Source organism: Heptranchias perlo, chromosome 1 (genome assembly GCF_035084215.1).
Source record: "Heptranchias perlo isolate sHepPer1 chromosome 1, sHepPer1.hap1, whole genome shotgun sequence".
NCBI classification, from domain to species: Eukaryota; Metazoa; Chordata; class Chondrichthyes; order Hexanchiformes; family Hexanchidae; genus Heptranchias; species Heptranchias perlo.
This window is the reverse complement of record NC_090325.1, coordinates 58,858,706-58,930,794: the sequence shown is the minus strand read 5'-3', so window position 1 is coordinate 58,930,794 and position 72,089 is coordinate 58,858,706.

Sequence of the window (72,089 nt, the reverse complement as noted above, 5' to 3'; positions counted from 1 at the left end):
AAAATAGGAGAAAAAAAGTCACTTGCACAGATCAAGCTTTATTTTCTCCAAATAGAACGTATCAGCGAACATTTAAGTGTCATAACGGTGGGCAATATGGCAGAGAATGTTGGACAGACTCTTTCCTCCAGTCAGTCTTCACAGCAGGTGAAGAGGATAATATACCTGACATTCCAGGGAAGCTAATAATGAATCAAGAACTGGAACTCACTATAGTTAAAGTAAGCAGGAAAACAGTAATACAAAAAATAATGGCAGTAAAAACCGACAAATCCCCAGGACCTCATGGTTTCCAGGATTTTAAAAGGAAGTAGGTAAGGAAATCGTAGATGCTTTAGCCATTCTCTTCCAAAGATCTCTTGATTCAGGAATTGTCCCTTTAGATTGAAAAATTGCAAATGTAACTCCATTATTTAATAAAGATGAGAGAAAGAAACCAGGAAATTATAGGCCTCTTAGTCTAACATCTGTTGTGGAGAAGATACTGGAATTTATAATTAAGGACAGGATGACTTAGAGAAATTTGAGCTGATTAGAGAGAGCCAACACGGATTTGGAAAGGGTAGGTCATGTCTAACGAACCTAATTGAATTTTTTGAGGCTGTAACTAAAGTAATGGACAGGGGAATGTCTATGAATGTAGTTTATATGGATTTCTAGAAGGCATTCGATAAGGTTCCACATAAGAGACTGTTAGTTAAAATTAAAGCTTGTGAAATTGAAGGCAAATTAGTGACCTGGTTAGGATATTGGTTAGGCAGTAGAAGACAGAAAGTAGGGATAATGGGTATGTACTCAAATAGAAGAAAGTGACTAATGGTGTCCCAGGAAGATCTGTACTGGGGCCTCAACTCTTCACTGTGTTTATTAATGACTTATATAACCCAATAGGGAGCCATATATCCAAGTTTGCCAATGACACAAAGTTGGTGGCATAGTAAGTAATGTAGATGGTAGCATAAAATTACAAAGAGACTTTGACAGATTAAGTGAGTGGATAAAACTGTGGCAGATTGGTTTCAATGTAGGTAAGTGTGAGGTCATCCATTTTGGACCAAAAAAGGATAGACCTGAGTTTTTTAAATGTTGAAAAGCTAGGAACAATGGAGGTCCAAAGCGATTTAAGGATCCACGTAAACAGATCATAAAATGTAGTGGTCAGGTACAAAAGTAATCAAAAAGGCTAATTGGAATGTTAGCCTTTCTATCTAGTGGGTTAGAATATAAAGAGAAATAAATTTTGCCACAGCTATACAAAGCCCTGGTTAGACCACATCTGGAGCACTGTGTACAGTTATGGGCACCGCACCTTAGAAAGGATATATTGGCCTTGGAAGGAGTGCAGTGCAGGTTCACCAGAATGTTACCAGGGCTCCAAGGGTTAAATTATGAGGAGAGATTACATAAACTAGGCTGGTATTCCCTGGAATTTAGAAGATTAAGGAGTGATTTTATTGAGGTTTTTAGGATTTTGAAAGGAATTGATAGGAGAGGTAGAGAGAAACTTTTTCTGCTGGTGGGTGAGTCTAGGACAAGGGGACATAACCTTAAAATCAGAGCCAGGCCATTCAGGAAAGAAGTTAGGAAACACTTCTTCACACAAAGGGTGGTAGAAGAGTGGAACTCGCTCCCACAGAAAGCAGTAGATGCTAGCTCAATTAACGATTTTAAATCTGAGACCGATAGATTTTTGCAAGCCAAAGGTATTAAGGGATATGGAGCCAAGGTGGGTAAATGCAGTTAGGTTACAGATCAGCCATGATCTCATTGAATGGCGGAACAGGCTCGAAGGGCTGAATGGCCTACTCCTGTTCCTATGTTCCTATGAAATTGAGCCAGCTGATAAAAGTTAAGCTGTCATTGCTTCTGCTGCTGGTGGTCCATACTGAGCTGTATGGACTGGTGTACCTTCTAGTAAAGAGCTTCAGTCACATCGCAAGTGCAGTAGCTCACTGCATAGCAGCTATTCTGGTCAAACCTCCCACAATGCCAGTGGCACAAAAATTCAGAGAATGTGTCACCTTTACTTCCACCAACAGTGTTGATCTGGCTGACCTCAGTTGCAGATCATCTACATGCATGATGCAGCAAGGTTTATCAAACGACTATTAGAGACCATCTCTGAATGTATCCAGAAAACAGAGTCATCAACAGAATTCAAATACTCTGCAAGAAACAAATTGTCAGGAGTTACTTTCTGCATGGCACACTGGCAGAAAGGATACTACAGCTAATTTTTTTGTCAGTTAAACAGTTTTTCCTGTAATTGATTACTTTGCATTGACTTTTCCCTTCCAGGAAGGCATACACAAATTAATAATAGGGTGGAGCTGTCGTACGGCCTGCCCTCCCCCGAGCAAACAATACGTTCCTTTTCTATAATTGTTTCCTATACTGTAGAAAGTATAAGAAATTGATTAAAGCCTGGGCAACTGTTCCATTTAAAGTTGTACTGCCCCACAATTCCCATCAATTATTTTTGTTGACTGAGTTAAGAGCCAGCAGTTAAAAATATTTCGTTCATGTTATGTGGTTTGTGGATATTTAGGTTATTGTGGTGGAGAATGAGATCAGGAATGTACAATCTGTGTGCTCCTGTCGTTGCCCTCCATACTTTGACCTTGAGTTCTCACTTTGTAAATTTACAAGAACCCAGGGTGGAAAGCAGAGGTCAGGGGCACGAAAACACAAGCTACACATTCCCACAGTCAGTCTCCTCCACAAAAGCATACAAAATGAATGACACGAGGATGAGAATATTTTAACAAATAAGGTTGTTTTATTGTAACTTTTGAACAAAGCACTGGAGCTGTGAATAAATATTCCCATTTAATTGACATAGAATCATAGAATGGTTACAGCACAGAAGGAGGCCATTCAGCCTGTCGAGTCCGTGCCGGCTCTCTGCAAGAGCAATCCAGCTAGTCCCACTCACCCGCCCTATCCCTGTAGCCGTGCAATTTTTTTTCTTTCAAGTACTTATCCAATTCCCTTTTGAAGGCCATGATTGAATCTGTCTCCACCACCCTTTCAGGCAGTGCATTCCAGATCCTAACCACTCGCTGAGTAAAAATAAGTTTTTCCTCATGTCACCTTTGGTTCTTTTGCCAATCACCTTAAATCTGTGTTCTCTGGCTCTCGACCTTTCTGCCAATGGGAACAGTTTTTCTCTATCTACTCTGTCTAGGCTTCTCATGATTTTGAATACCTCTATCAAATCTCTCCACCTTCTCTGCTCTAAGCAGAACAATCCCAGCATCTCCAGTCTATCCACGTAACTGAAGTCCCTCATTCCTGAAACTATTCTAGTAAATCTTTTCTGCACCCTCTCCAAGGCACTTTACATCCTTCCTAAAGTGTGGTGCCAGAATTGGACACAATACAACAGTTGTGGCCGAACCAGTGTTTTATAAAGGTTCATCATAACTTCCTTGCTTTTGTACATATGCTTTTTTAATTGCTTTCTCAACCTGCCCTGCCGCCTTCAACAACCTGTACACATAAACCCCCGAGGTGTCTCTGTTCCTGCACTCCTTTAGAATTGTGCCCTCTAGTTTATATTGCCTCTCCTTGTTCTTTCTACCAAAATGTATCACCTCACATTTTTCCGTCAAATAAGCAGTCAAGGGTTTTGGATGGGAAGGGTTCTAAGGTAAGTGTCCATCCAGTGTAACAAAAGAAGCATAAGGCCATAACTCACTACTAAATTCATCTGTAGTCTCATTGAAAATATCTAACTTGCCTCAAAAATGAATTGACATACCTCCTAGCCATTAACTATATCTATTTGATTATAAGTATAATTTTTAATTTCGCTGGAGTATGATCTTGTGAGGTTAGCAGCAGTTCCGACCACCACAAGATTTTTGGTTGCTGTATGTTACAGAAGGACAATGATCTCATTTATTAGTTGATAATCAGAGTTCATTTGTAGTACTTTTCCTAACATAGGCTTATGTATCAATGATACACGGAAGGAATTAGTAAATCACACAGAAAGTCAGGAAATATAACTGGGAATGTACACAAATTAAAAATCTATTCAATACAGTCAAATGCTAATATGATGATTATACCTTGATATAACCAGATTATTACAATTTCAGAGTTCCAATTTGCTCATGATATGCTCAGTATTAGACTATCAGTGTTCTTATATGGATGTCGGACTATATGCAAAATTTTTCTCCAACCCAACCTAAAAATCCTAACATAAATTAGGATTCTACTGTACAATGTTGCTGAGTTTTGAACAGAGTGAAATCCATGGGTTACATCATTGGAGTTACCAAGGAGCCACCCAATCCTACAGTCATCATTTGAAAGCCAAGTGCTTGCTAGATAAAAGAACAATGTGGTTTACCAGGCCACCATGTAGCTCCAGTCAACAGTTTGCCCCCAGCATTACACACCATCTGGAAATTTATAGTATCCTTTTCTAATCACACAAGCAAACTCATCCTCATTAAAACCTTTAAAGGCAATGTGGGTACAATCAATTGCCCCTAAGGCATTGGGTATGCCAGACACTCTTTAAAATTTTTGTTTTATCCTGTGCTGTGATCCTTCATATATAGGAAGTTTATTGGCATCAGATGCCCTTTCAATGGGGGCTTCACTGAATGACTAACAGATGGCTTGCCAATGCCCACATCGAGTATCTCCATCTAGAAGACTGAGAGGCATTAAGCAACAGCTGTTGTTCGGTTTTGGTTATAAAAGAACCACAACGTCTTGCCTGAGGTACCTTTTTCACAGAACATCCATTAATACCTTCTAGAAAATTATAGTGATATATTAAAAGCCTTAACTAAAAAAAACTGCCTATATTAAAATAAGACATGCTGGGAAAGAGTTCTTCCAGTTGCCATATGAGTGACATTCCTCTCTTCATTATTTCTAAAAGAATATGTTTATGGATTTGTTGCAAATATCAATCAGAGGAAACCCTCACAAATTCACTTTCAATATCACTGCATAAAGTGAACAGAGACATTCCTACCCCAATCTAAGCAAAAAAACACAGAAAAATATTCCTGTCTTCCAGCATAAGAGAAACCATTTTCGAGGAACAGTCATTCCTTCAGAAAAATTAATTTATCAAATTTGCAGAATGCTGAAATTTTCCATTTATAGAAGTTACTATAATACTTACATGTTTTCCAAGTTGTATTATAAATATTTCACCCTTTGAAAATGTGTTTAGATACAACCAAGAAAAATATGAAATATATAACCCCGGAGGACTTGTTACCACATTTGTATTGAACTGCAAGCCCATGCCAATTAAAGCACTTTAAATACCAATTTGTGGTTTAAAATAGAAAGATTTTCTTTTTTCTTTTAAAAAAGAAAGATGCTGTTGTATTGAAATTCAACAAGTTTGTCACTTTTGAGAGAAATTTAGGATAAAAATTGAGAAACAGCTGTGATCTTACCTCTGGTTGGAGATGAAAGGCTTAGCTAATTTCAATCAGTCTGGTTCAATTGAGGCCAATATATGGGGGCCATATTTCATATGTGTGACCTCTGCAATGACTTTGTTGTGATTGTAGTTAACCTATATATTTTTTTTCAATACTCTCACCTCCTCTCCTGAGCATTGACTTTTCCTACGATATGGTTCCACGTGGGCTAATAACCCATCAGTACCTTGTTCCAATAAAGAAAGAACTTGCATTTATATGGTGCCCTTCACAACCTCAGGATGTCCCAAAGCACTTCTCAGCCAATTAAGTACTTTCTTTGATATGTAGTCGCGGTTGTAATGTAGGGAGACAAAGTACCTAATTTGTGCACAGCAAGGTCCCACAAACAGCAATGAGATAAATGACCAGATAATCTGTTTTAGTGATAATGGTTGAGGGATAATTGTTGGCTAGGATACCAGGGAAACTCCCCTGCTCTTTTCAAATAGTGCGATAGAAACTTTTACAATCACCTGAGAGGGCCTCAATCTAATGTCTCATTCAAAAGACGCTATCTCCACACCTTCTCAGTACCGCACTGAAGTGCCAGTCTAGATTTTGTGCTCAAGTCTCTGGAGTGGGGCTTGACCCACAATCTTGTAACTCAGAGACAAGAGTGCCACCACTGAGCCAAAGCTAACACTTAACCAAGCACTGCTGGTGGTGTTTGGATAGATTTTTCTTGTACTTTTTAAATCTTTTGCCACCGATTTTCTGAAACAGAATTCCTACTCAGGCAAACTCCTAGGCCCCGATATTAATGGGGAGGCCGAAGAACCTGGCAAGGCCAGGGAGGTGGAGGCCTTGCTGATCTTAACAGCAAGACCACATTAACATATTGTAGCTCTGCCTCCCATCCAGAGGCCGGACAAATAGACAGCCTGGCTGGCAGGCAAAAGTGAACACCACTAACAGGAGGCCACAGCCAGGGATCCTTGGGGATGGTCCCCAGCATTCGGGAGGGGAGAGTGAGGTTGGCAATCGGGAGGGGGGGGAAGATAAGTAATCGGGAGGGGGTTGAGGCTGGAGATCGGAGCAGGGGGAGGGAGACTCGAGATCGGGGCTGGGGTAGGCGAAAGGCTTCCTTGAGAGGCCGGGGAGGAGGACTCCTGCTTCTCCTGGTTACAAGGAGTGCTGAAAGAGCCACTGTCCTTGAGGAGCCGTTAGCACCCACTTGTGTTCAGCTGCCGGGAATCCCACAGCTCAGGCCTCTCCCTCGCATTCTGTTAAATTTAAATCGCGTCGCTGATGATGTCATCAGGCCGTGACTTTGATATGGTAATTAGGCCCCTGCCTGCCTTTTGTGGGAGCCTTGCCGGGGGGCGGGATGGTAAAAATCAAGGCCCTAGTTTCAGTTACCTTAAGTATAATAAAATCTGGAAATAAAAAACTGGTGTCAGTAAAAGTGTCCATGAAACTGTGGGTTTGTTCTAATTACCCAACTGGTTCACTAATGTCCTTTAGGAAAGGAAATCTGCCATCCTTAACTGGTCTGGCCTGTGTGTCTCCAATCCTGCACCAAGGTGGTTGACTCTTAACTGCCCTCTGAAGTGGCCTAGCAAGCCACTCAGTTGTATCACACTATTCTCAGCCATTGAAGACAGCAGCCCAGCACCTTATGAGGACAACTGGGGATAAATGCCAACCTTGCCAGTGATGCCCACATCCCAAGAATTAATTTTTTTAAAACTCCTAAGAACCTATCTTTTTGTCCAAGCCTTTGGTCTTCCCGCTAAATTCCTTTACTTCCTGTTCCATGTTCAGATTTCACACTTGTAAAGGTCTATGCAATGTCCTTCAACGTGAGCTGAGTTATGTAAATACAAGTTGTTCTGATATACTTAGCTGTGCATTTCCATCCACAAATCCATCAGGAGAGCACCAAAGATGTATTTTTAAAGGCATTCCAATGAACTTGCCAGTCTCTGTGTTTGATTTCCATTGAACAGCAGTAAAAGATGCCTGCGATGTGTTATCTGTTTCAATCCACTACCACAAATCTTGCTAAAGATGTTCAAGCAGCACATTCCATATTTTCCTAATCTTGTTCAAATATTATTATTTTTGTTTTCAAGCATTCTCTTCTCACCCCACAGAATCAGCCACAGGATTTCAACGGCAAATCAGTTATGAGAGTCATACTTAGCTCCACACTGTATTTTGTCTGTAGTTAATGGAAAAACATGTTTTTGTTATGCCCTGTAATAAAATATAATACTAGTTTAAGGAAACCGATGCATAAACTGAGCATCTGGCTGCATTTAAAGAGCTTGAAGAAATACAATCATCTGCCAGGATGTCCCTTTGGCAACAATCTTAGACAAGACCCATGGCCTATAAATTCGGCCGCGCAGCGCCCGTTTTTCAGGCCTACTAATTACCCAACTATGGCGGTGTTGACCGGAGGTCACCGGTTACAGTTATTGGCTTAGTACACAGAGGAGACGGTCAATTCTCTCTAAATTCTCAATTCGCTTTATTAACATTATTAGATCATGTACATACCGCTTATATGTCTGGTTAGATATAGGCATGCAGTTTACAGCAGGTTATACAGTTTTATACTCAAACTGGGATTTAAACGCACACCCACTAGGTTTCTCTGACTAACACTCCCTGAGTGGTCACAGAATAGAAAGGATATTATATTACCCGGAAAGGAGAGCTGACGCTGGCCAGGCGTTTCATTCTATCTCTCTTGACGTCGTCTCTACGTCCCTGACGTAGTCTCTACGTCCCTAATGTAGGGTCCCTCCTTCCGCGATGGTTAGTCTCCGGAGTCTCGCACACACAACTGGCACCAAGCCTGCAATTCTTCAGTTTTAACTCCAAATCTGTCTTTTCGAATGATGCTGTCTTCTCCGGTTGGCTTAAAATTCCTCGAGTGGTCGGTGTCATCCCCTGATTGGCTCTGTTCCAAGGGGCTAGGTAGCATCACCTCATTACTCCTTTTCTAAATAAGGACTGGTGTCTCATCAGAGCTCCTTTGTCCCTTAGAAGCGGAACTAATTCAAACTGGTTCCGACCAGCTCAGACCAGTGACTGAACTCCAGGTCACTTCAGTTCAAAAGTCAGTGTCTTTGTTAGCAATTCGAAATAAAATCAGTAGTTTTCTGCAGCCTCTGGCCAACAGCGGGGACACATTTCCGGCCAGAAGTGCAATGCCTGCCATATTGGTAAAGGAAAAAAAATTGTCATGCAGTGCCCATGCCTGAAACAGGCATCAGACCCTTTGCATGTGCCTCCACCCTCGGCCATCAACCCCCATCCCTCCGTCCCTCATTTACCTGATCTTCATTTACTCTTCACCAGCTGGCTGCTCGTGCCACAACAACTTAATGCATCCAAAAATGTGCACACCCGAATATCAACCCCCATAAAGGCCTACTGAGCAGAACTGAAAAACTAGAGTACCAAGGCACAAGTACGAGTATATCAACCGCATTGCTTTAAACTAAAAATGCTAAGTAATATACTAAAGAGACAGTAAAACACAAGAAATGTTACAGACCCCTGTGTCATTGTCACTCTTTCTGCACCAACATAGCAGGAGCTTATTGATTCATTTAATTTTTGAAAAAAGGGACATTTTGATCAAATAGAAACCTAACAAAAACAAAAGACTTTGTGAGATGTAATATGCAAGAATCTTTCATTATGTTTACTCAGCTAAAGGTTAAACTACAACTTTGTTTCAACAAATTCTTTGAATGTCTTGTGCTGACAACCAACTGAATTAAACAATGCACATGAAAATTGTATTTCTAATGATTGATAATTCAAGCAAATAGCTTAAAAATGTACAAATGTATTACAAATTGGTTTAAAGGATCCCTGATGCCTCAGTGGTCAAAGGAACCATATGGTGTGTGTTTTACACTCTGAGGCCTCCCTCTGCTCCTGCTCTTGCAGCAGTGAGAGGAACCCGAGAATAATTGATGCAATTATGTTGTGACACTGAAAACCCCTTCACGCTGTTCATTTCTGTCAGTGCTGCTGTGATATGTCAAAATCTTTGTTCAACTAATGCCAGTTCTAAGTGTCAGTTCAGGACTCATTTTGTTCATATTCCTCCCTCCCCTCACTTTACATAATTCTGACAGGTTTTTTCATGGTTAGCCATTAACAAGGCCACGATAAGCTAACAAGTAATTTTTGTTTGGTGACTTCCATGAGCTCATTTCAGTTTAGGATTAAGACTCTAACACTAACAGACGAAATGTCCATGGGGATAATTTTCACTTTTGGCGACAGCGTAAAATGTGCAATATCAACAACAACAACGACTTGCATTTATATAGCGCCTTTAACATAGTAAACTGTCTCAAGGCACTTCACAGGAGAAGTTATCAAACAAAATTTGCCAGTGTTCTGCTTGGCTACCTGTTAAACATCTCTCCTGATTTTCGTTTCATTGACTTCAATGCAATTGAAAATCAGGAGAGGTATTTAATGGGTGGTCAAGCCGATCTCACACATTTTGCACTATTGTCCAAAGTCAACATTACTCCGGGTGTGTCCTGACTAGGGTTTCAAACCTTCAGGATTGCCTTGGAGTCTCCAGGAATTGAAGACTAATCTTCAGGACACTGCTGTGAGCAGCCCAGGAGACAAATCATTGGGACATAAAAAAAAGTTTTTTTTCATTTTCTTTGAACACTTTTATTTATTACTTATAAAAATATTAGAGATGACAAAGGAAGGCTGTTTGACTGGGCAGGGCGATTGGAGGCAAGAGGCCATGTGATGAAGCCTCCAGAGATATGTCTAACCAGAGCTGGTATCCCTAGTCCTGATCCATGCTGGCAAGGAAGGTTCCAGGTTCTATCCCTGTATATGCTGAGCCAGGCTGGCAGGGCCGGCAGCTTGGGGTGCTGCTAAATTGGCCTTCATATTCCTAGGTGAGATGAGGGGGTGAGGGTGGGGGACAATCAATTAAAATTCCTAGTCATGATCACCATAAGCTGAAAGTGTAGGTATGTGGATGTCAGGTGAAGAGAAGTTTGATGATGGTGGTGATGCCCGTCATGGTTGAATAGCCTGCTATCACTCACTGTACAGTCTCTAATGTGAAGAATGGCCATTTCAGCAAGATGTCAGAAGGCTGCTGGGACGATGGAACCATACTCCCCCCAGCATGAATTACTGCCTCCTGGGTAAAAAAAAATGGGAGGAAAAAGATACCAAAACTTTTAAACCATTTGGAAGAACCGCAGGTGTTATATGATTTGTGGGCAATTTGGCATTGAAAACATATTCTGTGCCTAAAAGAATACCAGAAAATGATTAAAACCGCTGCTTGTGTTTGCCCTTCTTCGCCACTTCCTTTTCTACATCTTTTGCTATTCTCCTAGGCATATCAGTTTTGCCTAGTGATCTTGTACATTTTCTGCTGGTAAAACAATTCTCAGAACTTTTCCTCAAACAGAAATTGATCTGTTTATCTTTCTCCTACTCTAAAGCACAGCTTAAATATAAAAAAAGATTCCTCAAAACTTGCATTCTCGTTGAAATTGATTTTGTAAAACATTCCATACAAAGAAAGTAAATTGCTCTTGACATCTATCAGCACAGTAGGTCAACTCATCACCTCCTGCCAAATGCAGGACATTTGGATCTGATGAGAAAGCCTCTGCTGGATTTGCACCCACCCTTATCCCTCTGCCCAGATCCCAGAGGATCTTCTGGGGTCAGGCTGATTCGCATGTTTGTTTCTTTGTCATATCTTCACACTCTTCCCTTGCGGAGAACAGTGTGAGGTAGAGGGAGGATTCGCAGGCTGATTAACAGTCTAACAGGCCGCAGCGTGAACACTCCTGCCATGGCCATGACCACCTTTATACCAGTCGATAGGGTGGCTAGTCCTTGAGGGCCGCAGGGTTTTATGGCTTCCCACAACCCATATGGTGAGGGGGGCTACCCACCTCCACCGGATAAGAGTGTCCCACTGAATGTCAACCCAAAATTAAAGCTCTGGTTTCCACTCACTGGGACTGTCTGGAGCAGGGCCAAATGCTGTACCTTCTGACTCAGAGACAGGGATTCTACCACTAAGCCAAAGGCTTGCTCCAGTATGTTGATGATGGGCTTCCAGCAGTATAATCCCTGCCGCCTCAAGTTGGCCGGGGTGGGGGGGGACAGGAACATAGGGTAGCACTTGCCAGAACATAGTGTGACTGGAGGAGCTGATCAAAGGAAGAAAAATATACAATTCTTGATTTTTTTTTGTTAACTCTTGCATTGCCAAATCCAATTAATCACTCTGCAATCAATTGCACTGGGCAATGATTATACTTTTAATCTCCCTCTCCTTCTCCCTCTTTAGTGACACTGGATGCCAGAAATGCAACAGCAGTCCTGACGCTCAGGCAGTGCTAAGGTATTAATGATGTATTCTTGTCATTAACCATTTAACCATGAATCATTTGGATACGCCTGCCCAAATATGAGCAGACACATTCTGCCTCTGATGTCACTTCTGGCAAATAGTCCTGGAAATGACAACTAAGCCAGCAAAACGGCTCCCCGCCATATTACCAGCTCCTGCTCTTGCACTTAAAGCGGGGAGCCCAGGTTGGAGAATCAGCACCAATGTTTTAGCTCTATCTCTGACCTGAATTCCCTTCGAGTGATCACAGGATCAGTGAATTTACCATATATCCCAAACTTTTACTTTTAAAAACCATCTGTATTGCTGCAGTGGAAACTCATTTACTATAAGGCTTTCAGTTATAGCAAGGGTAGAAATTGATATTCATTCATTGCGCCTGTTTTTCAGGCATAAAATGGGTGCGAAGTATATTAATTTAGGAGTGGGACAGCCTGTGTTAAATCTGCGCAGGCGTTGGTCCCACTGCTAAAATTGTGGGGCCCATTTTTTAGACAACCTGGGCAGCCTAACAGGTTTTAGGCCCCTTGAAAATGTAAATTAGGGGCCTAACGCCTGTTGAAGGACCCCTTTTTCAAAATTAGTCAGTGATGAGCAGCATAAGTATCGGGCCGGCCTCGCTCAGGATTCTTCAACAACCTTTACAGTCGCCAACCAAAGGCAAGTTGTAAAAATACTTGTTTTAAGACGTTGCTGTGAAGCCCGGGGGAGCAGGAGTGCTCCCCTGACTCCACAGGCATCGCACTCAAAACCCCCTCACCCACCCCCTCCTGAGACTTACCTGAGGGCCGCTGCTCATGTTGCAGCGACCTGAAATTGATGTCCACTTCACCGGCGAACTGCCTGGGGACGTACGGCAGGCGTCCGCAGCCCAACCGTCTAATTTAAACAATAATAATCTAAATTGGGCCTCGGACCTACCTGTTCTGGTGCAGGGATAATTCCCTGTGCCCTCTTTGCACTGGCAGGCCGGTGCTGTCTGATTTCTACCCCATCGTCTCAGTTAGATGAGTACCTGACTCCCACTTTTTTCATCTTACATTTGAACCTAGATTTTTCATCATTCACATAGTTTATGCCAGAATGGCTTTTAGGCAAACTCAAATGGAAATGTAAGGGGTGACTTTCATGTCCCTACCACCCTATTCGCATTTAAATATGGCACGTATGTTTGAAGCACCAAATTACCATTTGGTTTCCACCCATCCCATGATCAGCCTGATTTCAATCTAGGCAGCCAGACCTCCCACCTGAAACAGACAAGGTCCTCATCAATAAATGCAAATTAGGGTCAGATGATGCGATTACGACCTCCAACACCATTTTCGTTTCTGCCCACGTTGCTTCCAGTTTCCGCCCACAAACCATGACCGGTACAATTCAGGAGGGGGGCAGGTCCAGTCTACTCAGCTGCTCTGAAGTAAAACTGTAGAAAGTTTTGGGAGACATTTTGCTTGCATTAGATAGTGTGTTTTTTTGCTACTTAGATGATTTCAAAGTTCTTATACCTGCTGTAGAACGTTCTGAATTATTAAGTGGCTTCTGGCATTGCATTTATTTCTTCATGGGGGATCCTGCTGACAACAGGAGGAACAGGATCAGCAGGAGGAGGAGGAAGGAGCAGAGCTGCAGCTGGAGGGAGAGCAAATAGAATGAGGTCTGCTCACAGGAATCTTACCGACATAACATAGTTTATAGGCCCACGACAATATACCTGCAGTTCTCTGAAGTGCAGTCAATAAGGGACCTTCTCTGCTCTAGGGAGGCTGTGACAGAGATGTGTCATCTCCTGCCACATGACCGGCAACTAACTGCTACATCTAGCACAGCATGGTCTGTTGCAGTCAAGGTCACTGCAGCTGTGAACTTCTTTGCCTCCGGCTCCTTCCAGCTGTCACAGGGGATCAGCAATATCAGTCAGTCTGCAGTTCATGCTTAGATTAAGCAGGTGACTGAGGTCATGTTTGTTAAAGCAAACATTTTCATCCACTTTCCCATGGACATTCAGAAGCAGGATTGGGGTTCCCACAGTTTACAGAGTTCCCCAATCATCTCAGCCCCAGGACATTGCTGCAGGAGTTCCTCAGCGCAGTGTTCTAGGCCCAACCATCTTCAGCTGCTTCATCAATGACCTTCCTTCCATCATGAGGTCAGAAATGGGGATGTTCGCTGATGATTGCACAGTTTCAGTTCCAAGCGCAGCCCCTAAGATAATGAAGCCGTCTGTGCCCGCATGCAGCAAGACCTGGACAACATCCAGTCTTGGGCTCCTAAGTGGCAAGTAACATTCACGCCAGACAAGTGCCAGGCAATGACCATCTCCAACAAGAGAGAGTCTGACCACCTCCCCTTGACATTCAAAGGCATTACCATCGCCGAATCCCCCACCATCAACATCCTGGGGGGCACCATTGACCAGAAACTTAACTGGACCAGCCATATAAATAATGTGGCTACGAGAGCAGGTCAGAGGCTGGGTATTCTGCAGCGAGTAACTCACCTCCTGACTCCCCAAAGCCTTTCCACCATCAACAAGGCACAAGTCAGGAGTGTGATGGAATACTCTCCACTTGCCTGAATGAGTGCGGCTCCAACAACACTCAAGAAACTTGACACTATCCAGGACAAAGCAGCCCACTTGATTGGCACCCCATCCACCACCCTAAACATTCACTCCCTACACCACCGGCGCACAGTGGCTGCAGTGTGTACCATCCACAGGATGCACTGCAGCAACTCGCCAAGGCTTCTTCAACAGCACCTCCCAAACCCGCAACCTCTACCACCTAGAAGGACAAGGGCAGCAGGCACATGGGAACAACACCACCTGCACGTTCCCCTCCAAGTCACACACCATCCCGACTTGGAAATATATCGCCATTCCTTCATCGTCGCTGGGTCAAAATCCTGGAACTCCCTTCCTAACAGCACAGTGGGAGAACCGTCACCACACGGACTGCAGCGGTTCAAGAAGGCGGCTCACCACCACCTTCTCAAGGGCAATTAGGGATGGGCAATAAATGCTGGCCTGGCCAGCGACGCCCACATCCCATGAACGAATAAAAAGAAAGAGTCTAACCACCTCCCCTTGACATTCAACGGCATTACCATCGCCGAATCCCTCACCATCAACATCCTGAGGGTCACCATTGACCAGAAACTTAACTGGACCAGCCACATAAATACTGTGGCTACAAGAGCAGGTCAAAGGCTGGGTATTCTGTGGCGAGTAACTCACCTCCTGACTCCCCAAAGCCTTTCCACCACCTACAAGGCACAAGTCAGGAGTGTGATGGAATACTCTCCACTTGCCTCGATGAGTGCAGCTCCAACAACACTCAAGAAACTCGACACCATCTAGGAAAAAGCAGCCCGCTTGATTGGCACCTCATTCTCCACCCTAAACATTCACTCCCTTCACCACCGGTGCACTGTGAATGCAGTGTGTACCATCCACAGGATGCACTGCAGCAACTCGTCAAGGCTTCTTCGACAGCACCTCCCAAACCCGCGACCTCTACCACCTAGAAGGACAAGGGCAGCAGGCACATGGGAACAACACCACCTGCACGTTCCCCTCCAAGTCACACACCATCCCGACTTGGAAATATATCGCCGTTCCTTCATCATTGCTGGGTCAAAATCCCGGAACTCCCTACCTAACAGCACTGTGGGAGAACCGTCACCACAAGAAGGCGGCTCACCACCACCTTCTCAAGGGCAATTAGGGATGGGCAATAATGTTGACCTTGCCAGCGACGCCCCATCCCATGAACGAATAAAAGAAAAAGCCCAGGGCATCATTGACCGCACCCAGTCACCCTATGAGCTCCTTTACATGATCATGCCGCCTTCACGGGTCACAAAGACTTCCACCCCATTAATGAATAACTGGTGTGTGATCATCAGCAGCGCATCATGCAGGTCTATGCCTGCTTTCCTGGCAGCTGCCATGACCCTTTTATATTGCACCTATCCTCCAAAACCCAATTCTTTGCCCCTGCACAGCAAGTGAGAGACTGGCTACTTGAGGAGAAGGGCTATCCCCTGGACACTTGAGTCATGGCTCCACTCAGGAACCCACAATCAATGGTTAGAATGCACTACAATAAAACCCAAGGCTTAACTAGAGCCCTCAAGCAACCATTCCACAGCCAGGTGGCTTCCTACAATATACACCACAAGGAGTGTCCCATATGATTCATCCCATTAGAATTCAGCAAAAAAGGACCAAGAGATTGATTAAGAGGAGAAAAATAGAGTATGAGGGTAAACTTGCAAGGAACATAAAAGTGGACTGTAAAAGCTTCTACAAGTATGTAAAAAGAAAAAGATTAGTGAAGACAAATGTAGGTCCCTTACAGTCAGAAACAGGAGAATTTATAATAGGGAACAAGGAAATGGCAGAGCAATTAAACAAATACTTTGGTTCTGTCTTCACGGAAGAGGACACAAATGAATAACTGGTGTGTGATCATCAGAAATGCTAGGGAACCAAGGATCTAGTGAGAAGGAGGAATTAAAGGAAATTAGTATTAGTAAAAAAAAAGTGCTTGAGAAATTAATGGGACTGAAAGCCGATAAATCCCCAGGGCCTGATAATCTGCATCCCAGAGTACTAAAAGAGGTAGCCATGGAAATAGTGGATGCATTGGTTGTCATCTTTCAAAATTCTATAGATTATGGAACAGTTCCTGCAGATTGGAGGGTGGCAAATGTAACCCCACTATTTAAAAAAGGAAGGAGAGAGAAAACAGGGATTTACAGACCGGTTAGCCTAACATCAGTAGTGGGGAAAATGCAAGAGTCTGTTATAAAGGATGTGATAACAGGACACTTAGAAAATATCAACGGGATTAGACAAAGTCAACATGGATTTATGAAAAGGAAATCGTGTTTGACAATGAGGATGAAACTGGTAGACTAGATAAGGGAGAACCAGTGGATGTGGTGTATTTGGATTGTCAGAAGGCCTTTGATAAAGTCCCACACAAGAGGTTGGTGTGCAAAATTAAAGCACATGGGATTGATGGTAATATACTGGCATGGATTGAAAATTGATTAACAGACAGGAAACAGAGGGTAGGAATAAATGGGTCTTTTTCAGGGTGGCAGGCAGTGACTAGTGGGGTACTGCAGGGATCAGTGTTTGGCCCCAATATATATCAATGATTTGGATGAGGGAACCAAATGTAATATTTCCAATTTTGCTGATGACACAAAACTAGGAGGATGCAAAGAGGCTTCAAGGTGATTTAGACAAGTTGAGTGAGAGGGCAAATACATGGCAGATGCAGTATAATGTGGATAAATGTGAAGTTATCCAATTCGGAAGGAAAACAGAAAGGCAGAGTATTATTTAAATGGTGATCGATTGGGAAATGTTGATGTACAAAGGGACCTGGTGTCCTTGTACACCAGTCACTGAAAGCAAACATGCAGGTGCAGCAAACAGTTGGGAAGGCAAATGGTATGTTGGCCTTCATTGCAAAGATGTCTTATTGCAGTTATACAGGGCCTTGGTGAGACCACACCTGGAGCATTGTGTGCAGTTTTGGTTTCCTTACCTAAGAAAGGATATACTTGCCATAGAGGGAATGCAGCGAAGGTTCACCAGACTGATTCCTGGGATGGCAGGACTGTCGTATGAGGAGAGATCGGGTCGACTAGGCCTGTATTCACTCAAGTTTAGAAGAATGAGAAGAGATCTCATTGAAACGTATAAAATTTTGACAGGGCTAGACAGACTGGATGCAGGGAGGATGTTTCCCCTGGCTGGGGGGTCCAGAACAAGGGGTCACAATCTCAGGATACAGGGTAGGACATTTAGGACTGAGATGAGGAGAAATTTCTTCACTCAGAGGGTGGTGAACCTGTGGAATTCTCTACCACAGAAGGCTGTGGAGGCCAAGTCACTGAATATATTTAAGAAGGAGATAGATTTCTAGTCACAGAAGGCATCAAGGAGTATGGGGAGAGAGCGGGAATATGGTATTAAGATAAAGGATCAACCATGATTATATTGAATGGTGGAGCAGGCTCGAAGGGCCGAATGGCCTACTCCTGCTCCTATTTTCTATAATACTGGTTTGTTTTACGATTGTAAAATGCACCTCTCCATTATTTAAGAAGGGTAGGAGAGAGAAACTAGGTAACTACAGGCCTGTCAGTTTAACGTTAGTTGTGAGGAAGCGACTGGAACCTATGATTAGGGATAGAGTAACTGAACACTTGAACAAATGATCAGAAAGAGCCAGCACTGTTTTTTTAAGGATAAGTCATGTCTGACTAATCTAGTTGAATTTTTTGAGGTCACGAATTAGATAAGGGAGTGTCTATGGATGTTATCTATATGGGCTTCCAAATGGTATTCGATAAGGTTCCACACAAAAGATTATTAGCAAAAATGAGAGCCCACGGAATTGGAGGTATCCTTTTGACGAGTTGGAAATTGGTTGGGAGGTAGGAGACAGAGAGTGAGGATAAAGGGTACGTTCTCTGATTGGCGGGATGTGGCAAATGATGTTCTTCAAGGATCTGTTCTGGGACCTCAACTTTTCACTATATTTATTAATGGCTTGGATGAAGGAATAGAGAGTTGTATATCCAAGTTTGCAGATGACACTAAAGGAGTGACAGTAAGTAGTGCAGATGGGAGCAGGAAGTTGCAAAAGAATGTAGTCAGATTCAGTGAGTGGACAAAACCATGGCAAATGGAGTTCAACGTGGGCAAGTGTGAGGTCATCCACTTTGGACTCAAGAAAGATAATTCAGAGTATTTTCTAAATGGCGAGAAACTAAGAACTATAGAGGAGCAAAGAGATTTGGGGATCCAAGTACACAAATCATTAAAAGCTAGTGGACAGATACAAAAAGCAATCAAAAAGGCTAATGGAATGTTAGTCTTCATCTCAAGAGGGCTGGACTACAAAGGGGGTGGAAATTATGCTCCAGTTGTATAAAGCTCTGGTTAGACTGCATCTGGAGCACTGCATTCAGTTCTGGGCACCACACCGCAGGAAGGATATGTTGCCCTTAGAGGGGGTGCAGTACAGAATTACCAGAATGACACCGGGACTTAGAGGGTTAAATTATGAGAACAGGTTGCATAAACATGGCTTGTATTTCCTTGTATAGGAGATTGAGGGATGATCTGATCAAGGTGCTTAAAATGTTAAAAGGATTTGATAGGATAGGTACAGATAGGATAGAGAAATTGTTTCCTCTCGTGGGGGAAACAAGAACAAGGGGACATAATCTTAAAATTAGAGCTAGGCCATTCAGAAGCTAAATAAGGAAGCCCTTTTTCACACAAAGGGTAGTAGAAATCTGGAACTCTCTCCCCCAAAATGCTGTGGATGATAGGACAATTGGAGCTTTCAAAACTGAGATCAATAGATTTTGTTAGGTAAGGGTATCAAGGGATACGGAACAAAGGCGGATAAATGGAGTTGATGTGCTGATCAACCATGAATGGTGGAGCAGGCTCGAGGGGCTGAGTGGTCTACTCCTGTTCTCAATGTTCTTATGTTCCTGTCGGATTTCCTGCCCTTTTCCTGTAGGGACTGCGTGAAATGCAGGCAGCTTGCCGATTTAATTTACATTAGGCCCAGCTACAAAAAATAGCACAGGCCCCATATCGATTCCTTTGAGCTGGTGCAGAACAAGCCTCGTCCTTCACCCACCCGATTACACTGGAGGTGAGAATTGCCCCCATACTGTTTGCACCAGATCAGCTGATTAGCATAATTACAGGGCAAATTTGGATGAATTTTGGAGCTGATTCTTGGTCACCATGACATGTCTTCCTTCATGCAGTGCCATTGAAAGCATGGCATACAGTGATTGCGGTGCTTCCAAGGAAACATCAAACATTACAGTTAGTCAGGCATTCATATCAGTAATCCCATCAGCTCTGCTGTCACTTTGGGAACAAGTTCTTCCCTAGCACTAATCATATGCCAAAATGAAGCCTCGTCACTTCTGTCTGCAGGCACAGGTGTGCGGGGACACAGCATGAGGCATGGAGCATTTCTCATGCAGCCTGACCTGCGTGGCATCCATCTGTAGGTCCGCCTCTTCAAGATACATCAGACAGGGGAAGTCCCCTTGGGAAACCCATTAGTGGCAGCAATGGCATGGGGGGCAAAAGTAAACAAGGTGCAACAATTGGCACATAGGCTCACAAAAGAAAAAGGCCAAAAAAGGTTAATAAATGCCTGAAATATACTTCCCTTAATATTCCATGACCACCAATATACTTACTGGACTGATGTCCGGGGTTGCCACCATAACTTCGGCGGAGGTTCGGCAGAAGCCGAGCTAACGAGCGTAAACTGGGTTTCCGTTGCCGTTACGGCAGCAGAGCGGGAGAAGCACTGAGGAAACTCCCGGCAGTGATTCACTCACTCACTTAAAGGGAGGTTGGGTATGGTGTGCACGTGCTCCGAAGTGGGCAGCGAACCATTTTCGTACATTTTCCCGTCCAAACCCAGCCAGATCCACTAGCTGGATGGTGGGCGAGAGCAGGAATTCGGCAGTAGGAGGCCGCAGCTGGGGACCCATGGGAACGGTCCCCGGTAGTCAGTTGAGGGTTGGGGAAGCGGGGCTCTGGAGGCAACCTGGGAGAGGGGTGAGGCTGGGGCAAGGAAGGCCCAAAGGAGCACATCTGCTCCTCCTGACCGACATGGAAACCTAAAATAAAATGATAAAACTTAGTTGCCAGGGCCTCTTCTGACCCACGATCTGCCTCCCGACAGGTTTAGCCTGACAGGGAAAGCATCACTACTCCCCCACTCAGATCTTCAACTAATATTGCAGTTGGGTCCCGATGACATCATCAGACCCGATCTGCATGTTTAAAGAAGGACCCCACTACCTTCCTGCGGGTGTCCTGCTCGCCTGCTCTGAACAGTAGGTTTAAGATTGGGACATGGCAGGAAGGCAGCGGGATGGGAGGGATGTACCCTCATTTTAACTTCTCCCCCATTCGGTTTCCACCAGTCGGGGGTAACTAAAATCGGGGCCAATCTCTCTTGGAAAGCTGTTAGTTATTGATCAAGTAACAATGTGTTCCATTTGAAAGCTAGAAAAAATATATAATAAATACAAAGCAATAATGCATGGTGTCAGCTGTGGCTCAGTTGGTAGCACTGTCACCTCTAAGTCAGAAGGTTGTGGGTTTGAGTCCCACTCCAGAGACCTCAGCATAAAATCTAGGCTGACTCTTCAGTGCAGCACTGAAAGACTGCTGCATTGTTGGAGGTGTTAAACCAAGGCCTTGTCTCCCCTCTCAGGTGGATATAAAAGATCCCATGGCACTATTTCGAAGAAGAGCAGTGGAGTTATCTCTGGTGTTCTGGCAAATATTTATCCCTCAACCAACATCACTAAAACAGATTATCTGGTCGTTATCAAATTGCTGTTTGTGGGATCTTGCTGTACGCAAATTGGCTGCCATGTTACCTACATTACAACAGTGACTACACTTCAAAAATATTTCATTGGCTGTAAGCCGTTTTGGGACATCATGAAAAGCGCTGTATAAATGCAAGTCTTTCTTTGGTATAAAATATTCAGTAAAATATGTAGCATCACATCTTATATTCTTCTTAGAAATAGTTCTTTTACTCTTTGTAACCTTAAAAGGCACTGTCCAGTCTACACCAATTAGTAGAAGTATTATCACCATTTTAATTTTATTGAGGCTAAATAAAAGGATTTTTAAGCCATAGGTAAGAAAAGAGGAGATAATCTTAAACATGAGAGAAACTGAAGGATTGTGAAAGCAGTTGAGAAAAGCAATTACTTTAATGAATAATTGATCATCAGTCAAGAAGATCTATAAATGTGATTCCACACCACCCAGCCCAATTTCAGTTCCAAGTGGATCACATTTCAGTTTGAATGTGAATTCTATTTAACAGGAACATTTACAGAATGTTCTTATTGATGTGACAAAGAGGTTTGCAGTCTGAGATGAACTAAACCATTTTGGTAGTTTTCATGAGCTGGATTTGATGTGATCAAACAATCCCTTAAAAGTTTGCAGGGGGACACTTTTTTTTCTCCCCTTAACTCTGCCAAGCTGTTAAGAAAGTCATTAACAGTGTCTGTGGTTATATGGCTGTTGTGTTTTAAGTTTTATAGTCAACATGTCTTCCCATTAATTTGTGACTACCCCTATCATGCAAAAACTAATGGTTCACAGAAGGCTTCAATCATAACACTCAGACTGACAAACGAAAACATCCTGGTCCAAATTGGTTTTTCACACCTAACTCAAAATTTCCTGACTTTAATCCGTGTCCTGGCACCTTTTTTTCTTCTTTACTCAAAGCATGCAGCATCCAGCTCAAAAGGAATAAGCTAAAAATACAAGTCTCGGTGCGCTGGATGATTGCTGATTGGAAGAGAATGCTTGCCCTGTCAGATGGGTTTGATTCCATGCTGTATGCGTGGCTGAAGATGCGGTTAATATATTCAGCTGAGTAAATGTGACAGAAGTAAACAGTGTTTATTTTGGCAGGCCCACACTGATTGCTCATAAATGACTGCTGTACCCATCTAGTATTTCTAGAACATGTCTAAAGCACAGCTATCATCATTGCATAGTGATAAACAGAAAGATTATTTCCAGATTACAATGTTTTGAAGGACTAGATTGGGATGGGGCACAGTATCCACAAATTAAATTTAACTCCTCCTATTCTTTCATCAAGTTTCATATAAGAAAACCTGGAGGAAAGATTTCCTCTGTGTAGCGAAATTGCAAACATTCTTTAACAACAAGTTGACGATTTTGTTACACAAAGGGCACAGAGTAATCCTTTTTCCTTACAGTTTTCTGCAGCAAAATACCTGTTTCAGTCAATAACCTGTTTGCCACCAGCTATTTTTCTATGATTGGGCGTATTCCATTATTAGTAAATGTTGCTCCTCGAGAGTTCAGTAAATAAATGCGTTGCTTGGTCTATACTGGGATGTGGAGATGCCGGTGATGGACTGGGGTGGACAAATGTAACCTTACATTTATACTGGGATGGCTAATCTCAACCAGGCAGTAGTACAGTGTAACTTATTAGCCTCAGTGACACTGGGCTGGGGAGGGTCTGTGCTCTTGATCACAATCATAAAAGTGTATATGTGTGGACATCAGATGAAGAGAGGATTGGGCTTGTGATATCCATGGTCAAACTGTCATTTTGTGTTGCACAATTTCATGTACTGTATATTGATAATTATAAGATGTAAACTTATCTCTTACTATTATTACTGGTTGTCATTTGCTGGATCATAGAAATAGAAGTCCTGCATAAATAATATAGATCAGACAGTAGTGCCATAGAAATTACACACTGCAAAGCAACCTAACCATTTGATCATAACTAATCAGCAACAAAACTATGGGTGGATTATGTGTGTCAGATCATGAGTGCTGGGACCTGATGTTTTAGGTTTCTTCTTTACAAGTGTCACATATCTTTTGGGAATGTTTCTTTAGCTGAAATCAGCTATTTTAATTCTGCCTGACTTTTTAGCTGTTGGCTTCCTTGTGTGGGGAACAAAGTGATAACAAACTTGTTTCAATAGTGCAATGTGAGTGATGTAGTCATTTTCTCTTCTTCCGGCAAAGAGGGCAGATGGGCAACCTACGCACAGGCCTGCATGAGTTCCATATCTCATCAAGGCCTTGGGATCATCAAGGGGAGATTAGGGCCTGAAATTCCACAATATATTTGTGCCAAAAGTGACGTAGTTGTGGCATAGAGGGCTGGAATTTGGGGCATTAGTCAGATAGGCCAGGGTTGCACCAATTCTAAAATACCGACTAAATTTCAGGGGAACTGGGTGATGCGAGGAAAGAATTCTGAAAACTTCCTTTCAACAGTTTCAGGCAGGGATATCTTTTACTTCCCACCCATAGGAACATAGGAATATAGGAACAGGAGTAGGCCATTCAGCCCCTCGTGCCTGCTCCGCCATTTGATAAGATCATGGCTGATCTGTGATCTAACTCCATATTCCTGCCTTTGGCCCATATCCCTTAATACCTTTGTTTGACAAAAAGCTATCTATCTCAGTTTAAATTTAGCAATTGAGCTAGCATCAATTGCCATTTGAGGAAGAGAGTTCCAAACTTCTACAACCCTTTGTGTGTAGAAATGTTTTCTAATCTCACTCCTGAAAGGTCTGGCTCTAATTTTTAGACTGTGCCCCCTACTCCTAGAATCCCCAACCAGCGGAAATAGTTTCTCTCCATCCACCCTATCTGTTCCTCTTAATAACTTATAAACTTCAATCAGATCACCCCTTAACCTTCGAAATTCGAGAGAATACAACCCCAATTTGTGTAATCTCTCCTCGTAACTTAACCCTGAAGTCCGGGTATTTTTCTAGTAAACCTACACTGCACTCCCTCCAAGGCCAATATGTCCTTCCGAAGGTGCGGTGCCCAGAACTGCTCACAGTACTCCAGGTGCAGTCTAACCAGGGTTTTGTACAGCTGCAGCATAACTTCTTCCCCCTTGTACTCTAGTCCTCTAGATATAAAGGCCAGCATTCCATTAGCCTTATTGATTATTTTCTGCACCTGTTCATGACACTTCAATGATCCATGTCCCTGAACCCCTAAGTCCCTTTGGACATCCACTGTTTTTAACTTTTTTACCATTTAGAAAGTACCCTGTTCTATCCTTTTTTGATCCAAAGTGGATGACCTCACATTTGCCGACATTGAATTCCATTTGCCACAGTTTTGCCCATTCACCTAATCCATCAATATCGCTTTGTAATTTTATGTTTTCATCTACACGGCTTACAATGCCACCAATCTTTGTGTCATCGGCAAACTTAGAGATGAGACTTTCTATGCCTTCATCTAAGTCGTTAATAAATATTGTGAATAATTGAGGCCCCAAGACAGATCCCTGCAGGACTCCACTAGTCACATCCTGGCAATGTGAGTACTTACCCATTATCCCTACTCTCTGTCGCCTTTCACTCAGCCAATTTCCGAACCAAGTCCGTACTTTTCCCTCGATTCCATGGGCTTCTATCTTAGCTAACAGTCTCTTATGTGGGACCTTATCAAATGCCTTCTGGAAGTCCATATAAATAACATCCATTGACATTCCCCTGTCCACTACTTTAGTCACCTCTTCAAAAAATTCAATCAGGTTTGTCAGGCACGACCTACCTTTCACAAATCCATGCTGGCTCTCGCTGATTAACTGAAAATTCTCGAGGTGTTCAGTCACCCTATCCTTAATTATAGACACCAGCATTTTCCCCACAACAGATGTTAGGCTAACTGGTCTTATGTTCTGGAGAGCTGTTACCATGGGGTTCACTATGAGCATTCCCATATATGTCATTGTGGAGACAGAACAGGTGCAAGAGGAAGAGAAGGCGCAAACGATAAAACTGCACAAAATGAGAAAAAGACCAACTAGGAGGTATCCTTCCAGAAGAGTCTATAGACCATGTAGCTCCCTCGAGAATTTATCAGAAAAGATCTTCATTAAGAAATTATAAAAGGAACTATGTGTCCCATTGCAAACTGACCTCCAAACCTCCACTCAAATACTAGAACACAAACTATGAACAGACATACTGGACTTTATATCACAAAGTGGTTTTATTGTGCACATATATATTTACAACAGGTGCTTCTTTTTACACCCTGCCTACCCCTGGTACCACTCTCTGCTGTTCTCTCCTGGTGCTGCACTTGGGTGCTACCTAAGAGCTAGGTACACCAGTCGCACTTGGCTACAGTGTGGGATCATGAGCCTCTTGGTAGTGAGGTGATGTACACTGATGACACCCAGCTCTACCTCACCACCACCTCTCTCGGCCCCTCCACTGTCTCTCATTTGTCACACTGCTTGTCGGATGAGCAAAAATTTCCTCCAACTAAACATTGGGAAGACTGAAACCATTGTCCTTGGTCCCCACGCAAACTCCGTTCCCTAGTCACTGACTCCATACCTCTCCCTGACCACTGTCTGAGGCTGAACCAGACCGTTCATAGAATCATAGAATCATAGAAGTTTACAACATGGAAACAGGCCCTTCGGCCCAACATGTCCATGTCGCCCAGTTTATACCACTAAGCTAGTCCCAATTGCCTGCACTTGGCCCATATCCCTCTATACCCATCTTACCCATGTAACTGTCCAAATGCTTTCTAAAAGACAATATTGTACCCGCCTCTACTACTGCCTCTGGCAGCTCATTCCAGACACTCACCACCCTTTGAGTGAAAAAATTGCCCCTCTGGACCCTTTTGTATCTCTCCCCTCTCACCTTAAATCTATGCCCCCTCGTTATAGACTCCCCTACCTTTGGGAAAAGATTTTGACTATCTACCTTATCTATGCCCCTCATTATTTTATAGACTTCTATAAGATCACCCCTAAACCTCCTACTCTCCAGGGAAAAAAGTCTCAGTCTATCCAACCTCTCCCTATAAGTCAAACCATCAAGTCCCGGTAGCATCCTAGTAAATCTTTTCTGCACTCTTTCTAGTTTAATAATATCCTTTCTATAATAGGGTGACCAGAACTGTACACAGTACTCCAAGTGTGGCCTTACTAATGTCTTGTACAACTTCAACAAGACATCCCAACTCCTGTATTCAATGTTCTGACCAATGAAACCAAGCATGCTGAATGCCTTCTTCACCACCCTATCCATCTGTGACTCCACTTTCAAGGAGCTATGAACCTGTACTCCTAGATCTCTTTGTTCTATAACTCTCCCCAACGCCCTACCATTAACGGAGTAGGTCCTGGCCCGATTCGATCTACCAAAATGCATCACCTCACATTTATCTAAATTAAACTCCATCTGCCATTCATCGGCCCACTGGCCCAATTTATCAAGATCCCGTTGCAATCCTAGATAACCTTCTTCACTGTCCACGATGCCACCAATCTTGGTGTCATCTGCAAACTTACTAACCATGCCTCCTAAATTCTCATCCAAATCATTAATATAAATAACAAATAACAGCGGACCCAGCACCGATCCCTGAGGCACACCGCTGGTCACAGGTCTCCAGTTTGAAAAACAACCCTCTACAACCACCCTCTGTCTTCTGTCGTCAAGCCAATTTTGTATCCAATTGGCTACCTCACCTTGGATCCCGTGAGATTTAACCTTATGTAACAACCTACCATGCGGTACCTTGTCAAAGGCTTTGCTAAAGTCCATGTAGACCCCGTCTACTGCACAGCCCTCATCTATCTTCTTGGTTCCCCCTTCAAAAAACTCAATCAAATTTGTGAGACATGATTTTCCTCTCACAAAACCATGCTGACTGTTCCTAATCAGTCCCTGCCTCTCCAAATGCCTGTAGATCCTGTCTCCCAGAATACCCTCTAACAACTTACCCACTACAGATGTCAGGCTCACCGGTCTGTAGTTCCCAGGCTTTTCCCTGCCGCCCTTCTTAAACAAAGGCACAACATTTGCTACCCTCCAATCTTCAGGCACCTCTCCTGTAGCTGTCGATGATTCAAATATCTCTGCTAGGGGACCCGCAATTTCCTCCCTAACCTCCCATAATATCCTGGGATACGTTTCATCAGGTCCCGGAGATTTATCTACCTTGATGCGTGTTAAGACTTCCAGCACCTCCCTCTCTGTAATATGTACACTCCTCAAGACATCACTATTTATTTCCCCAAGTTCCCTAACATCCATGCCTTTCTCAACCGTAAATACCGATGTGAAATATTCATTTAGGATCTCACCCATCTCTTGTGGTTCCGCACAGAGATGACCTTGTTGATCCTTAAGAGGCCCTACTCTCTCCCTAGTTACTCTTTTGCCCTTTATGTATTTGTAGAAGCTCTTTGGATTCTCCTTTGCCTTATCTGCCAAAGCAATCTCATGTCCCCTTTTTGCCCTCCTGATTTCTCTCTTAACTCTACTCCGGCAATCTCTATACTCTTCAAGGGATCCACTTGATCCCAGCTGTCTATGCACGTCATATGCCTCCTTCTTCTTTTTGACTAGGGCCTCAATCTCCCGAGTCATCCAAGGTTCCCTGCTTCTACCAGCCTTGCCCTTCACTTTATAAGGAATGTGCTTACCCTGAACCCTGGTTAACACACTTTTGAAAGCCTCCCACTTACCAGACATCCCTTTGCCTGCCAACAGACTCTCCCAATCAACTTCTGAAAGTTCCTGTCTAATACCATCAAAATTGGCCTTTCCCCAATTTAGAATTTTAACTTTTGGGCCAGACCTATCCTTCTCCATAGCTATCTTAAAACTAATGGAATTATGATCACTGGTCCCAAAGTGATCCCTCACTAACACTTCTGTCACCTGCCCTTCCTTATTTCCCAAGAGGAGGTCAAGTTTTGCCCCCTCTCTAGTCGGGCCATCCACATACCGAATGAGAAATTCCTCCTGAATACACTCAACAAATTTCTCCCCATCCAAGCCCCTAATGCTATGGCTGTCCCAGTCAATGTTGGGAAAGTTAAAGTCCCCTACTATTACCACCCTATTTTTCTTGCAGCTGTCTGTAATCTCCTTACATATTTGCTCCTCAATTTCCCGTTGACTATTTGGGGGTCTGTAGTACAATCCTATCAAAGTGATCTCTCCCTTCTTATTTTTCAGTTCTACCCATATAGACTCAGTGGGCGAACCCTCGGATATATCCCCTCTCACTACTGCCGTGATGTTCTCCCTAATCAAGAACGCAACTCCCCCTCCTCTCTTACCTCCTGCTCTATCTTTCCTATAGCATCTGTACCCTGGAACATTGAGCTGCCAGTCCTGCCCCTCCCTTAGCCATGTTTCAGTAATAGCTATAACATCCCAGTCCCATGTGCCCATCCATGCCCTGAGTTCATCTGCCTTGCCCATCAGACTTCTTGCATTGAAATAAATGCAGTTTAATCTAGGCTTCCCTTGGTCTTTGCCCTGCTTTCTCAGACCATCTGTCCGGTCATGTTTTGTACACTCTCCCTTACTGCCTTTTATTTCTGTCACCACTTTACTTCCCACTGACTTCCTGCATCGGTTCCCATCCCCCTGTCACATTAGTTTAAACCCTCCCCAACAGCACTAGCAAACACTTGCCCTAGGACATTGGTTCCAGTTCTGCCCAGATGCAGACCGTCCAATTTGTACTGGTCCCACCTCCCCCAGAACCGGTTCCAATGGCCCAGGAATTTGAATCCCTCCCTCTTGCACCATCTCTCAAGCCACGTATTCATCCTCGCTATCCTGTCATTCCTACTCTGACTAGCCCGTGGCACTGGTAGCAATCCTGAGATTACTACCTTTGAGGTCCTACTTTTTAGTTTAACTCCTAACTCCCTAAATTCAGCTTGTAGGACCTCATCCCGTTTTTTACCTATATCGTTGGTACCTATATGCACCACGACAACTGGCTGTTCACCCTCCCCCTCCAGAATGTCCTGCAGCCACTCCGAGACATCCCTGACCCTTGCTCCAGGGAGGCAACATACCATCCTGGAATCTCAGTTGCGTCCGCAGAAAAGCCTGTCTATTCCCCTTACAATCGAGTCCCCTATCACTATAGCTCTGCCACTCTTTTTCCTGCCCTCCTGTGCAGCAGAGCCAGCCACGGTGCCATGAACCTGGCCGCTGTCACCTTCCCCTGGTGAGCCATCATCCCCAACAGTATCCAAAACGGTATACCTGTTTTGGAGGGAGATGACCGCAGGGGACCCCTGCACTGCCTTCCTACTCTTCCTCTGTCTGATGGTGACCCATTCACTATCTCCCTCAGTAATTTTTATCTGTGGTGTGACCAACTCACTGAACATGCTATCCACGACTTTCTCAGCATCGCGGATGCCCCAAAGTGAGTGCATCCGCAGCTCCAGAGCCGTCAAGCGGTCAAACAGTAGCTGCAGCTGGACACACTTCCCGCAGGTGAAGGAACCAGGGACACAGGAAGGATCCCTGAATTCCCACATCCCACAAGAGGAACATGACACGGGTCTGGGATCTCCTGCCATGACTTAACCCTTAAGTTAGCTTAACAACAACTACAATGTCAAGAAAAAAAAAGGAAAGAGAAACTACTTACCAGTCACCAGCCAATCACTTACCTGTTGGCTGTGACTTCGTGCCTCCAGCAGCTGCAGTAGCTCGATCCTCCTCCAAGTCAACTTCCTTGCCCTCCTCACAGTACCTCCTTTTTTTTTGGTTCGAGGAGGAGGAGGGAGGGAAACACAAGTGTAGTGTTTTGGGTTTAACTGCTCCTCGACACCAGTTCTTCTGCTACCCACTGTTCAGTGGAAGTGACTGAGCCGACTTCTCCCAGAATGCCCCTCTGTCTCCTCTGCTGGATTCACAACCTTGGCGTCCTTTTTGACCCTGAGATTAGCTTCCGACCACATATCCGCTCCAGCACCAAGACCGCCTACTTCCACCTCTGTGATATCGCCCGTCTCTGCCCCTGCCTCAGCTCATCTGCTGCTGAAACCCTCATCCATGCCTTTGTTACCTCTAGACTCGACTATTCCAATGCTCTCCTAGCTGGCCTCCCACCTTCCACCCTCCATAAACTTGAGTTCATCCAAAACTCTGCTGCCCTTATCCTAACTCACACCAAGTCCTGTTCTCCCATCACCCCTGTGCTCCCTGACCAACATTGGCTCCCAGTCCGGGAACGCCTCGATTTTAAAATTCTCATCTTTATTTTCAAATCCCACCATGGCCTCGCCCCTCCCTATCTCTGTAACCTCCTCCAACCCTCCGAGAACTCTGCTCTCCTCCAATTCTTGACTCTTGCGCATCTCCAATTTTAATCACTCCACCATTGGCAGCCGTGCCTTCAGTTGCCTAGGCCCTAAGCTCTGGAATTCCCCCCCAAACCTCTCCGCCTCTCTATATCTCTCTCCTCCTTTAAGATGCTCCTTAAAGCCTACCTCTTTGACCACCTGTCCTAATACCTCCTTATGTAGAGCCTTGGGACGTTTTACTACGTTAAAGGTGCTATATAAATGCGAGTAGTAGTAGTGTAGTAGTTGTTGTTGTTGTTGTTGACGACTATCTTATATTTATGATCCCTAGTTCTGGTCTCCCCCGCAAGTGGAAACATCTTCTCTACATCTACCCCATCAAACCCTTTCATAATCTTAAAGACCTCTATCAGGTCACCCCTCAGTCTTCTCTTTTCTAGATAAAAGAGCTCCAGCCTGTTCAATCTTTCCTGATAGGTATAACCTCTCAGATCTGGTATCATCCTAGTATTTTTTTTTTCACCTTCTCCAGTGCCTTTATATCCTTCTTATAACATGGAGACCAGAACTGTTCACAGTACTCCAAGTGTAGCCTAACCAAGGCTCTATACAAGTTTAACATAACTTCCCTGCTTTTCAGTTCTATCCTTCTGGAAATGAATCCCAGTGCTTTGTTTGCTTTTTTTTTACGACCTTGTTAACCTGCATTGCTACTTTTAGTGATTTGTGTATCTGTGCTCTCAGATCCCTCTGCTCCTCTACTCCATTTAGACTTTTATTTTCCAAGTAGTATGTGGCCTTCTTATTCTTCCCACCAAAGTTTACCACCTCACACTTATCTATATTGAAATTCATTTGACAATTACACGCCCATTCTCCAGAGTAAAGTGGTTATGGGCGCAACTCACTTAAGCTTAAAATTCCGCGATCTTTAGTGTTATTTCATTTGATTCCGCCCAGATTACGCTGATACTTGGGTGGAAATCATGCAGAAACTCCAGGCCAAGGTGTGGCAAAATATGTAATCTGGTTAAAAATTATTGACTGAACAGAAATTTAGTCATCGTTAGAGATGCTATTGCTATGGTAATGTGGCTTGCAGAACACTGTACCATATTTGTACAGAGATGATACGATAATGTGATCATAAATTCAATGACATCATCACATCACTGATCAAATTTGATGCTACAAATTAAGCACTTGATCATCGCTTTAATGAAAACTGTTAAAGACTTAAGTCTGATTTTCAGTAGAAATTGCTTGTGCTGTGAGATCTTTTCCTGGTAGGTAACATGGGGATACTGCAACAGCATTTTGGCACAACTTTTTCCAAGCTGTTCACAGGATCCTTACAGATGAGGAAGGCCATTCAGCCCATCCCAATTCATCCATCCAGAAAAACTCTATAGTCCCCCTTATTGCAGCATCTAATTGTTTCTTAAATGATTCCAGGATCTCCACCTCCACTATTCTATCCAAGAGTCCATTCCAAGTATTGATCACTCTCTGCATGAAGAAGAAAGAACTTTATGATTTCAGTCCTAAAATTACCCTTCACTAGTTTGAACCTGAATCCCCTTGTCTGACTCCCACACTTCAATTTAAAATAGTATTCCACATCAACCTTTTCCATTCCCTTAACTTTCTTATATATCTCTATAAAATCACCTCTCAGACACCTCCTTTCCATGCAGAAAAGATCAAGTCTCTCCAGTCATTCCTCAAAACTCAGACCCCTGCCACTAAACTCCAGCCTCATGGCTCCTCTCTACAAAGCTTCCAGCACCTGAATGTCTCCCTTACTTCCTGGCGACCAGAACTGCACAGTACTCAAGGTGTGGTCTGACCAGAGCACTATACAGGTTGATCATGACTTTCTCTGACTTGTATTTTATTGATTTGGCTATGTAGTTTAACATTCTAGTAGCTTTGTTCATTGCTGCTCTACACAGTTTGGACAAGTTGAGCTGAGACTCCGGAGTCTCTTTCAACATCTTTGCTATTTCAACATCATTCATTGTGTATGTTTCCTAGATTACAACAGTGACTACATTTTAAAAGTACTTCATTGGCTGTAAAGTGCTTTGGCCCGTCCTGAGGTTGTGAAAGGCGCTATAGAAATGCAAGTTCTTTCTTTCTTTACGTGTGTTGCCCATTTTTCTCTTCTATGTGCAATACTTTACATTTGCCTGCATTAAATTTAATCAGCCATGATCCTGCCCACTCCTATATTTTGCTCAACTCATTCTGTAATTTCTAGGCTTCTACCTTAAAGTCTGTTAGTACTTTGTATGGCGATTAAATCATGTTTGATGGAATATAAAATTTGAGCTAAAAAATAAAAATTGAATAAGGTAGGCTTTACAAATCAATTCAATAGTTACCTTCTGGAAGCCCAGGAGAAATATCAAGATGGCGGCTGAGCTGACACAGACAGCTCATAAAGCTGTTGCACAGTCAGTCTGTGTGATAAGTTTACATCGGCGAATCTCATTATAAATGTGGGCAGTGGAATTTATAATGGGAAAAAATGTGACAAAAGTTTGACAACAGGGAAGTCAAGTGGCACACAGAGGAAGTGTGAGCAAACGCTATATCAATCATTCCAAGGCCTCGCTGAAATTCACCATAAACTAAGTGGGGCTTTTTTTTCTTCAACTATCTTATAATTTAGGCTTACCCTGATAAAGTAATAAAAAAATTAGATTACACTGATGATATGTTCTTAATTTAGGATGCCGATAAACAATTCAAAATAATGCAAATATTTGTTTGAGCACCAGAGACAAAAAGGCATCTGTAAAAAACAATGATACATCACAAACTAAACACAAAACTTTGGCAACTGTCAAGAAGTTATGATGAGTGTTGCATCTCACTGAATACCACAAACATTCATCTTAAATGTTAACTGCATTTGTCAGTGTTCATTTCATGTCAACATTTTTGATTAAATATTTATAAGAAGCAAATATTTTCAGCAATGGAAAATGTAAAATGAACTTCAGAATGCTAACAAATATAAGCACTGTTATTTTCTGTTTCCCACTTTGCTTGCTGTTTCTTTCAAACAGTCACTTAAATCAGTGATCTTTCTTTAGCCTAAAGTCAAACCTTTGTCACATTTTATGCATTGCATAGAATGGTCATTTTTTTCATCAAAGTCCTGGGTGTTACTAAATCATTCAGGTCAGGAAGGTCTCAGGTTCAATCCATGAATTGTATGGAGATTGCTAATCTCAGTTAAGATGAAACTAGAAATGTCCAGGCTAGGAAGGAACAGGGGAAAATTAGTTAGATGTTTGTATTCCTGACTCCTATTAAGAAAACCCCTACAGGAAATGCATGTGAGGATGCCACGTAAGGGCAAGATTGGATTCAGCTGTGACATCTCCATGATCCAATAGCTTTTCAGAAGACTCAGTCCAGGCTCTCATGTGAAGAATAACCTCTTGATAAATTACTAGAAGGCAGCTATCACCCATGGACCATATTGCAACATGAGTCATTGCTTTCAGGAGCTGTAAGTGAAGAATTTTGAATGAAAAGAAAATATGCGTTGTCATTCAGCATCTATCTATTTATGTTAAAAATGGTAGATTGGTCACAATATTCCATTTCAAAAAGTACTGAAAACTTGATCCTATGGAAAATTAACAACTTACATTTATATAGCGCCTTTAACGTAGTAAATATGAGTGTCCAAATTTACCTGCAATATCTGTAACACTTGTAGGTGGCGCTGTGATGGGGGTTTTCAATGTTAACCTTTGCTAGCATTAATAACATCATAATGCCTCAAACCATAATACCTTATCTCAGGGACAAACTTCGACAAATTGCTGTTTGTCCAGAAAAGAAAAATAAAATAAATCTTGCCACTATCAGTCATTGGTTTTTTTAAAAAAAATCAGGGCCTCTTCAAACTTGAAATATTGGAACCTTTTCACTGTTGAGAAATTGGAGCCCGATAAATATGTAGACAGGAAATAGAATCTGTGGGCAACACCCAAGCCTTCAGTTGGCTTGGAAAGTGGAGCCTGCATGAGGAGAGTGCGAGGAGCACTGCCCTGTTTACCATCTTGAGGAACGTTCCCCTGAGGACAGCAGAGCACCACAGCTAGTGATAAAACAGGTGAGGCAGGAAGTGACCATGGCTATCACTGGCTGAGCTATCCCTATAGCGCAAGTTGTCTGCCAGTGTGTTTACAACAGGTGGCACAAATCTGCACCTGACTCCACGCTGAGTCAGAACATATGGAGTCAATTGCTCAGAGGCATTGCCCACTTTGTCCCAATTCAAATATGAAATACTACACTTGGGACATCTCAAAAGCAACCCACACCACCAAATTGAACTTGACTTGCTGACTGCCAGGCTCTCTTCACCTAGATGCTTTGTTGCCCCCTGAGTTCCCATGGCAGTTTGTGTTGTAAAAACTTCTTTTTCGCACCCCCACCTTTTCAGCTCTTCCTACTCTGCTATTGTCTTGTACAAATTTCAGTTGGTTAAAATTAGCAGACACATTCAGCTGGTTTACGCTCCATGTAAACATACTTTTAAAGAAAAAAAATTCACCAAAATTATTTTTAAAAATTAATTCATAAAATTGTAAACAAAAATGAACACTGGAAGCCTGTACTAAAAATATACTGGCAGACTACAAAACAAAAAAAGCTAAAAGACCTTGGCGCCCATAAGAGTTCCATTGTTGTTCCATTATCCCAATGGGAGGAATGAGTGCCCAGCTGAACCCCAGCCTTAGCAGATAGAAGAAGGCATTAGACTTCATTTAAATACACTATTTAATTTCCTCTATGTCTGGTGCCCCGTTGTTGTACACATGCAGAGGGAGTTGTATGCAAGTTTCCTGGGTAAGTTAATTTGCATATGACGTGGTGTAAGTTCTGGCATAGTTGCATTCTAAAAGTGCAGTGAGCAGCCTAAGCCATGGGAAACCAGTGCAAAAGCAGTGTCATCTTTGTAAAGTCTGCAGCCTTCAAAGGAGCGCTTGTGGACAGCAAGTGGAGGCTGCACAGATTCTTTCCTCAACCCCTTTGCATTTTATCCACTCGCGGTATTTCCCATTCTCATCTGAAGTGCCTCTTACCAGAACCATGAGCAGTCACAGGCCAAATGCACCCAGAAACAGGGCACCATCTCACCAATGGGCTATAAATTTTTCACAGGAAAACCTATAAGCTTTCCTAGGAGAGATGGAAGACAGGAGGGACTGACTGCTGGGTGATGTTGCACAGATCTCCTTTGGCACCTTGAAAGGATCCAGTGCCAAAAAAATTCAGGGCAGTGGTCATTTTCATAGTTGTAAACAATTTTACAACACCAAGTTATAGTCCAACAATTTTATTTTTAATCCCACAAGCTTTCGGGGGCTTTCCCCTTCCTCAGGCGGTGTGGAAATGACATTTTCGAATCCTTCGCATTTTAAGATCACAAAACAATGCCTGGTGATTACTGCCCGTTGCCAAGGCAATCACAGTGAGCAGACAGAAAGGTGTCACCTAAAAAGGCCACCGAATATACAAACCCCCAAAAAAAAGAGAGAGAGAGAGAGATAAGGAAGACAGTCAATGACCCGTTATATTAAAAACAGATAACATTTGTTCGCTGGTGGGGTTACGTGTAGCGTGACATGAACCCAAGATCCCGGTTGAGGCCGTCCTCATGGGTGCGGAACTTGGCTATCAATTTCTGCTCGACAATTTTGCGTTGTCGTGTGTCTCGAAGGCCGCCTTGGAGTATGCTTACCCGAAGGTCGGTGGCTGAATGTCCATGACTGCTGAAGTGTTCCCCGACAGGGAGAGAACCCTCCTGTTTGGCGATTGTTGCACGGTGTCCGTTCATCCGTTGTCGCAGCGTCTGCATGGTCTCGCCAATGTACCATGCTCTGGGGCATCCTTTCCTGCAACGTATGAGGTAGACAACGTTGGCCGAGTCACAGGAGTATGAACCATGCACCTGGTGGGTGGTGTCCTCTCGTGTGATGGTGGTATCTGTGTCGATGATCTGGCATGTCTTGCAGAGGTTACCGTGGCAGGGTTGTGTGGTGTCGTGGACGCTGTTCTCCTGAAGGCTGGGTAATTTGCTGCGAACGATGGTTTGTTTGAGGTTGGGTGGCTGTTTAAAGGCGAGTAGTGGAGGTGTGGGGATGGCCATAGCAAGGTGTTCCTCATCATTGATGACATGTTGAAGGCTGCGGAGAACATGGCGTAGTTTCTCCGCTCCGGGGAAGTACTGGACGACGAAGGGTACTCTGTTGGTTGCGTCCCGTGTTAGTCTTCTGAGGAGGTCTACGCGATTTTTCGCTGTGGCCTGTCAGAACTGTCGATCGATGAGTCGAGCATCATATCCCGTTCTTACTAGGGCGTCTTTCAGCATCTGTAGGTGTCCATCGCGTTCCTCCTCGTCTGAGCAGACCCTGTGTATTCGCAGGGCCTGTCCATAGGGGATGGCCTCTTTGACGTGGTTAGGGTGGAAGCTGGAAAAGTGGAGCATTGTGAGATTGTCCGTGGGCTTGCGGTAGAGTGAGGTGCTGAGGTGCCCGTCTTTGATGGAGATTCGTGTGTCCAAGAAAGAAACTGATTCTGAGGAGTAGTCCATGGTGAGCTTGATGGTGGGATGGAACTTGTTGATGTTATCGTGTAGTCTCTTTAGTGATTCCTCACCGTGGGTCCATAGAAAGAAAATGTCGTCGATGTATCTGGTGTATAGTGTTGGTTGGAGGTCCTGTGCAGTGAAGAAGTCCTGCTCGAACTTGTGCATGAAAATGTTGGCGTATTGGGGTGCGAATTTGGTCCCCATGGACCAAATTCGCACCCCAATACGCCAACATTTTCATAGTGACAGCTGTTCTGGCAGTAGAGCAAGGTTGAAGATTTTCGCAAAGGTCGCACAGATGTGCAATGGCAGCTTTGGACAGTCGCACCCTTCGAGAACAGAACTCCTTCAAGAGGTCCTCGAAGGACCTGTGCTGCCCATAAGACATGCTGTGGAGGGTAGTGGACCGATGTCTTCTGTCATTCTGCCTTATTCTCCTCGCCTCCACAGACTGCTGTTCCTCCTCCTCCTCCTCCTCCTCCATAAGGATGGCAGGGAGAGGTATGCCCATGGAGCATGCCATACTTTTTCCAGAGTCATTCTGAGCATGTGAGATGGGGGACTGGGGTAGTCAAAACATGTAGGGGGTGAGACTGTCGAACTGTGGGGGGTAGTGGTCAAGTGCAAGACTCAGTGTTCAAAACTGAACAAAATGTTTGTGAAGCTCGAAATCAGCAAAGAAAGTTTGGAGACTCTTGAAAGCTCACCAACTTCATTTCTGCATGAATCCGTGATTGAGGGAGCAGCTGTGTCTGTTTTATATGGTCTAATTTTCCCAGAGTGTAGTAGTCGCGTAAAAGGATGGAACTCCCCAAGCACAGCACCACCAAGTGAATGACGCTCCTATACAAATGACCCCTGCAGGGTTTGGGCAGGTGGATTGTCAAAGCTGCCAAAAAGATTGAGGAAACTCGTGTCCAGCACATTAACAGCGCATAAGCGGCATGATGCATCAAACGCGATCTTCCTCAGTCTTTTTTTTAGTGCAATAAATCATCAGCAAACATCCCCACTTCTGACCTTATGATGGCGGGAAGGTCATTGATGAAGTAGCTGAAGATGGTTGGGCCTAAGACACTGCCCTGAGGAACTCCTGCAGCAATGTCCTGGGGCTGAGGTGATTAGCCTCCAACAACCACTACCACACTATTTGCCTCAACCACTTCATGTGGTAGCAAGTTCCACATTCTCACCACTCTCTGGGAGTGGTTAGGCCATTGGACCAGAAAATCTACACAGCGAAGATGCAGTGAGGTGGAAGATCATTTAGGATGGTGTAATTGGAGGATTGTTCACAGCAGTAATGACCGCATCTATAAAATAAAGGCAACAAATGATGCAATCCAAAATGAGAAATTGAAGGATCAAAGCAAAGGGAAGAATCGCCTCTCAGACAACAAGTTTTTTCTTACATCCTATCTCGTAGTTGAAGGAATGTATTGGAATATCCTTCCCAGATCTGGCAGCAGTATTGATCAAACTTGGGCTTGTTGGATGGTTAAGAGTTGTTCAGGATAAAAAGGAGAAAATTCAGCTTCTTGGAGGCAGGTTTAGCAATTTTTCTTGAATGCTTGAATGCAATTTTTAGCTCTTTTCATTTTAATGAATCTACAGAAAGAAAACATGCATTCATCTGCAATTTAAAAAAACTGAAGCTGATAACATTTTATAGCAGACAAATTGCTTGCGTAATGGGAAATATCCCATTAAATAAGAATCTTGTGTGCAATAAAATTCTATCAGCTCTGCATTTATCCACAATTTTAAAAAAATAACTGAAGCTGATAACATTTTATAGCCGACAAATTGCTTGTGTAATGGGAAATATCCCATTAAATAAGAATCTTGTGTGCAATAAAATTCTACCAGCTCTGCAGATATATTCAGTTAAGCTTAGAGCATGAAGTTTGGGTTGCAACGGGTTAGAAAATATATTTAATAAATGTTTATGACATTTTCTTGAGTGGGGCATATGGAACTGTGTGTGTGACATTAATTTAATGGACCAAATCTTCCTGGAAAAATAACTGCTGTTAACAATGCACGCCATTATTAATGAGCAAATCGGCAAGTTCGGGGGATGAAGAGATACGCCGTCAGTTGGAAATCTCCAGAACTTGCTGGTCGATTTACGCCGCTCTGCTGTTTGCTTCACACAAACAGTATCTCGCCCTTAGTCGCCCCATTATTTTTTAAAACTTACTGGATTTGCACATTAATTGCCATTAAACTCGCTGCAGTAAGTTAGGGCTCATGATTAATAGCTTAAGTACCCTTTTAATGACCTGTTAATTGTTAATGCAATACCAATCCATCTCTCTGGCCCAGAAAGGGAACAATTTAAACTGTTGAGTCTCATTCCTGCATGTAGTAAATTGTTGTTAGAGATTTTTAAAATGTAAAATTTTTAATTTTAAAATTTTTTTCTGACTTTTCCTTTCTTTTATCTCTCTTAATCCAATCATTCTTTCTCTCTTTATTTTTCTTTCTGTACCTGATTTGCCTCTAATTGTCCCACTAAGTCATCCTCCTTCTCCATCACTCATCTGTTTCTTTCTCAATCCTTAAATCTCATTGGTCAAGGAGATGTTGCTCCTGTTGCCCTTGCCACGCTGTTCTCGGCTCACACTTCCAGCAAGTTAAGGCGCAAAACATTTTCGAACTGAAGGGTGAGGGAAAAAGTCTAACTAACGGCACACAATGTGAGATGACCCGCTTCATCGAGATTTGGCCCAATGTGTCGTCATCATTTGATTCAATATGCTTTTCATAACATCTTAACTTACAAGCCCAGTTCAAAGTAAAGTGCAGCATGTTACAAATCATTTTATTAATCACTTCTTCTACGATTCTATCTGAGTAAATTGCAACCTAATTTTCCAGTTTGAGGGTTTTTTGTGAAAGCAGCAGGCACTTCACTCTTTCAACATATTTCCTACACTTCAAGAAGTTGCAATATTATTGGAATGGCCTCCTTCTGTGCCGTAAATTTCTATGATTCTATGATTAGCTTATGGAAAGGGTTTAGCCAGAGCTAGCCTATAAGAACACTTGTTCATCAGTCATCTTTCTAGTTTGCCACATAAAAATAAATGCCAAATATTGGACTGATTGTATCTACGATATTACCATATCAGTCTTGCAATTCTGGGCTTTTGATTGAGTGCGAAACAGGCCTTTAGAGCTGGATTTCTGCCAATGAAAACTTTTGTTTTTAAAAAAGATTTCCCACCTCCAAAATGGGCAGGGGGAGCCAGGAGGAAGAAGAAACAAGGCAAGTAAAACATCCAAACAGTAATAGTTTTTTTAGGAAAGATTAGACAATACAGATTAGGTTATATTAAGAAGAGAAAAGTAAAATCAAAATAGTACAGGTAGAGAATGCGAAAGAAGAGAGAGAATGGGGAAAACAAGGTCACCAGAATTAAAGTGTTCACATTTATTTTACTGTTAGTTAAAACAATGTTCTAGGTGTGCAGTTTAGTTGTGTAGGGTTGTTATTCCAGTAATAAAGCTATTGGAGATGATTGAATAGCGTTCTGACTGGAATACTAGCTCTTTTTACCATCAAGGTGGGTGAGCTGAAAAGAAACAAAACCAGTCATTCCCTGAAGTTAGAACTTTCTCTGGATGTGTTGGTGGTTTAGGGTTAAAATGTAAAGATCTTGTTTTGAAAAATTCCTCCAGATTTTTACACCGCAGCACACACAAAATAAAACACAAAACACCAGGAATTTCCTCAAGAGTTCTCCCGATCAGTCTCAATATCTTCAGCAGAAGATTGACGGCAACCCCATTTAAGCTGAAATTACAGTGATCGATCAGGAGAACCCCCTCGAGGAAATTCCTGGCAAAACGATCAAGTATTTATTGAATCTCAAAGTACAATCAAAAGTTTGATCTTTAAAATTATCTGCCAGGATATCTGCCTTTTTTCTATCAGTTTCCAGGCAGAATTATGGTTGATTTCACAAAACTTGAAGCAGGAATGGAACAAACAAGTTCCCTAACTCTTTCAAATCATTTTAAAAATAAATAGGTGAGATCAGTTTGACAGCACTTGTCTCATCTTTCCATCTTTTGCTATCTCTTCTGCAATAAAACACTGGCGTTTGTCAGGCTAGTATAACATTTGTGACATCTGTCTCAAAGTTAAGTGATTTCATCCTTTATCTGTCTGCTCCCTTTACAATACTGTCCCTAGAATAAGATATCATGTAGGCTTCTCAAGTTATCACTTTAAACTAGTAATAATTACATACTTGAAGATGTTACCCTTCTGCATGCACATGTGAACAAAGGACACAGGTTACATTAGTGGTTTCTTGACTGGGAAAAAAAAATCCATGGGGTTACTAAATGACTATACCACAGTGGATTAGATGAAAATACAAGAGTGATCTATTCTTAATCCAGGGTTGCTTTAGTTCATAAATTCCCACTGGATTTGTATCAGATTCCATTTAATGCTTTTTTCAGGGGCATTTCCTTTGCTAGGAACCCTCTCATCTGACAGTCCAACATCTCAGGCTTTTCTGATGTACGAAAGTGTCTAAACTGACATCGTATCAGATAAGTAATAGGGTTGAGTGACTGGTGTGGATGATGAAAGAAATAATTAGAGCCTATTTTCATCCCCACTGAAAGATTAACCAGTTCAGATTTAGAACTGTAAGGAAATTTTAACTTTTAACAATATTCCCTGGTTCAGTATACATTTTTAAACCTTTGCGACTGAACAGAGCATCAGTGCACTCCAGTTTTTTTAATAGCAGTTTTTCAGATTATTTAAAGAAATAGCAGCTCTCCCTTGGCACTGTTCATGGGTAGACTGGGATATGGACTGGAGAGTGTAGCAGTTTGCTGGGGAAGCAGCAAGGGCTGGAGGGGGAGGAATTGGGCCGAGAATGCAATGGGGGATGGAAAGCAGAGTAGTTGGGCAAATTAGGAACTGGAGCATGAATGGAGTGGGACCTGAGATCCAAGTTAAAGCAGGAATGGAGCGGGGTCAGTTTCCTGTAATCTGACAATCAGGAGCAGCAAAATTTGGGGGCTGAGGCCTGGAGTGCAGGTATTCCTGGAGTTGAGGCTGTGGACATGGATGTTATGGCCGAGGACAGTGATGCAGACATTTCTAGGGTTAAGCATAATAGCACTGTGACCAATGCCAGGAATAGCAGTATTCCAGGAGCAGAGTCATTCCTCGGTCCAAGGCTGAGATAGCATAATTGGTTCTGTCTAACATATAGCATGCTGGCACAATTATTGCTTATCATGTAGATGAGATATAAATATGTAAAACTGCTAGCAATATGCAGCAGGTCTCTCAGCATCAGTAAATAGAAAAGCTAGGCTAACTTTTTGAGTATAGACCCCTTCATCAGATTCTAACTGCCGGGCTCCACTTGAATAGTGCCGGCCAGCTGCTCGCCCGTTTCGAGTGGAAGGCAGCAGCCGGCCAGGGGGGGGACAATGAAGATCGGTTGGCTCGGAGGCTGCCTGGAGACACCTAGTGAAGGCTGATGGCACCGAGGTAAGTCCAGGAAGGAGGTTTTGAGGATCCCGCAGCTCAGGGGGGAGCCTGGTCAATAGAGGCCTTGACTTTCCTTGTAGGTCAGAGAAGACCATTCCTGCTCCTCCTGGCCGCACTAAGGAAAATTATTTAATTTATCTTGCTGGCTTCCCGACAGCTGTACCTGGCGGGCAGGTCACAGCAGGCACCCTGCTCAGCGGTGAGTTAAAATGCCATTGGGGTCCCATATCCAACATGAGACCCCGATTTGTATTTATTAATGAGGCTCTCACAGGAGTCTGGCCAGAGCCACATCCGCAGCCAAATCCAGCGATGTTAAAACGGCTAATCAGTGGGAAAGGAACAGGAAATGCAGCCGATCCACTTTTCTGCTCCCTCACTCCTTTCCAGCTGATCGGAAAGAGTTAAAATTGCCCCCCTGGTGTTTAATCCCTCCACCGTCCATATCAATATAAATTATTATATGTCCTCGTGTTCTCTCCAACCTCATCTTGTCCATGAGATCCACCTTCTGCTCGCTTGACCCCATTTCCATTAAAGTGCTGACCACCCAACTTCCCTTCCTGTCCCCCATCTTAGCTGACATTATCAACAGTTCCCTCTCCTTAACTACTTCCTCCTCCCTTTCAAACCAGTCATCATCCCCCTCCTCAAAAAACCCACCCTTTACACTTCTCTCCTTGCAAATTACTGCCCCCTCTTCAACCTCGCTTTCCTCTCCAAAGTCCTTGAACGTGTTGTCACCTCCCAAATCCGTGACCATCTTTCCCACAACTCCATGTTTGAACCCCTCCAATCAGGTTTCCACCCCTGCCACAGCACTGAAACGGCCCTTATCAAAGTCACAAATGGCATCCTATGTGACTGTGACCCTGGTGAACCATCCCTCCTCATCCTTCGCGACTTGTCTGCGGCCTTTGACACAGTTGATCACACCATCCTTCTCCAACACCTCTCCTCCGTTGTCCAGATGGGTGGGACTACGCTCGCCTGATTCCATTCCTATCTATCCAGTCATAGCTAGAGAATTTCCTTCAATGGCTTCTCTTACCGCTCCCACAATGTTAACTCTGGAGCCTCCCCCCCACCAAGGATCTATCCTTGGTTCCCTCCTATTTCTCATCTACACGCTGTCCCTTAGTGACATCATCTGAAAACACTATGTCGGGTTCCACATGTACACTGATGACACCCAGCTCTACCACACCACCACCTCTCTCAACCCTCCACTGCCTCTGATTTGTCATGCTGCTTGTCCAACACCAAATGTTGGTTGAGCAGAAATTTCCTCCAATTAAATATTGGGAAGCCATTGTCATCGGTCCCCGCCACAAATTCCGTTCCCTAGCCACCAACTCCGTCCCTCTCTCTGGCCACTGTCTGAGGCTGAACCAAACTCTTTGCAACCTTGGCGTCCTACTTGACCCTGAGATGAGCTTCCAATCCCATATCCTCTCTATCACAAAGACCACCTACTTTTACCTCCATAACATCACTTGTCTCCGCCCCTGCCTCAGCCCATCTGCTGTCAAAACCCTCTTCCATGCCTTTGTTACCTCCAGACCTGACTATTCTGATGCCCACCTGGCTGGCTTGGCATAACTCCACCCTCCATAAACTTGAGCTCATCCAAAACTCTGCAACCCCTATCACACACCAAATCCCACGCACACACCTGTGCTCGTTGACCTATGTTGGCTACTGGTCCCCCAATACCTCAAATTTAACCATTCAATTAGATTATGCCTGTCTGTATCCTAACTCCATCTTGGTTCCGTAATCCTTAATACCCTTACCCAACAAAAATTAATCAATATCAGTTTTGAAGATTTCAATTGACTTAGCCTCAACAGCTTTTTGCGGGAGAAAGTTCCAGATTTCCACTACCCTTTGCGTGAAGAATTGCCTCCTGACATCATTCCTGAATGGACTAGCTCTAATTTTAAGGTTATGCCCCTTTGTTCTGGTCTCCCCCACCAGAGGAACCGACCAAATCCACCTTATCAAATCCTTTAATCATCTTAAACACCTTAATTAGATCATCCTTTAATCTTCTGTACCCAAGGGAATACAAGCCTAGTCTAGGCAATAATTTAACCCTTTTAGCCCCAATACCATTCTGGTGAATCTGCGCTGCACCCCCTCCAAGGCCAATATATCCTTCCTGACGTGCAGTGCCCAAAACTGATCACTGTACTCCAGATGAGGTCTAACCAGAGCTTTATATTACTGTAACATAACTTCCACTCCTTTGTATTCCAATCCTCTTGAGATAAAGGCTAACATTCCATTAGCATTTTTAATTATTTTTTAAACCTGTTGACTAGTTTCGAGTGATTTTTGTACTTGGACCCCTAAATCTCTCTGCTCCTCCACAGTTCCTAGCTTCTTACCATTCAGAAAATACTCTGATCAATCTATCTTTCTTAGATCCAAAGCAGATGACCTCACACTTCCCCACACTGAACTCCATCTGTCCATCAAATTCCATTTTGATACTGTTGTTGCATTTTTTGGAAAATTAGTGCTATTTATGAAAAAAAAATACAAGAAAGGCTCAAAAATTCTGGATCAGATTTGAGCAAAAACTTTTTTTTTACTTAACTCCATTTAACAGTGGGTATTTTGGACATTGTAATAGACAGGCAGAACTGGAAGGCTTAACAGGGATGAATTCTCAAAAAGTTGTAATAAAAAGTTTCCTTAGCATTCCTGCCAAAAGTAATTTTATTTCCTTCTACAGAACTTTTGACGTTTGAACTGTAAGTCTGTGACTTGATTGAAAAGCAATTGTTTTCCCAATTTGGCTGATTCCTCAGCCATGCACTCACTGTACCCGAGTGTTAACCACAAAAAGGGCAACACCTTTCTCCTGCTATGTGCACCAAATATTAGAATGTCTATATGGAGTGGTTTCTGAGAATTAAACAGTGCCTGTTCCAAGGGTGATATACAACAACAACAACATGTATTTATATAGCACCTTTATTGTAGTAAAACATCTCAAGGCACTTCACAAGACATCAAATTGGAGTTCCTTCCCAAACCTTCAAAACACAGAACTGCTCATTTATTTACCAGTAGTTAGATATAATGGAGAACAAATAATGGTTCAAAATGTGTTAGAAAGATGCCTGATATTTGAACAGTTTGAACTGTATAAGGAGCGTCTAAGCAGTTTACCCAACTGTCCAAATAAGTTTTGGAGCAGGAAAGTAGATGCACTGACAACGATTCTACAGTGTTATGAAGAACTCTTTGTGATACTTTGAGTTCTTGCACTCAGGAGTGGACCCTGAAACAGTTGAAGGCATTAAAGGCTTGAAAAAATTATCTCTCAGCGATGAAAATAAACGCAGCAAAGATCATCACAAAGAATTACAAAGAACGTACAGCACAAAAACAGGCCATTCTACCCAACTGGTCTTTATGTCAGTGTTTATGCTTCACACGAGCCTCCTCCCTCCCGACTTCATCTATCCCTATCAGCATATCCTTCTATTCCTTTCTCCTTCCTGTATTTATCTAGCTTCCCCATAAATGCATCTATGCTAGTTGCCTCAACTATTCCTTGTGGTAGCAAGTTCCATATTCTTACCACTCTCTGTGTAAAGAAATTCCTCCTGAATTCTTTATTAGATTTGTTAGTAACTATCTCATATTTATGGCCCCTAGTTCTGGACTCCCCCGCAAGTGGAAACACCATCTCTATGTCTACCCTATCAAACCCTTTCATAATCTTAAAGACCTCTATCAGGTCACCCCTCAGTTTTCTCTTTTCTAGAGAAAAGAGCCCCAGCTTATTCAATCTACTCCTGATAGATATAACCTCTCATTTCTGGCATCATCCTAGTAAATCTTTTTTGCACCTTCTGCAGTGCCTCTATATCCTTTTTATAGTGTGGAGACCAGAACTGTTCGCAGTACTCCAAGTGTGGTCTAACCAAGGTTCTGTACAAGTTAATATAACTTCTCTGCTTTTCAATTCTATCCCTCTAGAAATGAACCCCACTGCTTTGTTTGCTTTTTTAATGGCCTTATTAACCTGCGTTGCTACTTTTAGTGATTTGTGTATCTGTACCGTTAAATCCCTCTGCTTCTCTACCCCATTTAGACTCTTATTTTCCAAGAAGTATGTGGCCTCCTTGTTATTCCTACCAAAATGTACCACTGTACACTTATCTATATTGAAATTCATTTGCCAATTTCACACCCATTCTCCAAGTTTATTAGTGTCTTCCTGTATTTTGTCACAGTCCTTCTCAGTATTAACCATACCCCCAATTTGGTTTCGTCCGCAAATTTTGAAATTGTACTTCCGATTCCCGAGTCCAAATCATTTATGTTAATGGTGAACAACAGTTCTCACCTTTGAGTAACTACCTTTAATCCCTACTCTCTGTTTTCTAGCCAGCTTGCTATCCATTCTGCTACTTGTCTCCTGACTCCACATGCTCTTATCTATAAAAAGCTATTCACACCGTTATCTCCAGTCACAATTTGCTTACAAAGGAACAGTAGCTGATTTCAGGGTTATTTCTGGTCTCATCAGTAATACCAGGAGCGGTCCTGGAGAGTAGTAGAAACAGAAATCCATGAGATTGTAAACAAACATGATATTGAAGTTCAGGCTCCAAAGAGAAGCAGAGAATGAAAGTGATTTTTCGATGAGCTTGGTGTTCATACACCAATCACCGATGAACTTCAGTGATTAAAAATTGAACTGTATTTTCAATCAATCAACCTGCTTTATAATGCAACTGAATGATCACTTCTCGGAAAATCTGCGTATCTATCTTCAGGAAATTGGGCTTCTTAACCTCAAATAGTCTGCTAAGAAATAAAGAGACAGTAATAGAGTCTGATGTCTGCGACCTGTGTCTCTATTACAACCTCAACTCTTCTCTGATTGCTCATTGCACCTTTAAAGAAGTATATTCAGTAACTCATCGAAGATCTTATCATCAAAACATCGAAAACGGACCACGAGCATTAGGATGACACAGAAGAAACAGAAATGGTGTTTCATTCTCAAGATGGATTGATTAATTATCAAACCATCAGCCGTGTTGCTATTATAAATAACAAGCTAAAGTCAACTGTGTCAGATACATGGCTATCAAAGCTTTAGCTTGTGTCCTGTGAAAGATTTATTTTAGAATCAATCACAAATAATGAGATAATGTTGAGTTTTGCAGTAACAAATCCAATGAGAAAGAAACTGATGATTGGCTGATCGGCATATATCTTCTCTTTAATATGTTTTTGCTACTTTTAGTAATATAAACGTTTCAAATAAGGATTTCCTTTGGTATATGATTTTATATATATATGCATGTTAATTTAGTTCTATAGACACTGGTGAACTGGGGGAGGCAAAATTAGTTCAGAGGAGGGAGACTCTTCCAAGATAGAGGGCTCCAGTATCTGACTGACCTCACACTAAAACGCAGATACTTCATCCTCGATTCTGAACGGTCGCTTGAAATTTGCAAGAAGCTTTCAATCTGCAAACTTTACTCACCTTTAGTATTACAGAATGATACAGGGCAGAAGGAGGACATTCAGCCCATCGTGTCTTTGCTGGTTCTTTGAAACAGCTATCCAATTAGTCCCACTCCGCTGCCCTGCTAATTATTTCCCTTCAAGTACTTATCCAATTCCCTTTTGAAAGTTATTAAAGAACAATTAAACTCTAATTGTCCTTTCCTCAAGTTTACTTACAACAATTAAACTTTGTGATCTTAAAGGGACACAAGTTCACCATAGCAATAGAATGATACATTGTGCATTACCCTGTCCTTAGAAAACTGTATAACATCTGACTTACCATGAAAAACATTGCACCATCAGAAGTCCCTCAGACAGGCCTCATGCACCCGATTTGCACCACAAGAATGCCGTTGGGCCTGAGAAATTTCAGCTCCTTTGTATCTATCATATCTCCATCACATTGCAGATATCGCATTTTGTTACAGATGCAAAATAATCTTAGAGAAAAAAATAAGAAACTCAGTTATCAACCAGGAGCCTGGAAATTACAACCAGTTACAATTGCCCACTGAATGACAGCTACATTTCCCTGGATCGACCTATTTAGACAAGTGGCCTTAAAGGGACAGGCTAAGCTAGTAGCTAAATACCACAACTGTGCTATAGATGCATGAACATGAGAGATGTACAAGTATATTAAAAAAAATACTATCAGTTAATGACATTATTATAGGCTAATTCCAGAAATGAGACATGTGTAAATTTAAATCATAACAGCTTATGATAATTGTTTTCAGCACATTTCTTGTTGGCTTGATGTTTATTCTTCATTTTTAAGTTCTATCTCTGAGAAGATGGACATTTGATGGGTGATTCCTTGTACCCACTCTCATGGCACAGAGTTAAGTTTGTGGGGAACACAGATTGGAGAACAAGGAGTGCAGGACAGTAAAATCACCCAGATCTGTGTCTGTGTTGTTCTATAACCAGCCACTAGAGGGTGCATATTAGTGTCTCAGGTTGATTCACCTTTTTATTTCCCTCCCTGTCAGGAAGAATTATGGGACCTAAATTTGTTAGCGCTCCAAACCAGGTGCAATTCCCGCCGCACGAGCAGCAACAGTACATCGGAACAGAGAAGCCCAAGGACCATCCTAAATTTGTCCTCAGGCCTCATCCTAATAATTCATGAGAGCTCCGGACAACAATTAGACGCCCGAAAGCAGCTTATCTGCCGGGGCCTATCCAAAATTGGCCAGGACCAATACCCACAGGTAAATCCGGGAAGTGGGGAGGGGAGAGGCACTAGGGAGTGGGGTAGCAGCCTGCAATTATTTTTTGGACTCCACAAATACCACATTCCTATAAGCTTTGGGGCCTTTTTTTGAGTGGACTGCAGTAGTTCTTTCAAGGAACTTGAACTAGGATGCTCAAGACCCGGAAATACCAGTCAGAGCTCTGACTAGTTCAAACGAATTTAACAATCCCGGGTTGAAACGGGGGCAGGAGACTCATTTCAGGAATGTGCTTACTTAGCCACGTAAAAAAAGGCCCTGACCAACTTAGCAGTTGCCAGAACACCCATGCAGATAAGGCGCAGGCATCTACCCTGCTAAATTGGTCATCGTTGCGCCTGTTTTAGGCCCATAAAACAGGTGCAACAATGTTGAATTTAGACCCTCATGCCTGTTGATCAGTGCAGACTGGCTGAGATCAGGGTTCAACTGTGCGAGGAATCACTCACACGCTACCTCTCCATTGTTCCATGAATTAATGTGTGAGGAAGAACCGTGCCTCCTCCTGGCAGTCTGGCTTAGATCAGGGATCGACTGCGTGGGGTTCATTCACATCCTTCTTCTCCAGGATTCATTGTCATTGATATACCAGGAGTGCATACCGCCTGCTGTCTCAATGTGTGTCATTTTAACTGTATGGTTAGCTAAAGAGGAGTAAATAATAAACGATACTGACCAGAAATAGCAGTACAGCCAAAGAAACATGGAAGGAAGATAAAAGATTACAGTGGATAATCTGGAAATGTGACTGACTGAGCTATTCATAGCAACTATAGGCCAATCAGTTTAACCCCAGTGGTGGGGAAACTTTTAGAAACGATAATCCGGCACAGAATTAACAGTCACTTGGATGGGTGTGGATTGGTTAGGGAAAGCCAGCATGGATTTGTTAAAGGCAAATCGTGTTTAATTAACCTGATAGAGTATTTTGATGAGGTAACAGAGAACATAAGAACATAAGAACATAAGAAATTGGAGCAGGAGTAGGCCAATCGGCCCCTCGAGCCTGCTCCGCCATTCAATAAGATCATGGCTGATCTGATCCCAACCACAAATCTAAAGAACACAAGAAGTCGGAGCAGGACCCGGCCACATAGCCCCTGGGCCCTCTCCGCCACCCACAGGGCATTGACCGATCCGAACTCAGCTTCATGTCCAATTTCCTGCCCGCTCCCCATAACCCCTAATTCCCTTTACTTCTAGGAAACTGTCTATTTCTGTTTTAAATTTATCTAATGATGTAGCTTCCACAGCTTCCTGGGGCAGCAAATTCCACAGACCTACCACCCTCTGAGTGAAGAAGTTTCTCCTCATCTCAGTTTTGAAAGAGCAGCCCCTTATTCTAAGATTATGCCCCCTAGTTCTAGTTTCACCCATCTTTGGGAACATCCTTACTGCATCCACCCGATCAAGACCCTTCACAATCTTATATGTTTCAATAAGATCGCCTCTCATTCTTCTGAACTCCAATGAGTAGAGTCCCAATCTACTCAACCTCTCCTCATATGTCCGCCCCCTCATCCCCGGGATTAACCGAGTGAACCTTCTTTGTACTGCCTCGAGAGCAAGTATGTCTTTTCTTAAGTATGGAGACCAAAACTGTATGCAGTATTCCAGGTGCGGTCTCACCAATACCTTATATAACTGCAGCAATACCTCCTTGTTTTTATATTCTATCCCCCTAGCAATAAAAGCCAACATTCCGTTGGCCTTCTTGATCACCTGCTGCACCTGCATACCAACTTTTTGATTTTCTTGCACTAGGACCCCCAGATCCCTTTGTACTGCAGTACTTTCCAGTCTCTCGCCATTAAGAAAATAACTTGCTCTCTGATTTTTCCTGCCAAAGTGCATAACCTCACATTTTCCAATATTATATTGCATCTGCCAAATCTCCGCCCACTCACCCAGCCTGTCTATATCCCCTTGCAGGTTTTTTATGTCCTCCTCACTCTCCACTTTCCCTCCCATCTTTGTATCATCTGCAAATTTTGATATGTTGCACTCGGTCCCCTCCTCCAAATCGTTAATATAGATTGTAAAGAGTTGGGGACCCAGCACCGACCCCTGTGGAACACCACTGGTTACTGGTTGCCAGTCCAAAAATGAACCATTTATCCCAACTCTCTGCTTCCTGTTCGATAACCAATCCTCCACCCATGCCAGAATATTACCCCCAATCCCGTGATTTTTTATCTTAAGTAATAATCTTTTATGTGGCACCTTGTCGAATGCCTTCTGGAAGTCTAAATACACTATGTCCACTGGTTCCCCTTTATCCACCCTATACGTTATATCCTCGAAGAACTCAAGCAAATTTGTCAGACATGACTTCCCCTTCATAAAGCCATGCTGACTTTGTCCTTTTAAATTATGCTTATCTAAATGTTCCGTTACTGTCTCCTTAATAATAGACTCCAAAATTTTACCCACCACAGATGTTAAGCTAACTGGCCTATAATTTCCAGCCTTCTGCCTACTACCCTTTTTAAATAACGGTGTTACATTAGCAGTTTTCCAATCTGCCGGGACCTCTCCTGAGTCCAGGGAATTTTGGAAAACTATCACCAAAGCATCCACAATCCCTACTGCCACTTCCCTCAAGACCCTAGGATGGAAGCCATCAGGTCCAGGGGATTTATCCGCCTTGAGTCCCATTATTTTACTGAGTACCATCTCCTGAGTGATTTTAATCGTATTTAGCTCCTCCCCCCCGAGAGTCCCCTGTTTGTCCAGTGTTGGGATATTCTTAGTGTCCTCTACTGTAAAGACTGAAACAAAATATTTGTTCAGCATTTTTGCCATCTCCATGTTTCCCACCATTAATTTCCCGGTCTCATCCTCTAAGGGACCTATGTTTGCCTTAGCCACCCTTTTTCTTTTTATATAACTATAGAAACTCTTGCTATCTGTTTTTATATTTTTTGCTAATTTCTTTTCATAATCTAACTTCCCTTTCTTAATCAATCCTTTAGTTACTTTTTGCTGTCTTTTGAAGAATTCCCAATCTTCTATCCTCCCACTAAGTTTGGCTACCTTATATGTCCTTGTTTTTAGTCGGATACTATCCTTGATTTCTTTACTTAGCCACGGATGGCTGTCATTTCTTTTACACCCTTTTTTCCTCAGTGGAATATATTTATTTTGAAAGTTGTAAAATAACTCCCTAAATGAACACCACTGCTCATGTACCGTCTTACCCTTTAATCTATTTTCCCAGTCCACTTTAATCAATTCCGCTCTCATACCATCATAGTCTCCTTTATTCAAGCTCAGTACGCTTGTTTGAGAATCAACCTTCTCACCCTCTAATTGGATATGGAATTCAACCATGTTGTGGTCGCTCGTTCCAAGGGGATCCTTAACTAGGACATTATTAATTAATCCTGACTCATTACACAGGACCAGAGAGGGTAGATGAGGGCAATGCAGTGCATGTGGTGTATATGAACTTTCAAAAGGCCTTTGATAAAGTGCCGCATGGTAGGCTTATCATCAAGATTGCGGTCCATGGAATAAAGGGGGCAATAGCAACATGGATACAGAATTGGTTAAATGACAGGAAACAGAGAGTAGTAGTGAATGGTTGTTTTTCGGACTGGAGGGAGGTGTACAGTGCTGTTCCCCAGGGGTCAGTGCTGGGACCACTGCTTTTCTTGATATATATTAATGACTTGGACTTGGGTGTACAGGGCACAATTTCCAAATTTGCAGATGACACAAAACTTGGAAGGGTAGTAAACAGTGAGGAGGATATTGATAGACTTCAAGAGGATATAGACAGGGTGGTGGCATGGATGGAAATGTGGCAGATGAGGTTTAATGCAGAAAAATGCAAAGTGATACATTTCAGTAGGAAGAACAAAGAGAGGCAATATAAAATAGAGGGCACAACTCTAAAAGAGGTACAGGAACAGAAAGATCTGAGGGTATATGTACACAAATTGTTGAGCGTGGCAGGGCAGGTTGAGAAAGGGGTTAGAAAAGCATACGGGATCCTGGGCTTTATAATTAGAGGCATAGAGTACAAAAGTATGGAAGTCATGATGAACCTTTATAAAACACTGGTTCGGCCACAACTGGAGTATTGTGTCCAGTTCTGGGCAGTGCACTTCAGGAAAGATGTGAAGGCCATAGTGAGGGTACAGAAGAGATTTACTAGAATGATTCCAGGGATGAGGGTCTTTACTTATGTGGATAGACTGGAGAAGCTGGGGTTGTTCTCCTTGGAACAGAGACGGTTGCGAGGAGATTTGATAGAGGTATTCAAAATCATGAAGGGTCGAGAGAGTAGATAGAGAGAAACTGTTCCCATTGGTGGAAGGGTCAAGGACCAGAGGACATGGATTTAAGGTGATTGACAAAAGAACCAAAGGTGACATGAGGAAAATCTTTTTTACACAGCAAGTGGTTTGGATCTGGAATGTACTGCCCGAGGGGGTGGTGGAGGCAGATTCAATCATGGCCTTCAAAAGGGAACTGGATAAGGACTTGAAAGGAAAAAATTTGCAGGGCTACGGGGAAAGGGCAGGGGAGTGGGACCAGCTGGATTGCTCTTGCATAGAGCCGGCGCGGACCCAATTGGCCAAATGGCCTCCTTCCGTCCTGTAACCTTTCTATGATTCTATAATTGTTTTGGATTTCATACGCCTTTCTCTTTTTTGTTTAGTTATGTTCACTGAGGTGCCATCTGTTACATCAAAGCAACATTTTTTTCCACAGACTTTAACAAGTATTATTAAGTGTAAACTCAGTATTTGTTTATTCTTTTCCCTCTACTCTCCTTTAGACAATGACTCACGTTACAGTATTGTTCCAAGTGATCATACTTCATGTGTGAGCCACACAGTGAGCAGCGGACCATTGAAGTATGGACGGCATTGCAGCCAAGCACAATCAAGGATGATACCAGAACTAAGAGTTTATAACTATCAGGAAAGAGAAGACTGAGGGGTGACCTAATAGGAGTCTTTAAAATTATGAAAGGATTTGATAGGATAGATGTGGAGAAAATGTTTCCAGTTGTGGGGGAATCCAAATCTAGGAGTCATAAATATAATGTAGTCACTAATAAATCCAATAAGGAATTCAGCAGAAACTTTTTTATCCAGAGAGTGGTTAGAATGTGGTACTTGCTACCATATGGAGTAGCTGAAGCGAATAGCATTGATGCATTTAAGGGGATGCTAGATAAACACATGAGGGAGAAAGGAATAGAAGGTTATGCTGATAGGGATAGATGAAGTAGGGAGGGAGGAGGCTCATGTGAAACATAAACATCGACATAGACCAGTTGGGCAGAATGGCCTGTTTCTGTGCTGTACATTTTATGTAATTCTATCTCTGTAACAATCGTCACTGAACATCCACATCAACACACATACACATTTTCCCTCAGACATCACTGGATAACAATCAGAAGTAGGAAACCTGGCTTGATTTTTTTTTCTTCCTACCCATGGCAATAATTCTTGTTTTAGTGAATACGCACAAGGATAGGGGCTTGGGACTGCTTGGGCAAGGGAATGGAGGCTCAGGGAAAGTTGGAGGGATTGGAAGCTGACGGGGAGGTGATGGGGAGCAGACATTGGTGGATGAAAGCAGAGGATTGAAAGATGAGGGAACACATGCAATGAGGCTCAGGAGATGGGATGGAAGTTGAGGGGGAAGATGATGGAGGGGTGAGCAACAGGAAATGTGACAGCGCAGTAAGAGGATTTAGGGACAATGAAGGACGTGAGAAGGTAATGTGAAGAGAAGGAGGTTAAGGCTGCGATAGAAACAAAGGGGTGGTGGTGAAAAGTGGAGGAGGGGGTTGGGAAGGGGGAGCTGGGAAGGAAAAGAGGTACATGAGGTGATTGGGAGGAAGCGGGTGAGAGGAAGCAATTAGGACATAGGAATAGGAAGAGTTGGGAAGGCAGCTACTGATACTGCAACCACTGCCGGGAAACAGAATTTTCAGCCCTCAGGAGCCCTTCCCAACCACAGGACCTACCACCTCCTACCCAAAATGAAAGATAGGAGAAAAAAGCAAAAAAGCACAGAGACAGCAGCAAGAAAGAAGAGAAACAAAGAGATGAGCACAAGTAAAGAAAGACATGAATGCAGAAGAGAGAGACAAAGAGAAATATGAAATACATTAAAAACTAAGGCCCCGATATTTACAGAGAGGCCGAAAACAGTAAGACGCAGAGGTCACTGCCGAACTTAATGGCAAGACCTCATTATCATTTTTTTGTTCCGTTTCCCGCATGGCAGCTGGCCAAATGGACAGCCTGGCCTGTGGCTGGGAGGGAACAGCAGTGGCAGGAGGCCGCAGCTGAGGACCCTTGGGGACAGTCCCCAGCAATCGGAGGGTCGAGAGAGACCGTGATCAGGAGGAGGAGGAGAAGCCATGATCGGGAGGGGGGAGAGGGGCCATGATTGGGACGGGGGAGAGAGGCCGTGATCGGGGGTGGGGAGAGAGGCCATGATTGGGAGGAGGGAGAGAGGCCGTGATCAGGGCAGGGGAGAGAGACCGTGATCGAGGTGGGGGAGAGAGGCCACCATCAAGAGGGGGGGTGGACGGCATGCGATCAGGAGGGAGGAGAGAGGCCGCAATCAGGAGGGGGGAGAAATGCCACAATCAGAGGGGCCTGGGAGGGGGGAGGCTGGCGATCGGGGCTGGGATTAGCCGAAGCCTTCCTTGAGGGGGCCTGTGGGGAGCACTCCTGCTCCTCCTGGCCCACAAGGAGTACTGAAAAAGGCACTTGCCTTGTGGACCTGGCAGCTCCCACCTCTCTTTCACCGACCCTGGGAAACACGCGCAGGAGCAGTGAATTTTAAATCAGGCTCCCAATTGCACTGTGGGAGCCTGATTCAAATAAGTTAATGAAGTGTCCCAACTCTCCATGGCAGGATGCCCCGATATCCACCGCCGTAAAAACAGCAATGGGCACGTGTGCAGCAGGTTGGGGACGTGTTCCCCGTTTTTAACTCTTTAACCCCCTCCCCCACCCCGATCCTCTCCCACCCGTCATGGGGGGTTAATATCGAAGCCGATATATCTGTGTGCGCAGAAATCACACTCCAGATATCATGCTCTAGATGTCATATTTTAGACTATGAGAAGTATAAACAAAAGTGAAAGAAAGGGAAAGAGTTCCTTGTGGTACCTTCATTGTATTCTTGCTCCGAAGCCTCAGCCTCTCTCAAAAGCCTGGCTTGGACTTGATAATTTTCCTAGAGCTAACACTCTAGCCCTGATTTTAACCAAACCCACCGGGCCATTTTACACTCCACCCAATTTTACGTTCCATTGACGTCCGACCCGAACCTGCGTTATTCCCGTCGAGGGGGGTTAGGTTAGAATCGGGGTGTCTGTTTGCTGAAATTACTGTGTATACCTGTGGGTGCAATTCTCAAAATGCTACAATTTGAATGTATGCAGTATGGAGAATTTGCAGTATGATTCTCTTGGTGCAATTGGAAGTCTGTCTTTTCTCATGCTGTAACAAGATTTATGAGTTTCTTTGTTTCTCTAAGCGATTTGAAAACAACCTGGAGAATTAATTTTAAAAGTTTTTTGAGGTCAGGCTTGAGGTAAAGTTTCATACCAAAATTATAATAAAGTGCTTATGTTTTACTTCAGAAAGATGCTTGCTCAGGGAGGGAAAGAGAGAGCAATCTTCCAGCATGCTTCATGTATGATTCTCTTAAGTAGTCTCTGCAGTTACTCAAAGCTTGTCTTTCATCAGCCAGTAATTATGATTTTTTTTCTAAATGTCTTCCAAAAAAGCCTGAAGTATGGACTTCAGAACCTTTTTGAAGAAAAGCCTGAATAGGAAAATTATTTTCAAGTGAATTTTAACTTCAGAGCAAGAAGCAAGCTCAGACAGATATAAAGGCTGGCTGAGAGAAACAGACGGACAGACAGAGGGACAAAGGGAAACTAATCTTTATATTTTCTAAATGGTGACATCATCTGCCTTTTTTTGGTTAAACTGAAAATTTGAAAACAATCATATACAAATTTATTTAAGCAGCTGTGGTACCTATTTATTTATCTAGCCACATCCCTGTACTGAGCACACTCTAAGCATGTCCGGTAATCTATGTTTTGGCTTTCCCTTGCTAAGTGGTTTTCACATTGGTGATCCTCTAGTTTGTTCGTAATAATCAGTTCCATTAATTTGCTAGTTACCAAAGTAATATTATGGGGTTTACATAATGAAACATGTAATGAAAAAAGGACATTTGGCCCATCAAGCCCAAGCTTTTGGTCGCCTGTCCTAATATCTTTTTATGGTGTCGAATTTTGTCTGATAATGCTCCTGTGAAGCACTTTGGGATGTTTCACTATGTTAAAGGCGCTAGATAAATGCAAGTTGTTGTTGTTGTTTATGGTTCAAAACCCTCAAGCAGCTGCCATAAAACGCTTTCCCCGACTACAGCCGAGGGTCTCCTTAATTTATGCTAATAACGGCCACCCCCCCAACTTGTGACTACCCATGTTTGGTGGGCGGGAGCAGGAACTGGCGGGAGTAATGTGGCTAGAGAGGAAAATGGCTTGGTTGGGGGGGGGGGGGGGGGGAGAACGTAAGTATATCATTTGACTCCAATTTGCATTTTTTTTGGCGAGAGCTCTGGCCGCCCGGATTGAGATCCACTCGTAAATCCGCACAGGAAGGAACTTGTCGGTAAGTTGGCATTTCTGTTGTGCGTGCTGTTTTGTTCCCACTACCGTCCTTTTTTAAGCACAGACAGGGCCATGGAAATCGCCCCAACATTTTCACTGTTCTACAGGTCATATGATAATATTCCATGCAGTGGCTGATCATATCTATTCATATTTATCCTTACTGAATCAGCCTGGAAGAATTTGTTTCAAGAATTTAAGATAGGAATGAGAGGGTGTATTTTCTGATTGGCAAAATTCAGGTACAGACTATTAGCTCGTTTATGTTACATTCCTCTGTGCATTATTTTAGACGGCTGTCAACTTGGTTGAAATAAATAAATAAACAGCTGCTTAAAAATAGTACGTGGAAATGTAGTATGAGCACCTACCTAAACTTTGCAGAATGTACAATATACCTTAAGGGTTCCAGCTCTTGATTGTGTCATGTTCCATTACATACTATGTTATTATACAGTATGTATTTTATATATATTTTGTCATGTTAGTATATATTTTGTAATGTTCCATTACATGCTATGTTATATAGTATATATTTCACTGTAACATGTAAAATGATTGTTTTCCAATGATTGTGTATAAGGAGGCTGCAGCCAGTAGTATTCTAGTTATTCTACTTATACGGACTGACAGGAATGCCTAACAGCTTAAATCCATGCTCTGGTCTTTGTACCATGACAGGTTCACTGACAGATATGATTGGCTGTCATTAATGTCTGCCTGGCCTTGATTGACCTCAGAATGGAAAAAGGAAAAAGAAAATTGACCTGAGGGTGATGTGCCCCAAAGTAAATTTAAAATGTTCAATTTCCATGTCCTAATCCTTTGAAATAAAGGGCAAATGAGTTTTTATCTGGTCTTCTCATGTTAATTTTCAAATTGTTATTAAACAACACTCCTTTAAAGGAGATTTTGTCATTTTGTTGTAGATTTTATTAGGAACAGTCAAAGGGATTTATTTCATCAGAACTTTGTGGCAAACAAGAGTTATATTCCAACAGTCATAAAAGACACCACATATAAAAATCACAGCAGACTTGATCCGTCTGTTGCCATCTTTGATCTCTCTCAACTGGCTGCTTTCTGAGTAGCAACATCACTACAAGACCTTTGAATATCTGCTTGCAGGGGATAACAGCAGGACTCCAGAAATCAGCCTCCACTTTTTTTAAGCCCACTTTTAGCACTAATACTGAATAAAAAAGAACAACCAAGTACTTTTTTAATCAAACTTCAAGTATGGAGAAATTTTGAGGGCTAACATTCTTTCTAGTTTTTTTAAAAACACAGTATTTGTTATCAAATCTTCAAAACTAAATTCTAACAAACAACTATTGAAGATAGCAAAGACAACTGAAAAAAACATATCTAACAATGAACGATACATCCATTCAATATTCTCTGGATAAAATTCAATTTTATTTCTTGTACAAAATTTTACTTTAAGCTGAAATGCTCCAATGTATCTCAACATTAGTAATAGGATATTCGACCCCAGTACTGAGGCCCACATTCCACTATTAATTGACAAAATCAAGCAATACTGTTACTGCCCAGTACCTTTTACAATACATATTGTTTTTATTCTTTATAATTGTACTTTATGCCAGATGTATTGTGTTTCTTTATTATAAAGGAGCTGGATAGATATTTAACTGGGAATGCGATTCACATTCCTAGGAATAAGTTTAGACCAGGAGTGTCCAAAATACTGCCTGTAAGCCATATCATGCATGCAAACCCTAGCAGTCTGGATCACAAACCCCAGGTAACTTAGTTCAATTTGCGCTAATATTTCTTATTCACTGATTTGTTCCATTTTATTCTCGATGGGCCTGGAGGTGTGGAAAAGACTCTTCTTATTGCTGTTGTCTCACTGGTAGATACATGCTTAATCAGAATACCTAGATCTGTTAATATTGCAGCTTGAGATATATGTAAATCAATAGAAGCATTGACTTAATCTTGATATGTGACTCCATAGAGTACATCTAAATGGCCCACAGAAATTAAAGGCTTGGACATTCCTGGTATAGACTGAAGTGATCAAACACCTAATATAGCTGGAGTAGGGGCAGAGGGAAAATGTTGGTTGAAGGACAACAAGCCAGAGTTGAATAATGGAAGTGTGAAAATGAATGAATTTTCAAGAATTTTCCTTGATTACCTTTGAGGATCAGGAAGTTTTTATGTAGAACTTGCCCCTCAAGGTGCGACATAGCTCACCATACACTATTATACACTATCTACGGAAGGAGCATTCTGTGCTTCCTCTTTCGGTGCTTTCTTGTGCTCTTAAGAGCCATTGGCGTGAACATTAACCATGTCTAGGTCTTAACAGCAAATGCTTCACATAGAGTCTCAGTCCATGGTTTCTAATTACACTTGTATCTGTAAGTTTAATTGAAATTGGCAAAAAAAATCTTTGTGATACTGTTCAAAGTAACATAGTTTTCTTCCTGAAACATATGATAAAGCAGAATAGACAAGCAGGTGGTTTCTGAAAACTAAGCCATGAAGCACTGTTGCCAGAATTGACTTGTGCCTGTGAATTACATAACCTATGCTACTTGGTGGTTTACTTTACATAAAACATCAATCCTTACAAGTGTCTTCTATGTATCTGCTTCTCTGATTGCCTGAGGAATCATTGTTTGTAGTTTTGTGGGCATAGGAGGAATATTGAAAGAGTTAATCTCTTAAAGTATTTCACTTTGCGAGCAGGAGCAGGATTTCATGATCATACGGCCTTTCCCAGTTGCTAAAAGGTCTGTTTATATTAGCAAGTGGAATCACTCCAGTGTAGAAAAAAATGGGATTAATTAATTTCACGGAGGCCTCTGGCACTATTTAACCTTCTGAGATTTAGTAGCTTTACTGCTACAAATCCCAGTGTTTGACTTGACATAGTTTGCAGTTTGGTTTATAAAAAACAATTTACCAAAGTGGTTTTGATTGCACTCATGAAATAATGGTACAATAATGTACAATAATGATAGGGTTTAGTCCCCTCAAAAGGAATACAAATTTAATATTAAGACATACTTTTAGTTAATATTTATCCATAGAATGATATTCTTTGTTCTCAATTCTCTAACACAGTATAGAAAATGCTATTATATGGGGTACATGTTATAAACTCAGTATAATAGGGTTCACCCTGCATCCTGTGCAATCATACCTTTCAGACAATCTTGATTTTGGATTAAATGTTAGTGGTGCTGATGTGGTTTGAATATAGTAAAGAATTTAGATTCAGAATGAGGAGGCAGAAGGGGATACAAGTCATTATTCAAGGAAAGTCGGTGCCTCTCCTTGTGATCACAAATGGGATTTGGACTTCTGTAGAGGCGTTGATTACTAGATGGTTATTTTTTTGATTGCAAAGAGAACTTAATTGCGTTTTGGCCGTAGCACAGAATATGATTTTAAGCGATGAGCTGTAATAAAAAAACATCTGGTACCGTAAACAAAAGGTTAAATGACAACATGATGGAAAACTCTTCTGTGCTGCAAGCCATAAAAGGACTCCTAGCTTCCCCTTTCACTACTAGAGTTTGGCTCCTTCAAATTAAACTTTAAAGTGTGTATACAAAACAACATTATATCATACACAAATGTGAGGAGTTTTTTTCCTGCACACGCAATGCATAATTTAAGGACAATTCCAAGTTCAGAGTCCTTAGTAGCATGCATAGAGAACAATCTAGAACTATACTTAGATTATACTCAGTTCCTGTATGAAATGATTTGTAAATTTAAAAGACTTGATTTTTACATATTTATGAAAAAGGGAAGATATATATAATAAGTGCATTAAATATAGGAGATGTAATTATTGCACATTATAGATCAGGATTAGTTGATGCCAAAGGGACTTTATTAATCATGAAATATTGTAATTGCTGTAAATGGGCAATTTTGATTGCATATTATGAAATGCTTTCTTGTGAGAAACAGAAAAAAACAATACACTTTTTTAAACTGGCAACTGAATTTTAAAAAAATTGCTTTAGAAACAACAAATGAAACTGTTTACTTTTTCCCTGACCCCCATAAGTTCAATCTACTTGGGTTCAGGGACAATTTGGTGTTTCTCAGAAGGGTCATTCTAGTTCATTGTCCAAATGCATTAAGAATTTTTTTTAACACCCATATTTGTCATCATTCTACCCTTTATTAAAAGAATATACACAGGAAACCTGGAGCTGTGCTCAGAGGCGAATAGTCTGAGCACTGGTTGACATTAATCTAAGCCTTGGAACAGAACATACATTCTTGCAACAAAGTGACACCATTGGTTGAGCACAGCGTAGCATTGTCATCGCCTGCAAAATACAATCACTCATTCTCCTAAATGAAGAGGTAGATAAGGATGAAACCTAATGGGGCTCATTTTGGTAAATGTACTGTCCAGTATGCAACTGATTCATAACATAACAGGCATTCGGTGCACTGTGTTTGCTATGGGTTCACTAGAAATAGGTCAAACATATCAAAAATAAGCTTCAGTAATTAATTTGCAACTGTAACTGCTCTCATTTAATCATAGCCATTAAAATTGTAACATCTAAAGCCACGCAAATAAATCTTAACTCTTCTTTGTTCTTGTACTTATCATGTCAATGTTTTATTTACGGCTGCACAGACGATTCATAACCAAATGCACCATCTACCCCCAGGGCTATGTGTACAGGCCAAGAAGGGGGTCCAGTAGCAGATTAGCACTGACTAATTTACCAAGAACCTGAAATCCTGTCATTTGTATCTGCCTGGTATTCAAGTTTCTTGTTGTTTTGCCAACAGAAGCTTATTCTTGTTTTCCAATCTGGACCAATAACATCTCCATGAGTGGCAGTGGGAGAGTATTTGTTTCTACCAAGAATTTCTTGTACCAGTTTTTTCATATCCTGGGGTTGGAGATGCCCAAGAGGGCAGGGCCTCAGTTTGAAGGGCCATGTTCAGAAGAGATTGAAAATTTGACCAAAATAGTGGGGTTGTGAAACCAGTGAGTCCTTACAGTGAGTGGGACAGTATCACGGGGAGCTTGCAATATTTGAGATGTGCACACAGTATGAAAACCATACTTCTCTCCATCCTCATGCTTTCACAGTCACCCTTCTTACAAAAACAGGGATGCCATCTATTCCTTGGAAGGTAAGAAACTAAATGGGGTAAAGGAACAAAGAGATCTGGGAATACAGATACATAAATTGTTAATTGTAGCAACACAAGTTGTTAAGACCATAAAAAGTACAAACAAAGTACTGGAGTTCATTTCTACAGGAATAGAATACAGAAGCAGTTGGGGATATTCTTCTCAAAAAGTGAACGTGACCCACTTACAAAGGGGGAAAAATATGGGTTAATAAATGAAAGCCAGCAAGAATTTGTTAAAGGCAAATCGTGTTTGACTAACTTGATTGAATTCTTTGATGAAGTAACGGAGCGGGTTGATGAGGGTAGTGTAATTGATGTTGTGTATATGGACTTTCAAAATGCGTTTGATAAAGTCCCACATAATAGACTTGTTAGCAAAATTGAAGCCCATGGGATGAAAGGGACAGTGGCAACATGGATACAAAATTGGCTAAGGGACAGAAAGCAGAGAGTAGTGGTGAACAGTTGTTTTTCAGACTGGAGGAATGCATACAGTGGTGTTCCACAGGGGTCAGTATTAGGACCATTGCTAATTTTGATATATATTAATGACCTGGACTTGGAAATAATGGATATAATTTCAAAGTTTGCAGGTGACACGAAACTCGGAAATGTAGTAAAAAATGTGGAGGATAGTAACAGACTTTAGGAGGACAGAGACAGACTGGTGAATTGGGCAGACACATGGCAGATGAAATTTAACGCAGAGAAGTGTGAAGTGATTCATTTTGATAGGAAGAATGAAGAGAGGTAATATAAACTAAATGGTACGGTTTTAAAGAGGATGCAGGAACAGAGAAACCTGGGGTGTACGTACACAAGTCTTGAAGGTGGCAGGACAAGTTGAGAAGGCTGTTAAAAAGGCAGACAGGATCCTTGGCTTTATAAATAGAGGCATAGATTACAAAAACAAGGAAGTTATGCTAAAACTTTGTAAAACACTGGTTAGGCCTCAGCTGGAGTATTGTGTTCAATTCTGGGCACCGCACTTTAGAAAGGATGTCAAGGCCTTAGAGAGGGTACAGAAGAGATTTACTAGAATGGTGCCAGGGATGAGGGACTTCAGTTATGTGGAGAGACTGGAGAAACTGGGGTTGTTCTCCTTAGAGCAGAGAAGCTTAAAGGGAGATTTGATAGAGGTGTTCAAAATCATGAACGGTTTTGATAGAGTAAATAAGGAGAAACTGTTTCCAGTGGCAGAAGGGTCGGTAACCAGAGGACACAGATTTAAGGTATTTGGCAAAAGAATCAGAGGCGATATGAGGAAAAATATTTTTATGCAGCGAGTTGTTGTGATCTGGAATGCACTGCCTGAAAGGGCGGTAGAAGCTGATTCAATAATAACTTTCAAAAGGAAATTGGATAAATATTTGAAGGGGAAACATTTGCAGGGCTATAGGGAAAGAGAAGGGGAGTGGGACTAATTGGCTAGCTCTACCAAAGAACCGGCACAGGCACGATGGGCCAAATGGCCTCCTTCTGTGCTGTATCATTCTATGATTCTATGAGAGAGACCCATTCAAAGGAGGTCATGAGTTTCCGTTCGAGGGGCGCTCATCACCCTGTCCCTGGCTGACACTCGTGCTGCAATATACAACCTGTTCTGGTGGGGGAAACCCCAGAAGTGGCCCCCCCCCCCCCCCCCCCCCACCTCAAGCGCCAACGCCGCACTTCTCATGGCGCTGCACCTAACACAGTGAACTTTGATGGGTCACTGACTGCAGCCGTGGGCAGATACACCACGACAGTTATGTCAGAATACAGCTGCTCACGCATTTTCAGGCCCTGTTAGAGCATTGAGAGGCTCAGGCAATTAATTAATGATTTAATCTTTGACACCTGGGACATCTGTCTTCCTGGCTCCAATGGTCATGGTTAGGGACCTGCTCTGTCCTTTGCTACATGTGGGCATCCTCTTCCACCAATTGCTTCACGGTTAGGCCTCTCTGGATAGCAAAGTTGCGCAGTGTACAGCAGACAAAAATGATCTTGGAGATCCAGGTGAGACTGTATAGTCCCCTCATGTGTCCAGGCATCTGGAGTGCTTATAGTACGCTCAATAATAATCAAGGTGGCTACATCGACCTTATTGTATCTTTGTTCAGCTGGTGTTCTTGGCTGTTGCAAGGTTGACATGTACCAGGTCTGAAGAGGGCAGCCTCCATCTATGAGGAGCCATTCTTCATGTTGGCCTTCTCCTTCAAACAATCCAGTCACATGGGTTGTCTTACAATGAAAGGATTATGGAATAAATCTTTGGCCTTAGTGCTCCAGGAGCAGAGCTTCACATGCATTTTGGAGTCCTCCCCACCCCCCCACCGATTTATTGTCAATTATCCCCATGACTGCTGCCTGAGAAGTGGACATTCACCTAAATAAAGCTGGGTTGCTGGTCACTGACCATCTGACATTTATAAGTGTAAGCCCTTGCAATTTTCCACATTGTCCACCCGACAATGTGGAAAATTGCCCAGGTATGTCCTGTCCACAAAAAGCAGGACAAGTCCAATCCGGCCAACTACCGCCCCATCAGTCTACTCTCAATCATCAGCAAAGTGATGGAACGTGTCGTCGACAGTGCTATCAAGCGGCACTTACTCACCAATAACCTGCTCACCGATGCTCAGTTTGGGTTCCGCCTGGACCACTCGGCTCCAGACCTCATTACAGCCTTGGTCCAAACATGGACAAAAGAGCTGAATTCCAGAGGTGAGGTGAGAGTGACTGCCCTTGACATCAAGGCAGCATTTGACCGAGTATGGCACCAAGGAGCCCTAGTAAAATTGAAGTCAATGTGAATTAGGGGAAAAACTCTCCAGTGGCTGGAGTCATACCTAGCACAAAGGAAGATGGTAGTGGTTGTTGGAGGCCAATCATCTCAGCCCCAGGACATTGCTGCAGGAGTTCCTCAGGGCAGTGTCCTAGGCCCAACCATCTTCAGCTGCTTCATCAATGACCTTCCCTCCATCATAAGGTCAGAAATGGGGATGTTCACTGATGACTGCACAGTGTTCAGTTCCATTCACAACCCCTCAAATAATGAAGCAGTCCGAGCCCGCATGCAGCAAGACCTGGACAACATCCAGGCTTGGGCTCACAAGTGGCAAGTAACATTCGCGCCAGATAAGTGCCAGGCAATGACCATCTCCAACAAGAGAGAGTCTAACCACCTCCCCCTGACATTCAATGGCATTACCATCGCCGAATCCCCCACCATCAACATCCTGGGGGTCACCATTGACCAGAAACTTAACTGGACCAGCCATATAAATACTGTGGCTACTAGAGCAGGTCAGAGGCTGGGTATTCTGTGGCGAGTGACTCACCTCCTGACTCCCCAAAGCCTTTCCACCATCTACAAGGCACAAGTCAGGAGTGTGATGGAATACTCCCCACTTGCCTGGATGAGTGCAGCTCCAACAACACTCAAGAAGCTCGACACCATCCAAGATAAAGCAACCCGCTTGATTGGCACCCCATCCACCACCCTGAACATTCACTCCCTTCCCTACCGGCGCACCGTGGCTGCAGTGTGCACTATCCACAGGATGCACTGCAGCAACTCGCCAAGGCTTCTTCGACAGCACCTCCCAAACCCGCGACCTCTACCACCTAGAAGGACAAGAGCAGCAGGCACATGGGAACAACACCACCTGCACGTTCCCCTCCAAGTCACACACCGTCCCGACTTGGAAATATATCGCCGTTCCTTCATTGTCGCTGGGTCAAAATCCTGGAACTCCCTTCCTAACAGCACTGTGGGAGAACCGTCACCACACAGACTGCAGCGGTTCAAGAAGGCGGCTCACCACCACCTTCTCAAGGGCAATTAGGGATGGGCAATAAATGCTGGCCTCGCCAGCGACGCCCACATCCTGTGAACGAATAAAAAAAAAAGTTCATGAAAGCAATGAGATTGTGTATAGGAGCCTGGATATCCGCCTGGACTTTGGGGAATTCTTCAATGTAGAAAAATTGTAATACCTTCTCATTCTGTGGCTAATTTTTCAGGGTGAAAGTAATGAAGATGTTTATCCTGACAAACAATGCATAGTGACCTGCTTGATGCACCAGTGCACTGCAAATTGACTGATGTTGCTGATGTCCCCTGTGGTACCTTGGAATGAGACAGAGGTGTAAAAGTACAAGCTGGGTTGACCTTGGCTGCCACTGGCAGTGACATCCCCATGATGAAAGTTGTGTGACGGTCCAATTTCAGTAAATATCACAACTCCCATCACAGCCTTACTGGTGAATCGGAACCTGCAAAGGCCGTTTTCATTGGACTTTCTGAGGTAGGTGTGCCTGGATCTATAGACATGACACTGTGTGTGAGGATGGGTGCGGGCAGTCTACCTTTGATGCAAGTGAACCTGACTCACATCCCTCCTTTCATCCTCCTCTTTCTCCTCCAATAAACACAAAAAAGAATACCCGAAGGAATATCAAAGATTTTAATTATAGCATTCAAAAATCTTGCTAGAAAAATCCAACAAAGCAAATAGAACAAAAAAAGCAAAAAAAAAAACTAATCCAGCTCAAATCCAGTTAAAGTTCAAAATCAAAAATGCTCCTGTGAAAATTCGAGCCAGTTACATGCTCAAAGTTCCTTCATCATCTATCGACGAGCTGATGGAAGAACTGGGGCATTCATTGTCACACCATTTCCATCCATTATTATATTTAAAGTAAAGTCTCAAACAATTTTGGGCAAGGACACTTTACGCTGAACTAGAAGATGGTGTGCTGCATTCATCAGGTGGGGGTCCATTGAAAAGAATTCTTTGCCTATTATTTTGGCCCCTGCTCATAACATTCCATGCCAATGGGCCTGATCCTGGCAAGATTTTCCTTTTTTTCAAAATACAGGAAAAATTTTCACTTTGCTTCTTAATTTGCAACCTGCTGTTTTAAAATGCGCACTTGCTGAGAATACGATTTTGTTAACAGTAATAACAAGCTAGCAGCTATTCATGACACATCTGATAAAATGATCGTTTACAACATCTCAAGTAGCTAACAAACCATTTATGTAGTACAAATGTCCAAAAGCTTGACGGTGCAGCAGTAGGGTGTGCTGTTTTTGTGGAGAATTTCACAACATCAATTAAGAAAAACCCAATTTAATGTCATAGGAACATAGGAACGGGAGTGGCCATTCAGCCCCTCGAGCCAGTACCACCACACAATTAGATCATGGCTGATCTGTACCTCAACTCCATTTAACTTCCTTTGTTCCAAATCCCTTGATACCCTTAGCTAACAAAAAGCTATCAATCTTAGTCTGAAAATTTCAGTGGATCCAGCATCCACAGCCGAATGGGAGAGTGAGTTCCAGATTTCAACTACACTTTGTGTGAAAAATGATTCCTGGTTTTAATCCTGAATGGTCAAGCTCTAATTTTAAGATTGTACCCCCTTGTTCTGGAATCCCGCACCAGAGGAAATAATTTCTCTGCATCTACCCTATTGAATCCCGTTATCATTTTAAACACCTCAAACTCAAAGGAATACAAGCCAAGTTTATGGACCCTGTCCTCATAATTGAACCCTTTAAGCCCTGCTTTAGTTCGAGTGAATTTGCACTGTACCCCTTCCAAGGCCAATATATCTTTCCTGAGGTTCATGCCCCATAACTAAACACAGTGCTCAAATGGGGTCTGACCAAGGCTCTGTATTTACAGTCCAGGCACTGCATGTGCGAGGGATCACTGTTATGGAGAAGTTAGAGCAGATTTTTGGTGGGGGAAAAGGACCTCCAAATATAAAAAGGAGGCAACAAGCACAGCACTTTATTACTGCAAATGTGAACTCAATGTCGACTAATCAGACATCGTAGGAGCCCTGGAAGAAGTACAAATTAAAGAAGAACCCAAATGTAAGGCCTGAATATTACTATAAATTGGCAGTATAGATCATATATGAAAATGAAGGAAAGTAGTAATTGTTGAAATTATATGCAAAAATGCTGTATTGACCCCTGCTTTAACTGACAGCCTTATAATAAATGAGGTTTTACTACAGCATAAGAAATAGAAGCAGGAGTAGGTCATACGGTCCCTCGAGCCTGCTCCGTCATTCAATAAGATCATGGCTGATCTTCAACCTGAACTCCACTTTCCGGCCCTATCCCCATATCCCTTGATTCCCTTAGTGTCCAAATATCCATCGATCTCAGTTTTGAATGTACTCAACGACTGAGCGTCCACAGTCCTCTGGGGTAGAGAATTCCAAAGATTTGCAACCCTCTGAGTGAAAACATTTTTCCTCATCTCAATCCTAAATGGCCGACCCCTTATCTTGAGACTATGACCCCTAGTTCTAGACTCTTCAGCCAGTGAAAACAGCCTCTCAACATCCAACCTGTCAAGCCCTCTAAGAATTTTATACATTTCAACGAGATCACCTCTCATTCTTCTAAACTCCAGACAGTATGGACCCATTCTACTCAACCTCTCCTCATAGGACAACCCTCTCATCCCAAGAATCAATCTAGTGAGCCTTCATTGCACCCCCTCTAAGGCAAGTTTATCCTTCCTTAGATAAGGAGACCAAAACTGTATACTGTACTCCAGGTGTGGTCTCACCAGAGCCCTATATAATTGCAGTAAGACCTCCTTATCCTTATACTCCAACCCCCTTGCAATAAAGACTAACATACCATTTGCCTTCCTAATTGATTGCTGTACCAATTCGATTCACTCCACATGATATCAAGAAATGGCTGAGTGCACTGGATACAACAAAGGCTATGGGCCCCGACAACATCCCCGCTGTAGTGCTGAAGACTTGTGCTCCAGAACTAGCCGCGCCTCTAGCCAAGCCGTTCCAGTACAGCTACAACACAGGAATCTACCCGACAATGTGGAAAATTGCCCAGGTATGTCCTGTCTACAAAAAGCAGGACAAATCTAATTCAGCCAATTACCGCCCCATCAGTCTACTCTCAATCATCAGCAAAGTGATGGAAGGTGTCGTCGACAGTGCTATCAAGTGGCACTTACTCACCAATAACCTGCTCACTGATGCTCAGTTTGGGTTCCACCAGGACCACTTGGCTCTGGACCTCATTACAGCCTTGGTCCAAACATGGACAAAAGAGCTGAATTCCAGAGGTGAGGTGAGAGTAACTGCACTTGACATCAAGGCAGCATTTGACTGAGTGTGGCACCAAGGAGCCCTAGTAAAATTGAAGTCAATGGGAATCAGGGGGAAAACTCTCCAGTGGCTGGAGTCATACATAGCACAAAGGAAGATGGTAGTGGTTGTTGGAGGCCAATCATCTCAATCCCAGGACAATGCTGCAGGTGTTCCTCAGGGCAGTGTCCTAGGCCCAACCATCTTCGGCTGCTTCATCAATGACCTTCCCTCCATCATAAGGTCAGAAATGGGGATGTTCGCTGATGATTGCACAGTGTTCAGTTCCAATCACAACACCTCAGATATTGAAGCAGTCCGTGCCCGCATGCAGGAAGACCTGGACAACATCCAGGCTTGGGCTGATAAGTGGCAAGTAACATTTGCGTCAGACAAATGCCAGGTAATGACCATCTCCAACAAGAGAGAGTCTAATCACCTCCCCGTGACATTCAAAGACATTACCATCGCCAAATCCCCCACCATCAACATCCTGGGGGTCACCATTGACCAGAAACTTAACTGGACCAGCCACATAAATACTGTGGCTACAAGAGCAGGTCAGAGGCTGGGTATTCTGCGGCGAGTGACTCACCTCCTGACTCCCAAAAGCCTTTCCACCATCTACAAGGCACAAGTCAGGAGTGTGATGGAATACTCTCCACTTGCCTGGATCAGTGCAGCTCCAACAACACTCAAGAAACTCGACACCATCCAGGACAAAGCAGCCCGCTTGATTGGCACCCCATCCACCACCCTAAACATTCACTCCCTTCACCACCGGCGCACCGTGGCTGCAGTGTGTACCATCCACTGGATGCATTGCAGCAACTCGCCAAGACTTCTTCGACAGCACCTCCCAAACCCACGACCTCTACCACCTAGAAGGACAAGGATAGCAGGCACATGGGAACAACACCACCTGCACGTTACCCTCCAAGTCACACACCATCCCGACTTGGAAATATATCGTTGTTCCTTCATCATCGCTGGGTCAAAATCCTGGAACTCCCTTCCTAACAGTACTGTGGGAGAACCTTCACCACCCAGACTGCAACGGTTCAAGAAGGCAGCTCACCACCTCCATCTCAAGGGCAATTAAGGATGGGCAATAAATGCTGGCCTTGCCAATGACGCCCACATCCCATGAACGAATAAAAAAAAACCTACATGTTAACTTTCTGTGATTCGTACACAAGGACCCCCAAATCTCTCTAAATAGCAACATTTCCTAGTCTCTCATCTTTCAGAAAATATTCTGCTTTTCTATTCTTCCGACCAAAGTGGATAATTTCACATTTCCCCACATTATACTCCATCTGCCACCTTCTCGCCCAGTCACTTAACCTCTCTATATCCCTTTACAGCCTCTTTGCATCCTCCTCACAGCTTACTTTCCCACCTAGCTTTGTATCGTCAGAAAACTTGGATACATTACACTCAGTCCCCTCATCTAAGTCATTAATATAGATTGTAAACAGCTGAAGCCCAAGCACTGATCCTTGCGACACCCCACTAGTTACAGCCTGCCAAACCGAAAATGACCCATTTTTTCCTACTCTCTGTTTTCTGT